Consider the following 72,089-nt stretch of genomic DNA (forward strand, 5'->3'; position numbering starts at 1 on the left):
CAAACATAGAATCTAAATACACTTACTTGTTTTAAAAGCAAATTCTGCATTCCGAGGCCTTAAAAACCTCTATCGCATCACCTCTATGTGCGTGCGTAGTCCGAGCACGTAGCCGGAAAGCCATTTTGTGAAAATCTATGAAAAATGATGAATTTTGCATTTAAAATGAGTTTAAGTTGACTTCGCTCAACATTTTGGTTAAATGGACCCGGACAGGTGATTGGACGGTCCCAGAGGGTCCGTAGGAAAATGTGGGACTTGGGCGTATACCCGGAATCGAATTCCGAGGTCCCAAGCCCGAGAAATAAATTTGTAAAGAAAATTATTTTCTGAAATTATTTATGAGATTTGAAAATGAATTGTGATTAAAAATTGATGGTATCGGGCCCGTATTTTGGTTTCGGCACCCGGTACAGGTCTTATATGTGATTTAAGATAAGGCTTTGAAATTTGGTAAGAAACGGACTTGAAACGACGTGAATCGGATCGTTTTTGAGAAAATTAGAAATTTGAAGTTTTAAAGAAGATTTCATGATTTTGATGCTAAATTCATAGTTGTTGATGTTATTTTAGTGATTTGAACGTACGGGCTAGTCCGTATGATGCTTTTAGGTTGGTGTGCATGTTTGGTTTGGAGCCCCGAGGGCTCGGGCAAGTTTTGGATAGGCCACAGGGTGGAATTGGACTTGGTGAATTGCAGACTTTCAGCTATTGCATTGCAGGCTTGCAGGCTTCGCATTTGCGAAGCCTGGCTCGCAAATGCGAGAGGCATGTCACAAATGCGAAAGAAGCCTAGGCCAGCCTACCTCGCAATTGCGAGGATTCTATCGCAAATGCGATACTCCCCCTTTTAGCAGTCGTCGCAAATGCGACGAAAGAGTGTAAAGCACGAAGGGTGATGCCGTTACGCACAATGTACCATTGTGTGTCGATTATTTTAATTATATGGTGAGGACGAGAGTAAAAGCACGAAGGGTGATGCCGTGCACTTTTTCATTACTTGATTGCTTTGGTGAGGACGAGAGTAAAAGCACGAAGGGTGATGCCGTGCACTTTTTCATTACTTGATTGATTTGGTGAGGACGAGAGTAAAAGCACGAAGGGTGATGTCGTGCATTTATTGATTTCTGGTTCTTTGTTGATATCCGAGATATATTGTTTCTTTCAATTACCTGTTGTCTTTCTATTCTGAATTGATATCTCCCCCGCAGCATGCTACCCCTCCCATATTTGACTGTTTATTTCTGTTCTTCTTTTCCGCTGTATATAGTTGAATTGCACAGGTTGTTTGGTAGTCTAGTCCTAGCCTCGTCACTACTTCGCTGAGGTTAGGCTAGGCACTTACCAGCACATGGGGTCGGTTGTGCTGATGTCACACCTCCTTTTTTACTCTACCCCGGTAAAGGGCTATAGTATAAGAGAGTTTTCCAATTAAAGGACAATCGAAACGGGATTTATATAAAAAAAATTCAGAGTCACCACTTGGGAGATTTATGGTGTCCCAAGTCACCGGTTGAATCCCGAATCGAGGAAAATATGACTCTGTTTAACAGTCCGCGAACCAGAAATCCGAGTAAGGAATTCTGTTAACCCGGGAGAAGGTGTTAGGCATTCCTGAGTTTCGTGGTTCTAGCACGGTCACTCAACTGTTATAATTAGCCTATTATCTAATTTTAGTACATTTTTGAAACCTAAGTGCTTTTTTCCTAACTTTTGGAAAACCGCTTTTACTTATTTAAAGAATTAATTCAAGGTAATTTAAAACATATCGCAAGCCACACCACATGAAATGCACCCGTGGTTCACGACACGCTCTATTTAACCTTGCTGGAAATTAGAACCGGGTCACATGAAATGCACCACTGGATTTTAACATGTTTACTTCTACTATCATTATTCAAAATTATGGTAGGGTCACATGAAATGCACACCCGAGTTTAGGAAAGTAAATTATTAAAACATCGCGCCTAAAACAATTACGCATTTATTTTTTCTATGTTATCAATTTATCAGAAATGGTCATTTCTACCTATTAGACCAATATGTCATTAAAATATGACACTAATCCAAACTAATGCGATTTAATCCAAACAGAATAGTCTCGTCGTTATCTCTTATAGTCTATTTATCACTCTTACATGTTTTAAACATTAATCCTACGTCTCAAATTATTGTTAAGGCATATACTTATCCTGGTTCCACACAACGAAAGTTAATTCACAAAAACAACCAAACATCAATGGTTAAGGCATACACTACTGACGATATACGTTATCCTAAAACAACCATACATGAAAATGAAGCAGTAGTGCACCAGCAAAGTCCATCAAAACTATTTGAAAATGGAGTAATAAAGGAACTGACCTTTTAATTAAGAAAACTAAAATCTTCTAGTGCAGAAAAATCGAAAACAGTAAGAAGGATCCCAACGGACCTTGGACGGAAAGCCAACAACTGACCAGCGCCCGACCAAAACATACGTCTGCGATTCTAGCGGGACTTTTTCTGACCGGAGAACTTGATGACGACATCAACGGCAAACTCGAATCTCTGACTGTACCTCGATCACGATTTCAACAGATTGAATGGACGATATTCTGTAGTAAACCAAGCGAAGCCTGAAACCATATTCACGTGCCTCTCATGCTCACAAAACTCGACGGGTTCGCTACTGTCCCTTTCTCGCTCTGTGCGTGTGTGTGGCAATATGTAAGTGTTTTCTGGTGAGAGGGAGATGAGGGTCGCGTTTTTCATGACAGAATGGAAGGGAGGAGATTGGCTACTGCTGTGCGTGGTTGTTCATGGTGTTGGCTAATTGTTTGTGACGTGAAGCTTCGCCGGAAATGGCAGCTTCGCGGTGAACGGAGGTCCAACAACGATGGTGAGCTGGGTGAGGTCGCTTGGTTCTGTTTGTCGCATCTGGAACTCATTAATCTAACGAGCTGGTGGAGCTCGTTTTTCCGGCGAGTCTCAGGCAGAGACGGGGTCTTTTGATGATTAACGTTTAGGGGTCGTTGGTGTTTTCTCCGGCGTGCATAGGTCGTGTATGGCTGCTCAGGGTGTAGGCTGGTCGTTTGGACAGCACATCATCGCCGGCAGCATAGGGTCGTTTGGATAGGAACAACGTCGCCGGCAGTATAAGGTCATTTGGACAAGAACAGCGACGCGCAGGGGGGGGGTCGAGGGGTCATGAAGAAGACGACGCAGGGGGTGGGGGTCGCTTTTGCGCAGCTGCTGCGTATTTTTTGTCCAGCCTTTTTTTGTTCATTGTTTTTCTATTTATATAGTCTAGGTTTTGGTAGGGTTTTAGGTTAAGGGGTATGGGCTTAGGAATTATGGGTTTGGCAATTGTGGGCTAGGTCCAAAATTAGGCCTAAAAATGGGTTGCTCGAGCCCAAGTTCTATTCTTTCGCTGCGAACGAGATTAAAAATACGGGCTCATTTATTAATTAATCCTACTATTCAAATAATTATTAAAATAAAACTAACCATTAAAACAAATCTATTTTTTGTATTTTCAAACATCATATTAAAATAAAAATACGATACTATTGTTGTGTATATTTTTTTTAAAGATTTTTTTTAGATTAAAAATGACTACAAAACATTAATGAACCTATTTTATGATTTATTTTCTTGTAATAAAATAAAGTAAAAGAGTCAAAATTACTTAAAATATCTATATTATGCCTAAATTAAATATTTACGCGCTAAAATATGAAAAATCTTGGGAAGGGTCAAAAATCACATGTCTACAGCTGCCCCTCTTTGACTGGAAAGACGTAGTATTTTCAGACAAAGAATGACTAGACAGGTTTTTGACCCGACCCTTATTTGGAGAGACTAAAACTAAGAGAAAATGGGAATATGACCGAGCTCTGGTATCTGAGCTGCCTACATATCCTTGGCTATAAAGGAATCAGGTCACGTGTAGTTCCGAGATTAGTGAGATGACGAAATATGCCGAGGTCGAGATCCGGTCGAGGTGCCATTCCGTAGAGGTTCCGGTACGCGGTTCCTGTTATTACATCAAAATCAAATGAAAAAGACTAACTAAACCTGTCAACTACGAGTTACAAGATTCCTATCTATAAGTCTTCTAAAACTTGATCTTGAGTCTTGAATGGTTCTTCATGCAGACTTTAGATTTGAACCTTGGCGCTTGTTAGCTGCAGGTGCTAGCTCGTTCTTCTACAGATCTTAGGACCAAGACCGGACATGTAGTGCTTGTGACCTCGGCCATGTCTTGAGCAGCTCACACCCTTCATCAACTTCTGCATTTGGATTAACTTGTTGCCTTTCTCTCTTTTCCTTTATTGACTAACTTCTATTGATCATCTAGGACTGCTGACTCACGTTCTTGACGCGAGCTTCTTTTGTTACTGACTTGAATTGCATTTTGAATTGAATTCTCTTTCTTCCAGGTGGGCGCCTGATTGCTGAACTTGAACTGTCTTCTCTTGTTACTTGACACTGTTTTCCCTTGCACCTTGAACCATTTTCCCCTGAAACTTGAACTGTCTTCCTTCGAAACTGCTTTCCCTAGAAACTTGAGTTGTCTCCCCTTGTTCTCCAGATGGGCGCCTGATTACAACAAAATAGACAAAACAAAGAAATTTTTCTGCCCCAGTTTGCACTAGGAAGATTTGTGAGTTGTTAGCAAAATTGTAAACCACTTGTACTATTGATGCAATAATGAAATTAAACTAAAAAATAGACTAGGAAAACTATAAACTAAGCTTGACTAAAGTAAAAACTGACCCTATTCTCCAGGCGGAGCCCCTGACTGCTAACTTGAAATGTATTCCCGGCTCTCCAGGCGGGCTCCTGATCGCTGAACTTGAAATGTATTCCCTACTCTCCAGGCGGGCTCCTGACTGCTAAACTTGAATGTATTCCCTGCTCTCCAACGGGCTCCTGACCGCTGAACTTGAAATGTATTCCCTGCTCTCCAGGTGGGCTCCTGACTGCTAAACTTGAATGTATTCCCTGCTCTTCAGGCGGGCTCCTGACTGCTAAACTTGAATGTATTCCCTGCTCTCTAGGCGGGCTCCTGACTGCTAACTTGAAATGTACTCCCTGCTCTCCAGGCGGGCTCTTGACTTCAACAAAATAAACAAAACAAAGAAAATTTTCTGCCCCAGTTTGGTTGTTGGGCACAGATGTAAGTGTAAAATGGATCACATTACCAAATATCAATAAGAACTTGAAAGCTAAAACTTGAATTGTACTCCCTTGTTCTCCAGGCGGGCTCCTGATTGCTGACTTGAAAGTATTCCCTGCTTTCCAGGCGGGCTCCTGACTTCAACTTGAAAGTGCTCCCTGGTCTCCAGGTGGGCTCCTGACTTCAAGATAGATAAAACAAAGAATTTGAAATCTAAAATTTAAATTGTACTCCCTTGTTCTACATGTGGGCTCCTGACTGTTGCGCTTGAAAGTATTCCCTGCTCTCCAGGCGGGCTCCTGACTGCTGACTTGAAATGTATTCTCTGCTCTCCAGGCGGGCTCCTGACTTTGTAATAGACAAAACAAGGAATTTGAAAGCTAAAATTTAAATTGTACTCCCTTGTTCTCCAGGCGGGCTCTTGACTGCTGCGCTTGAAAGTATTCCCTACTCTCCAGGCGGGCTCCTGACTTCAACAAAATAGGCAAAAACAAAGAAAATTTTTTGCCCCAGTTTGGTGGCTGGGGACAGATGTGATTGTAAAACTAAATCATATTACCAAGTATTACTAAGGATTTGAAAGCTAGGTCCCATTATTCAGGGGGGGTCCTGACAACTCTTAACTAAACGACAATTTAAAATCTAAGTTATATCTTCTACAGGTGTGGCTTCTGCTAAATTTTGCTATCTAAGAGGATCTTTAAACTACTCCCCATTATCCAGGAGGGTCCTGAAAATCAAAAATCCAATTTTATCTTACGAGTGACAACTTTTATGGCCGAATTATACTACCCTACAGCAGACTTTACGCTAAATGTTGTTATCTAATCGAAATCTTAAAGCTAAGTCCCATTATTCAGGAGGGTCCTAAAAACTCCTAATTGAATCCTATCTCGAACATGTAAACTTCTAAACCAACTTATATTCTTTTGGGATACATTTAAGCTAGATTATGCTATTTTTTGAACTTTAAACTATGTCCCATTTTCTAGGAGGGTCCTGAAAATCAAAAATCAAACCTGTTTGGTGACTACCTTTCTCCACGGAGGGTTTCTTCGAAACAACTGAAATCTCCTGCCTCTGTTTTAATCAAAGAAAATTATTGTCAGTTTAAAATGTGGTGGTTGGTTTGTGGACTTGACTTTGAGGGCGATTGCTCCTTCACTTCCCATGATAACTGATTTCCACTCGAGGACCTTGCTTGCTTATGTACTACCCACTTTCTTTGTCATCTTTATCACAGAAAATACCCCTTCTCCGTTCAGACCCAATTCCCTTTATCTGTTGCATTGCTCATGAACTGACATTTACCAACCTTTGTGTTTCACCGAAAATACCTTTGATTCGTTCACCTAACACCCTCCATCTTGTTGCATTGTTCCTGAATTGATATGTACCAAACAGTTGTATTTCACATGAATCCCAAAGCACGTCAGTTACCGTCCACTCAATGTGCATGCTGTTCTTTCTTGACTTAACCCACTGGCATTGGCCTTGAGGTCTATTGCTCCTCCACTTGCCACGACAACTTTGATTTCTGCTTGGAAGACCTCATTTGTCACTCATTAAAAACTTTCTTTGTTGATCTCATCACAGAGAATACCTTTGACCCGTTCACCCAACATCCTCTATCTGTTGTACTGTTCACGAGTTGAAATATACCAAACCTTTGTATTTCTCATGGACCCCAAAGCATGTTGATTGCTACCAACTCAGTGCGCTTGTTGTTCTTTCCTAACTTATGCCATTTTGGTGTGTTGAAATTCCATTTTGTGCAATTGGAAAGCTGGCGGAAAATTTTGAAGTCATTCTCGCTTGTTCTGACCAAACCGACTCAGAAAGAGGAAGTAAACAAGACAAAAGGAATAGAGTAGAGGACAAAGGAAAGAAATGATTCCTAACAAGAAAACTACAAAGTAGAAACCTATCAGATGTGGATACCAACTCTAATGACCATCACATGCATCTGTGGCCTATTCTGTTGAGCAAGTCTGATGTTCAACTCCTGTTACACCCCTAAACCGTGAAACTGGGCTTCAATGCTCCGATTATCCAATCTGATTCACAATCCTTATTCGACCTGTGGTGCCCGGAGGGTTTTCACCATCAAGCCTCTCTCATTTTGTTCTTTCTCTCAACTTATTTTTGCCTTACGGTGCCCGCGAGGGTTTTCACCAATAAGACTCTCTCATTTTTGATTTTTTTCAGCTCTCGTCGCCTTACGGTGCCTGTGAAGGTTTTCACCAATAAGACTCTCTCATTTTTTATTTTTCTGCTTGAATCGGAGTGTTGCCCCTGACATGAATTACTTTACCTGCTTGACTTGGCATTTCTCGAAGACTGATCAGAAGGTCTTTCTTTGGACCGTAACGAGGGCTTTTGGATATGGTTAAAAAGAAAGGATGTCAAAGGCTCAAAAACAATTCTCATGGGTTCAAAATTACAACTTTCGGAATTAGATTTCTTACAACAACCACAACTTCTACCCCAGTTTCTTGCTTGGAGACTTTTGGATTTTTATTTTGATGAGACCGAACCGTGAGGCTGCCTACGTATCCTTAAAAGGAATCAGGTCGAACGTAGTTCATGTCACAGAAATTACTTTGTTGTTGTGTTTTTTTCCTTTTCTCTTTCTTCTATCTTTTTTTTCTTTTGCTTTTATCTTTTTCTTTTTATTGTTTTTATTCTTCTTTTCTCTTTTCTTCTTTTTTTCTCTTTTTCTTTATTTCTTTCTCTTTTCCTTTCTTCTTTTTCTTATCTTTCATGCTTGTATTTCTGATATTCGCTACTGATTCCGAAAGAGTGGTATGAAAGAAGATAAATATGGCTCAAAAGGGGTGACGAGGGATAAAGTGTTTAGATAGCAGAACAAAATGCCTTCGTCATTCCAACCTTCAAAACATGCCAAGTACAAACAACACAATTAAACGAACCAAGGAAAACATTCGTAACATCTTTTGGTAGCGCCAGACTTGATGACCGTACCCACACATTCGCCTTTTACATTTGTTATATACAAAGCACCATTGGACAATATTCTCACTCTCATTACCACGAGCGCCCCCCTACAAATTTGGGGCAAACATGCTTTTATCTTCAAATTGATGCGGCATGATGCATTTCAATAGGGGTTCTTTATGTTCTATCTGCCCCAATTTCACACAATTCGGGCTTGAAGTGATCTCAAAATGCCTTTACTTATTTCCCTCAAATGTTCCTACATCTTCAACATTGTTTCATTGCTTCGTGATTAAACTGACTTTTAAAAACAGGCTGAGAATTACGCGTGCATGTCACGTCACTAGAGTCAACAGGAAAAGAACTATAAAAGAAAAGAGAACTAAACGAAAATGACTAGAAATCACAGAAAATAGAAATTTGCATTAGACAGATGATGACTGGGTTTGGACAACAAAACAAACAAACTAAATTGGGGCTACAAACCTAGAACAAACCTAGACAACACTAAACAGGCTACTAGACTAAACAAACTAGACAAAATAAGAGGATAGAAGGGTTTGAGTCACAAGACAATATCTGGATTACAACCCTGAAATAACCCGGACAGCAGAAATGACAACAAAATAAACCACCAAAACTCCTCCCTGGCTAACCAAACCAGGAGCGTCTTTCCAATTGCCAAGCTCGGCATCTTAGCCACTGAATTCCGCATCAACATTACTAGGACCTTCACAAACTTCCATCACATTGTTCTTAACAAATTGCTTTTGGGTTCCCTTTGCTGGCTCGTTCTTAAGATCAACCTCTGATAGCACTGAAAACTTTGCAGCGCGTGGGCCTTTGAGGATCTCAGAAGAATTTTCATATTCCTTTTCAAAATAAATCATACTCACCATATGCGTCTCAGGCGATGGACTTTGGCTAGTGTCTGCTGCATCTGGATTTTGCACGACAATGTCACCTGCATCAATAAGATTCTGAATTGCTTTCGTCAGATTCCCAACACTTCTCTATGTCATGCCCCGGGGCATCTGAGCAATATGCGCACCTTTGAGAAAAATCAAACTTCTTTGGAAGAGGGTTTGGCATTTTTATCTGGATCGGCTTCAATATGTCCAATTGCTTCAACTTTTGGAACAAACTGGCGTATGACATTCCCAATGGGGTGAAAGCCTTTTCTTTTTTCCGCAACCTCTCATTCTTAAATTCTTGATTGACCCGGAAACCTGATCCAGGGGGTTTTCGGTAGGCTCGTGGGGGTGCATAGGCATTTCGTGGAGCTGGGTACTGGGAAAGTGATGTGCGATTTTGGGAGTTCCGTAGAGAGAAGTGGCATTGGGGAGGATCACCTGGTGCATCAGGATATCCATGGGGACGATGTCGAGGCTGGAAGTGTTGATCGGGAAAGCCCATCGGATTATCTTTTTTGTTTCTCTTTCTTCCACCCAAGCTTACTGGGATGTTTTGAATGTCTTTCGAACAACTCATGATTTTGCCTGACTTGATTCCCTCTTCTACTAGCTCCCCTATTTTTAACACATCTTTGAAAGGCTTTCCCAAGGCCGGGAAAAAATGACTAAAGTGGGTGGGCCCCTAGGCTTGTAGGAAAAGCTCAACCATTTCTTCTTCACCAATCGGGGTATTGACTCGAGAAGCTTGTTCCCTCCATCTGAGCCCAAACTCTCTAAAACTTTCCTCCGGCTTCTTTTTCATTCTAGATAGGAAGGAGCAGTCTTGGGTAACACCTGATCTGTATTGAAAGTATCGAACAAAATCTTGGGCCATGTCACCCAATGTAGGCCACTTACCAACATCTTGACGATTATGCCATTCCACTGCTGCCCCAGTCAGGCTCTCACTAAAGTATGCCATCAACAAATCATCTTTCTTGCCAACACTTCTCATCTTATTGCAATAATCCCTCAAATGGGCTACCGGATCCCCACACCCATCATACAAGTTAAACTTTGGCACTTTAAACCTCGCAGGACCTCGCAGGCAGATGAACGTCGGGGGACATAGACAATTCTTTATAAGACATGCTACCCTGGTCTCCCGTTCCTTGCTTGTTCATTGAAGACTGTTCTATGCCTTTCAGCCTCCTGGGTATCTCATCTCGCCCTTTTCTTCCTGTGAACTCTTCATTTACAATATGAGACCCATCCCGCGGACCCTGCTTGTATGAGTTGGGAACCTTGTGGGCAGCCTCTGAGGGGTAATATTGGGCATCGTGAGCTTTGAGGGGGTGTTCATTGTTGGGGATGGTGGATAAGACAGGAGAGCAATTTTTGGGAAAGGTAATTCGAAGATGAGTGACGGAGCTACTAGGGTGGTTGGGAAAGCCATGGTAAGCGGGTGAATCTGGAGAGTATGGGGGATCATCTGGCACTGTGACCGGTGTTTGGATAAGGGTAGCATTTAGGAAGCTAGGAGGTGGCGGGGGTGGTGCTTTCCCAGTTATCCAAGCCTGATACATGTCCGCCATGTGTTGTCTCAACATCATTACCTTTTCAGCCAACCCATTATCATGTTCAACCAACTGCTTTTGGGCACCAGTATCAACCAACTCAGTTCTGTTGTTGTCTATCGTTGCCTTGTGACTTTGTGTTGTAGAGAAGAGTTACCACTTTAAAAACCACAAACCAACCACCCTTCTGCTATGAATATAACAAAATGAATCCATCACGTTAGCGTTAAGGCATTTAATATAAGATAATCTCACTTTATGTGCAATGCACCTAGCCGCAGTTATCGATTCTAAAATGACTTCAAGGGTACAAAGGTCAGTTGGCATCAACCCAATTTGTTCATTTTAACCTCTCTTTTCTTTATTTTTCTGGTACTTGCTGGCTTGCTCATTTTCTCTCCATTTTTCTTTCTGATTATCGCTCTCTCTTTTCCTTCTCATTTCTCACATCCCATAATTTCTCCATCTTTTCTCTCCTTTTTTTCTTTTTCCCTTTTTTTCTTTTCTTTTAACAATAAAAAAATGATTTGATCGAACCCTATGTAGGTTGCCTACGTATCATGACGCTGCATGAATCAGATCTTTGCGTAGTTCTGGAAGATCAGGAATAAAGGAAACAAACTGACGTTCTTTGTTTCTACCTTAATGACTATGACGAGAAAAGGAAAATAAAAGAAACAAATCTCTTTTTTTTTGTTTTTGAATTTTCTAGACTTAATGTTCCATAACCTATTCTAAACTCAAGCTTGACGAGCATATATTTTGCTTTTTTTTTTGTTTGAGACAAACGCTCCATGGGAAATTATTAAGGAAAACCCTAGAAGAGAAAACAAAAACATATTTTTTTTGATTCTCTCTTTTTTCTTTTAGGAAGAAGATCGAAAGAATAAACCACGAAAAAATATTTTGAATTTTCATTTGATATCCTAACGCAAGATTTCGCAGCAAGCAATGAAAAAGGTAAAACAGAATATTTTTGGATTTCAATTTTGATTGCCTAAAGGAAAAATTCTAATGATAAACAAAAGATAAAGTATATTTTTTTTCTATGTACAATATCCTAAAGTTCTAATGAAGATAAAAAGAATTTTTCTTTTCATCCTTCATTAATTTCCCCAAAGAAACACCTCAAAAGAAAAGCTTTTTGGATTTTGGAATTAACACCTTAAAGAAAGTTTTTAAAGAAGTACTAACATAAAATTCTCTTTTTTGTTTTGAATTTTGGTCCTAATATTAATTGCCTAAAGGAGAAACAACCTCACATTTTTTCATTTCTAGAACTAGTATTCTAAAGAAAACTTATAACGGAAATATAAAAATGCAACATCTCTTTTTTTTTTTGGATTTTTGAGTTACATCACATTTTTTCAAATATAAAACAGAAAATAACAATAATAAAAAGACTTGACATTACTGTACAAAAGTAGAAAATAAAAGACGACATAAAATGATGAACAGACTCAAAATATAAAAATAAAACAAATCTCCTTAAGTCACTCCTGACTGAGCGATCCTGACCGGATGGTCACAGGGTGTCTGCCATGCTCAAACTTCGGTAAATAAATCCACACCTGTATGAGAAAACTTTAACCAACACTATGTGAGATAATAACATTCCCTAAGACACATGCAAGACACGATTGAGGCTATTTTTGCAAAATGGCTTATTTGGCCAAAAGGTGGCTAGAAGTACAAAATTTGGCTAAGACCCCGCAAAGCCAAGAACCTAAGATTTACTAGGAAGACTGGACCCTATGTGGGTTGCCTACGTATTACGCCCCGAAAGACGAGAATCAGGTATGCGTAGTTCGAGCAGATTGGATACGAGCGAGAATAATAAAATAAAAAACAACTGCCATATAGAAAACACATCTTTTCCCTTCTTTTTTTCTTCAAAAAATGATGAAACATGTAAAATATCTTTGGATTTTCTTTTCTCTTTTTTTTTTGATTTTTATTTTATTTTTGAAAAATGATAAAAAGTGCAAAATCTTTTTCAATTTTCAAGCTCTTTTTTTTTAACAAAAATGTAACAGAAAACATAATTGGGCCTTACTCTATTTATCCTCACACTTCACCCTTTCTTTTTTTCTCTTTTCTTTTTCCTCTTTTCTCTCTTTTTTTCATTCGCCCTCAATTACATTGGTCCGCCAAATGACCATTTTACCCTTGAAGAAATGCAACATGTAGCACATAAGATGCATCAGGATGGTCTTTTATTTTTGGGGTATACCTGTCCTAGACGGACCCAACTCCTATGTTGAGTCCCCAAAGTCAAATGCACATGATGCAAACAAACGTGCCTACTAGGGATCCGACATGAGGCTGAGTTATTCTAGGTTCAAAACCTGAGTTTACTGTTCTAGACCTGGCTTACCCGAGCGGACAACTCGAGCCGGGGGAGGGGGGGCAGCGTACCGGGAATACAGAAGCTTCACCACCTTTACAACTTGTCCGAACCTCGTTCTAAATTTGGAATATGACTCTAACAGAAAAGAAGTCACACGAAGTGCACACTTCTTCATGATTTAGAAGACTCAGAGAGAAGAGGGATTTCACAACAGTTTATATACAGTTCACGGAATATCAAAGCGGTAAAAGCAATCAATTAGCACATAGTCCCAAATCATGTAACAAAGTCAGACAATGAATAAAGCCAACTATAACAATTATTCTAAGCTCGAATTCTTGAACCCTGAACCAGAAATTCTAGGTTCGATCCCCAGCAGAGTCGCTAGAGCTGTCACACCTCCTTTTTCTCCACACCCCCGGGAGGGTATAAATACAAGGGAGTTTTTCCAATTAAAGGACAATCGAAACGGGATTTATTGTTAAAAGATTCAGAGTCGCCACTTGGGAGATTTATGGTGTCCCAAGTCACCGGTTGAATCCCGAATCGAGGAAAGGGTTGACTCTGTTTAATAGTCCGCGAACAAGAAATCCGAGTAAGGAATTCTGTTAACCCGGGAGAAGGTGTTAGGTATTCCCGAGTTCCGTGGTTCTAGCACGGTCGCTCAACTATTATAATCGGCTTAATTATCTGATTTTAAAACATTTTGAACCTATGTGCAAATTTAACCTTTTAACCGCTTTTAACTTATTTAAAGAATTAATTCAAGGTCATTTAAAACATATCGCAAGCCACACCACATGAAATGCACCCGTGGTTCACGACACACTCTATTTAACCTTGTTGAAAATTAGAACCGGGTCACATGAAATGCACCCCCGTATTTTAACATGCTTATTTCATTATAAATATCCAAAATTATGGCAGGGTCACATGAAATACACACCCGAGCCCATTTAATCTAATTGACATAGTTCAACAATCCAATTTCTATACTGTGACAAAATCATGTTCAGCTATAACCAATTCAAGTAAACACGAGCAGATAACCGAGCAAGCAAATTCAAAACCACGGAGATCAATTACAGGATCAACGGGATCATGTCATTAAACAAACAATTAATACCAAACTTGCGTAAAACGAATAGAGGGTGAAAGAGGTGAACCTCAATATAGTCGGTTCATTATTTTGAACTCAAAAATGAGACGAGTTGTAGACGGGACTCGAATTAGCACCGGAAACTCGGACTCGAATGCCTCAATAAATCTCACCCCAGTCGAACTCGAATCCAATTCTAGCACCTATCTCTTTCCCTCGCTCACTGATGACACACTCTTTAACAAGCTTTACAAATGGTTTTGCATTGTCAAGCAGTTCACAGCAACGTTCTTTACAGGAATTTCATCGAACAACAGGCGGCTCTAGGTAAACAATGTGACTTGGCATGCAAATCAACCAAAACAGAGAACACATACACGCTTAAAACAAACCAGAATATCCATGCAAAAGGGCATGAATTACCTTCGAATTTGTAAGAACATGTTGCCCGTTTACAAAGAAACTCAGGCCTATGAAGCTAAACACGGACAGACTTGACTCTTCAGCCTCGACAGGAACTCAAAACATACGGAAGCTCGGACAGCCTATCAACGAATAACTCGACGGATCGTACACGACGACCTGAACAGATTCAACTCGACTTTGAACCAACGAGAAACTCGACTCGATTAAGACACTTTAGCTATTTCAGATGCTCTTTGGAGGTGAGGAGTTGGCAAAAGAGCTGGATTTTTGAGCTCTTATCGAAGCTTTTGACCAGTTTTCATGACCTTTCGGAGATCGTCATTGCCAAGCCACCGCCGGCAACCAGATCCAGCGAGCGAAGCAGAGTTTCGACTTTAGCAATGGTTCATTCGTTGGGTTTCTGGTGTTTTCTCGTGTCAAAGTCATGAAGAAGATGAAGCTGGGGTGGGGTTGATCCGACGTGCATGGGTCATGTATGGCTGCTGCTGCTTTCCGGCGAGTTTCAGAGAAGGATCAGTAGGGGTCGTTTATGGCTGCTTCCTTGTTCATGGCTGCTCAAGGAAATTAAAACGAGGGGAGGGGGTATGCTTGAAGAAGATGATGCAGGAGGGGCTCGGGTTCGTTCCCTGCGCAGCTTCTGCGTATTTTCTTTCCCAGCCTTTTTTCGTTATTATCATGCGCAGCTTTGCTGCTTTTCGTTCCAGCACTCCTCCGTTATTTTTTGTTTTTTCTTTTATTTATATAGTCTAGGTTTAGGTAGGGTTTTAGGTTAAGGGGTATGGGACTAGGAATTATGGGCTTGACAATTATGGGCTAGGTCCAAATTTAGGCCTAAAGATAGGTTGCTCGAGCCCAAGCTCTATTCTTTCGCTGCGAACGAGATTAAAAATACGGGCCCATTTATTAATTATTCCTACTAATTCAAATAATTATTAAATAAAACTAATCATTAAAACAAATCTATTTTTGATATTTTCAAATATCATATTATAATTAAAATACGATACTACTGTTGTATATATATTTTTTTAAGAGATTTTTTTTATTTTATTAAAAATGACTACAGAACTTTAATGAACCTATTTTTGTGATTTTTTGTTTTCTTGTAATAAAATAAAGTAAAAGAGTCAAAATTACTTAAAATACCTATATTATTCCTAAATTAAATATTTACGCGCTAAAATATGAAAATCTTGGAGAGGGTCAAAAATCACATGTCTACAGCTGATACTACACTATGCACTATTTGCAAATCCCGGAGCAGCTTTTGGACCGTAGATTGGGTGGCTACCTTCAGTCCACGCGGAGATCCAAGGTAGACCTATAGGCGTCCGCAGGCCCTGGCGTCTCCCTCTATCCCTTAATCCTTGTTTCATTTCTTTGATTCAGAAATAGTGTACCATTTATTTTATTTTTCAGACTTTGTATGTAGTAAATCTTAGATCGTCTGCGACATTGTGACACCAGTTCTGGGTGGTTAAGGCTTAAACAGTTGTATTAGTTACATGTTCAGATACTCTATTGCTTTTCTTCCGCTTATTTTAAATTTATGTTGTTTACACGTTATTGCTTTATAACTGTTAAAGAGAATAAAAAGGGTAAAAAGGTATTTATTCAATAGTCGACTTGCTTAACTCGCATTAGTATGCGCCATCACGACTTTTGAGGGTGGGAAATCCCTGATGCTAAGGATGTAAAGGTTATTTAATCTTTGCGAGGTGGAAAATGCTAAGGATGCGTTGCATTTGCGATGACTGGCTAAAAGGGGGAGTATCACATTTGCGATAGAATCCTCGCATTTGCGAGATAGGCTGGCCCGGGCTTCTTTCGCATTTGCGACATGCCTCTCGCATTCCTGTAATGCAACAGCTGAAAGTCTGTAATTCACCAAGTCCAAAATTCACCCCATGGCCTATCTAAAACTCACCCGAGTCCTCGGGGCTCCAAACCAAACATGCACACCAACCTAAAAATATCATACGGACTCGCTAGTGCATTCAAATCACTAAAATAACATCAACAACTATGAATTTAGCATCAAAATCATGAAATCTTCTTATGAACTTCAAATTTCCAATTTTCTCAAAAACGATCCGATTCACGTCGTTTCAAGTCTGTTTCTTACCAAATTTCACAAACTTATCTTAAATCACATATAAGACCTGTACCGGGCGCCGGAACTAAAATACAGTCCCGATACCATCAAGTTTTAATCACAATTCATTTTCAAATCTCATAAATAATTTCAGAAAATAATTTTCTTTAAAAATTTATTTCTCGAGCTTGGGACATCGGAATTCGATTCCGGGCATACGCTCAAGTCCCATATTTTCCTACGGACCCTCCGGGATTGTCCAATCACGGGTCCGGATCCGTTTACCCAAAATGTTGACCAAAGTCAACTTAAACTCATTTTAAATACAAAATTCATCATTTTTCACAGATTTTCACAAAGTGGCTTCCGGCTACGTGCCCGGACTATGCACGCAAATGAGGTGATGCTGAAAGAGGTTTTTAAGGCCTCGAAATGCAGAATTCAGTTTTAAAACAAGTGATGACCTTTTGGGACATCACATCCTCCACCTTTAAAACAACCGTTCGTCCTCGAACAGACAGAAGAAGGAAGTACCTGAGTTAGGGAAAAGATGGGGATAACGGCTTCGCATATCGAACTTGGACTCCCAAGTCGATGCCTCAGCGGGCTGACCTCTCCACTGAACACGAATAGAAGGAAAACTCTTCGATCTCAACTGACGAACCTGCCGGTCTAGAATAGTTACTGACTCCTCCTCGTAAGACAAGTCCTTGTCCAACTAGACAGTGCTGCAATCTAACACATGGGATGGATCGCCGTGATATTTTCGAAGCATGGACACATGAAACACTAGATGCACGACTTAAGCTCGGCAGTAACGCAAGTATGTAAGCCACCTCTCCCACTCGATCAAGAATCTCAAATGGGCCAATGAACCTAGGGCTAAGCTTGCCCTTTTTCCTAAATCTCATCATGCCCTTCATAGGCGACACCCGAAGCAATACCCGCTCACCGACCATGAATGCCAAATCTCAAACCTTACGGTCGGCATAACTCTTTTGCCTGGACTGAGCTATACGAAGCCTATCCTAAATAATCCTGACCTTGTCCAAGGCATCCTGAACCAGATCCGTACCCAACAACCGAGTCTCTCCCAGCTCAAACCATCCAACTGGCGACCGGCACCGCCTACCATACAAAGCCTTATCAGGAGCCATCTGGATACTCGACTGGTAGTTGTTGTTGTAGGCAAACTCCGCTAAAGGCAAAAACTGATCCCACGAGCCTCCGAAGTCAATGACACAAGCTCGGAGCATATCCTCCAAAATCTGAATGGTCCGCTCGGACTGCTTGTCCGTCTGAGGATGAAACGATGTGCTTAACTCAACCCGTGTGCCCAAGTATGTGATTACCGAGAGCATTTTCAATATTTATTCCAAGTATTCAGTAGCTATGGTTTAAACAAGTTTCTGAAAAGTCAACTTTAGAGTGTACTAACTCAAGAATTAGTATTAATCTATAGTTATGATATAATAAATTATTTAACTAATATATGAAAAGTACACATCAAGTTTTCCATTCTAGGACACTTTCGAACCCGTTAAGATATGGTGTTACTTGATATGGTATCATATAGTTCATGCCCTCATATTTGGATTTTATTTTTGAAACTAATTCACTGGAATTTTTTATAGCTTATGTTAAAGGTTTAGTTCATAATCTGCATTACATAATTATTGTTGTTACTTTTTTATATTATTTTGATTTGTTTAAGTATTATTCTTGCATTATTGTTGAAATTATATTATGGGAAAGTTATTAATAAAATGAACCTAGGTGAAAGTCAAGGCCGATTGATAAGAAAATGATTGTGAGTGATTGAGATATGTTATAAACTAATTCATGACTCGTTGCAATAAATAAATAAATAAAAACATATTTAAAAAATTATACAAATGAATATCACGGATACGAAATAGACGAATAAATTACAATGCTAGAAAAAACTTTAAATATTAGCCCATGTGTTCCTACCCGAACCTTGGATTGATATGCTTAAGTAAAAGAGGGGTCATGTACGCATTCCCGCGTCTCGATGCCTTTAAATTTAAAATAATTATATTTTAACCATGTGTGCATTCCGTATCTTGGTTTAACATTTAATTCCGAAGAAGCATCATTGTGTGCATTCCGCATCTTGGTAAACATAATTAATAAAATATAATAATTAATTAAGCGGTAATAAATAAGCCAGTCAATAAAATACAAGAATAACTAAAAGTTGATTTAAGCCTTACATTAGTCAATAAAGCGACCGTGCTAGAACCACGGGACTCGGGGAATGCCTTACACCTTCTTCCCGGTCAACAGAATTCCTTACCCGGACTTTGTTTTCGCAGACCAATAATAATAGAGTCAAACCTTCCTTTGATAGGAATTCAAATAAAAGGTGACTTGGAACACCGGCAAAAATCAATTCCAAGTGGCGACTCTGTAAATAAAATAATCCCTATTTCAAATTTGTCACTTTAATTGGAAAAGCTCTTTAACCCACAATCCATAACACACATTATCTTTTGGAGGGATAAAAAAAGGGGTGTGACAGCTTTGGCGACTCTGTTGGGGACCTATAATAAGAATTCGAGCTTTGTGTATTGATTTTTGTTTGGCTTTTATCATGTCTTGAATATTATTGTGTTTGGGAGCATAATATGTTATTTGTCGCTTATTTACCGCTTTAATATTTATTTGAACTGTGATATAAATTGTATCCTCCCTCGCACCCATCTAAGTCTTCTGATAGGTAGTTATGGTGTGTTTGCCTACCAGCATCACAAAATTTCTGTCTTGAGATAAAGCCAGTTAGCCTACCAGCTTCTGGTGAAGGATTTAATCACACATGTTTAGGCGGAAGAGCCGTTAGCTAGCCAGCGTTGTTCTACTACTGGTGATATTTGACGCTACTCGGCTCGGGTTGTCCACCCGGGTAAGCCAGGTCTAGATACCATCTCCTTTAGAATTTTAAAAAACCTAGAAGAACAAGCCACATGCATGATTATCCTTAGTAGGATCGTTTTTGTTTTGCATCATTCGACTTAGCGAAGCTCGGCACAGGGGTCGGGTCCATATAAGACAGATATCCTCTTTGAGACCAGCATGTCCACTTATATGCTACTTGCTACCTCATTTGGAAGGCTTGTTTGCATTGTTGACTGGCTTTAGAAAATTAGCTTAGCATAAAAAAAACATTCTCCTAGTTTGGTACAAATAACCCCTTTTTACTGAAATCTTGCAGTGGTCTGGCGTAAAGATTAATTTTTCTAAAAAAAAAAACCAAAAAGAATAAAATAGTTAGTTGACCGAACTACGCGGGTCTGATTCTCACCGGATGTGAGATACGTAGGCAAACCTCGTCGGTTCCGGCCCCTAATTTTCCAATTTTCCAAAAAAAAAAAAGAAGAAAAGTCCAAATATATTCTCCTTTTCCTTAATTTTTTTTTAAAACAAAATCAATCAAAAAAATATATAATAATTTCTTTCAAAAAAAAATCATTTGGGCCTATTATTTTTATTTTTTTTATTTAATGGCTATATTACTAATTTAATTTTTTTTTAGTCCCATAGTTTGGTTTCAATTTTCATTTTTATTTTTGTTTTTAGAGTCAAACCCGAGAAATCGGAATTTTTGTGTTAATAGTATATTTGATTAAAACCTAACCCCATGTCCGGATAAACAGGTGCACCATGAGTGGGGAAAGAGGTAAGTCTGAAAAGAGGCCCAGGTCAGAAGGGATACCATATTTTCTTATTGTTGATCAGATACCACAATTGTTGTGGGATTGGTGGAGAGATTTTAAGGAATATGAACGAAACCAGATAAAGAATGGTTCACATGATGACGATCCAACCCAGGAGGGATGTCTCGAAGTTTTGATTCCACATTAGGATCCTGAAAACAATGTGTTCCATTTTACTTGCTGTGAAATGACTCCAACCTTGGAGGAGATTGCTCATTTCCAGGGGTGGGGCCGTAATCTTCGCCGCCAGAGGCCCATAGTACCAAAAAATGTGAATGAGGGTAAGTTTCTGAAACTCTTGAACATAAATTACGGACAATATGAAGGTTTAGGAGGCAAGTGGGTTAAGTTAGGATTTTTGTTTCCCTTGTACGACTTAGAATGCAATTTCGAAAGAAATGTGGGAAAACTGAAATCAAAGGAAGACAAGGAAACATGGAAGATACACAGAAGGTTTGCATTTATGGTTGCTTTTTTGGGGCGTGTAGTTTTCCGGAAAGGGAAGGACGTATTGACATCCGCTTGGCAGGTGTAGTTGAGGCTCTGACCTCAAAATGGGATGATTATACCTTGGTCCCTATGATTCTTTCTTCCATTTTTCGTGCTTTAACTAGATGTAAATTGGGTGCACGAAACTTTGATGGCTGCAATATTTTGTTACAGATATGGTTTTTGGAGCATTTTTATCATCATCCTACGATCACCAATTTTAGTGAGCTCTGGCCTAATCACACTTATGATCACCAGAAAAGAATTGACGAATGTGACTTACCAGAAAGGATTGACGCTTGGAAAGAACTGCTTCTTACGTTGTCTTCCAAACAGATCACATGGAACTACGATTGGTTTTCCTCTAAAGAGGTCATTTGTGAGTCTTCATACCATTCTTATTTGGTACTCATAGGATTGGATGGTGTTCAACACTATGCTCCACTTCGGGTAATGCGCCAGTTTGCACGACGATAGGAGGTGCCACTAACACGAAATATGAGCAAGTTCTGTTATGATTTTGGTAAAGATCAACCTCATGACGAAGAGGAAATTATGAAAATTTGGTATGCGAGTAAAGTCTCGGAGTTGAATGAGATGGTAGAAGACTGAGATCATGGAGGGGTGATCCCTGAATATATTACTTGGTTTCATGATCCTTCGCCGTTTAGAGATAGGCATGAGGGTTTGAACAGGAAGAGAAATGATCAAAGAACTATAGAAAAACTGAAAGAGGAATTGGAGCATGCTCAGATGACCATAGCCAAACAACAAGCCCAACAGCAAACAGGAATTTCTCAGATTCGTTTAAATATTGAGAACGATTATCAATCTGCTTTGAGGGTCATGGATAAAGATCTAAAGCTAGCTAAAAATGAGGTAGCCCGCTTACAGGAAGAACTGGCAAACACAAATGGTTTAGTCAGAAGAGTTGGGGCGAACAAAAATGCTAAAATACGTAAGTTGCAAGAAGACTTGAGCATCGTCGAGGAAGCAATGCACCAACAACAAATGGAGTTTGATCTCCAAAGTAAGAAGTTCGAGTCAATCAAGAATCACCAACTAGCCGAATTCGAGACGGAGAAATGTCACTATCATGAGATAATAGGTCGGCTGCAAAATGATTTGACCAAAGACATGAAACAAAGGAACTCAGCGCTAGACCGTGAGGCAGATGCACTGAATTTGGACGATGCCCGTGGGCGGAAAATAGATGGCATGTTTGCGTTCCAAGAAAATGCCAAGAGAAGGATACTTGAGATAGCCGAGTACACTACTCTGGGGTGCACAGATTGTGAGAAAATGAATAAGAAAATGTTTATCGAATCCGCAATCAACCTCGCTCGCCACATTGCTACGGATATGGAGGCCCTGTAAAAAGATATGTCCAACCAATTAGGACAGGGAGCGCCCCAACCAAGATGATGTCAAGTGGATAGTCTGCAAATTTGGAGTCTTTGTTGCATTCATTTTTATTTTATTTTTTATTTTTTTAAAAGATGTTTTAGTAGGTGTATTTTTATTTTTGAGTCTATGAGGGGTCTATTTGTGGCTTTGGTTTTGTGAGTCTTGTTTCAATCTAGTCGAATCTGTTGTAGTTTTTTTTGCGTATTTTGTTTCAACGTCTTGTACCAAAAACAAAAATATATATTGAAAACCCATAAAAATTTTATTTTTCAAAATGTTGTGTGTGTTTGTTTTTGAAAAAAAAATTAATTCAATCAAATGTCTTGCATCCCTGAACTACGTAATGATCTGATTCATGCGGTGACATGATATGTAGGCAACCCACAAAAGGTTCAATCAAAATATTTTTCAATGAATCTAAGCTGAGATCAAAATGGGGGAGTGTAACTTGATAAAAAAGGGGGGAAGGCGCCAATAAGAAGCAACTTGATAAGCCGGAATGAAACATGAAGCCTTCCAAAATGCATTTTAGAAACGGTGATGATGTTAGGAGCATGGCATGTTATGTGTAATTCATATCTATAAAATGTCTAACCCTAACACGTTTGTTGTCTCTTATAGAGAGTAAGTTTAAGGTGGTTAGTTTGTGGTGAATCTGGCAACACATCATTACTTCACCAGATCTAAGGGACCAGTAGTAATGGATAACAACGATGAAATCGAGTTGGTCAGTGACAATCCGCAGGGTCAGTCAGTTGAGCAAGAGTCGGAAGAAATAAGAAAATTGAGACAACAACTGTCAGATGTATATCAAGCTTGGGTTTTCGGTCGACCTCCACCCTAGGGTCCTTCAGAGGGAACTTCCACCATACCCTAGGCTACTCAGACACCGCTCCATGCAACGAGCGATCCCATTCTACCACCAGGGTATGTGCCAAACTACAGCCTCCATGCTGCCCCCGATACTTTTAATATGCGACCTCCAGTCGCATCGTTTAGGAACACCCCTCTAGTTGTGTCTAGCGCACCGGCATATACAGTACCACCGCCACTACCTGTGACGAGACCCAACAACGAGCCACTACCTCAGGCTTATGATGGCCAATACTACTCCCCAAATATGGCTTTCAGGGCCTCAGCTCCCTATAATCAGACCCCTTCGTACGAGTCACCAGTGGAAAATGAAAAGCCTGCAAAGACAAGTGAGCCGGATGAGATGGCCAGGAAAGTGAAAAGTCTTGAACAAAACATAAAGAACATACAGGGAATAGGTAGTCACAAAAGTGTCTCATTCAATGATTTGTGTATGTTCCCTCACATCCATTTGCCACCAGGTTTCAAGACTCCAAAATTCGAGAAGTATGATGGACACGGCGACCCTATCGCCACTTGAAAAGGTACTGCAACCAGCTGAGGGGTGCAGGCGGAAGAGAAGAATTGTTGATGGCATATTTTGGAGAAAGTCTTATAGGGGTAGCCTCTAAGTGGTTCATTGACTAGGACATCTCTCACTGGCATGTCTGGGATGACATGGCCCAGGCCTTTGTCAAGCAATTCCAATACAACATTGATATTGCACTGGATCGTTATTCTTTGTCCAATATGAAGAAAAAACCGACCGAAAGTTCTAGGAGTATGCCATCAAGTGGAGGGAGCAAGCGGCTAGAGTTAAGCCACCCATGGATAACCACGAGTTGATCACTATTTTTCTAGATCTCAAGAGCTGATTACTTTCAGAACATGATGTCCGCGATGGGTAGACCTTTTGCAGAAGCAATCAAAATAGGGGAGATGGTCAAAATGGCCTCAAGACCGGCAGAATTGTAAGTCAAGCTGCTCTCAAAGCTACCACCCAAGCTATCCAAACTGGGTCGGGAGGTTTGGCAAATAGAAAGAAGAGAGATGAAGGGTCCATGATGGCTTCAGGATCTAGGGAGTATCAAAGAGGGGCATCACACCATTATGTGCAAGTTCAGTAGGGGCAATCTAGCTACCCTCAACATTATTATCCCCCGCCGATTCCTCAATACTCTGTGGGCCCACCGCAATATACACTGTTCAATGCTCAATCATATGCTCGGCCTCCCAATCAACAGGAACCAGCTCCAAGGGCCCCCCGACCTCAGCAACAAAATTTTCGGGCACCCTACAATGCTCATCCCAGGCAGGATTACGGTCGAGAGTAGAGGCCGGTGGAAAAATTCACCCCATTGGCTGAACCATACTCTAGTCTTTTCCGGAAGCTGAAACAAATGGGCGTGATTGGACCCATCGCTCCCCACCATATGCATCCCGATTCACATAGATTTCAAGCAAATGCTAGATGTGAATATCATTCAGGTGCCCCGGGGCATAACACAGATGACTGTTGGACTCTAAAAAGAGCTATAGAAAGACTCATCACTGAAAAGTTGATTGTGGTAACAAATAGCGAAGAACCTCCCAATGTTACAAACAACCCATTGCCAGCACACAACGATGTTCATTTTGTAGGAATGATTGGACGAGATCTGGAATGCAGGCCATTTAATCGGGCAGAGATGACCGTGGTAACAATTCAAGAGGGAACCAAACGGGATGTAAGTCCGATCCAAGATGTGCCATTGTTTGTGAAAGGCGCCCCGCATTTAGAAAATGTAACTTTAATTGTTCCCAAGGTCATAAGATTGGAAGTTTGCTCTAATGTTCCAAGCCCAAGGTTGTATGTCCTTGGAGGCCACCCCATCACAAGGCAGAAACAGGGCAGTACAAACGGTATAACAGAGCCAATCATAATTAGACCTGCCATGCAACCCCCTGTGACAAATACAAAAACCATTCCTTGGAACTACAACAAAACTGTAATGACGGACAAAGGCAAGGAAATCATAGAAGAAGTGGGGGAAACTGGAGGTTTGACTCGATCAGGGAGGTGTTACTCTCCAGAGAAGTTGAGGAAGGCCAAGCAAATCAGCGAGGGACAATTGCCAATAAAGAAATCTGTCACGGAAGAAGAGGCAGAAGAGTTTTTGAAAAAGATGAAAGTTCATGACTACTCAATCATTGAACAACTAAGAAAGACTCCTGCCCAAATCTCTCTACTATCTCTGCTCCTACACTCAAAAGAGCATGCTCGTATACTAATCAAGACCTTAAACGAGGCACATGTCTCAGAGAAGACCACAGTGAATGAGTTGGAGAATATGGCCAATAGATTTTTCGAGGTAAACAGAATCTCCTTTACTGATGATGAACTTCCCGAGGAAGGAGCCGGGCACAATAGGGCTTTGCACCTGGTCATCAAATGTGAGGGGAATTATGTAAAGCGAGTCATGGTCGATGGAGGCTCGAGTGTAGATGTATGCCCTCTCTCTACTTTGCAAGGCATGAAGTTCAACACAGACAGAATCCGATCTAGCAATGTTCGCATCCGGGCTTTTGATGGTTCAGCGAGAGATACCATTGGGGAGATCAACCTCACTATGACGATTGGGCCGGTTGACTTTGAAATTGTCTTCCAAGTAGTGGACATGGACAATTCTTATAACTTTCTTCTGGAAGGCCATGGATCCATATGGCTCGAGTTGTGCCATCCACATTGCATCAGATGGTCAAGTTCGAACACAATAGGCAAGAGATTATTGTTCACAAAGAAGACGAGTCATCCATTTATAAACACCCGTTAATCCCGTGCATTGAGGCCAAGGAAGGGTGTGAGTCCATTGTCTATCAAGCTTTCGAAGTGGTTTCTGTTGACCATGTTGAGGAAGGAAAGCCCATTTTACATCCTCGACTTTCCACCACATCTATAATGGTGGCTGCGGTTATGATGAGACAAGGTTATAAGCGAGGGAAAGGCTTGGGGGCATCATTGCAAGGAATTTCAGAGCCTATTTCTCCGTTCGGTAACCGAGGTACTTTTGGTTTAGGCTTCAGGCCAACACAAGCAGACGAAAACAAATCCAAACACCACAAAAAGCATGGATGGGTCTTACAATAGCCTATCCCCTCCTATTTTCTACACTTTTGTCAAGCCACGACTCCGAAAGGGTCAAAATTCCTCGGCGCATGCAAACATTGATGAAATTTGCCATGGCCTCAGCCAGATGTTTTTTGAAGTGAATATGATCCAGGCTGGTGAAGGCACTAGTCGTGACAATATGCAATTAATTGACCCAAACACCATGTTCACCAACTGGGAAGCAACTCCTCTCCCACAAGGAAGGAGTCTTGGTAGTTTGCTTTCGCAGCTTCTTTTTTGTATTTTGGGTTACTTTCAGGGTTGTAATCCAAACAGCTCAGTGTGATTGTTTTATTTTAATGTTAACCCTTCTATCCTTTCGAATTCAATGAAACGCAGTTCAGTTTCGTATTAAGTTTTGTATCTTTCCCTTTTCCTAATTCCTGTCATTTTATTTCCATTTCAGTTTTGTTAATGCCGGCTTTAATAACATGACATGCATGAGGAATTCAAGCCCAGATCTTAAAAAGCTGTCTAATATCGAAATAATGCATCAAGAGGTGGAATATGATGAAGATGAGGTTGTTGAGGAAATAAAAAGAGAGCTGGAACAATTTGAAAACAAGCCTAAGCCCAACCTCAATGAAACTGAGCCAATTAATATCGGAAGTCTTGGAGAAATTAGAGAAATTAATATAAGCATTCACACCAAACAAAAAACCAGAGATGCCTTGATTTAACTTTTATTTGAATACAGAGATGTGTTCGCTTGGTCTTACGATGATATGCCGGGTTTAAGTGTCGATCTAGTGGTTCATAAGCTTCCTACGTATCCTGATTTTCCACCAGTCCAACAAAAGCAACGAAAATTTAAAACAGATGTAAGTGACAAAATCAAAGAGGAAATAATGAAGCAATTGAGCGCCAATGTGGTCAGAGCTGTCCGATACACCACCTGGGTAGCGAATGTTGTGCCTGTGCCGAAGAAGGATGGAAAGACAAGAGTCTGTGTTGACTATAGGGACCTGAACAAAGCAAGTCCAAAGGATAATTTTCCTTTACCAAATATCCATATTCTTGTAGATAATTGCGCAAAGCATGAGATACAATCGTTTGTGGATTGCTATGCTGGGTACCACCAAATTCTAATAGATGAAGATGATACAGAAAAAACCACTTTTACCACTCCATGGGTACTTATTGCTACAGGGTCATGCCATTCGGTTTAAAGAATGCAGGGGCAACTTACATGAGGGCCATGACCACCATTTTTCACGACATGTTGCACAAAGAGATTGAAGTATATGTCGATGATGTCATCACAAAATCAAAGACACAGGTTGATGACGTGTGCAATTTGAAAAAGTTCTTCGAACGGCTTTGAAGGTATGACCTTAAGCTTAATCCAGCTAAGTGTGCATTTGGGGTTCCATCTGGGAAACTCCTCGGTTTTATAGTCAGCCGAAGAGGCATTGAACTGGATCCATCTAAGATACAATCCATTCGAGATTTGCCACCTCCGAAGAACAAAAAGGAAGTCATGAGTTTACTCAGGAGGTTGAACTACATCAGTAGGTTCATTTCTCAGCTCACAACCACATGCGAGCCCATCTTTAAGTTGCTAAAAAGGATGGCGCTATCAAGTGGACGGACGATTGCCAAAAAGCCTTTGATAGGATCAAAGATTATCTGTCAAAACCCCCTGTACTGGTCCCACCTGAACCTGGTAGGCCTTTGTTTTTATATCTATCAGTGATGGATAATTCCTTTGTATGTGTTCTGGGGAAACATGATGCAACAGTCAAAAAGGAATAGGCAATCTACTATTTGAGCAAGAAGTTCACCAATTATGAGGTTAAGTACACCCTTTTAGAAAGGACATGTTGTGCCTTGACTTGGGTCACTCAGAAGCTGAGACATTATCTTTTGGCCTACACTACTTACCTCATATCCAGAATGGATCCTTTGAAGTTCATCTTCCAGAAGCCAATGCCCACTGGCAGGCTCGCAAAATGGCAAATCCTGCTCACAGAGTTCGACATCGTCTATGTCACTCACACCGCGATGAAAGCATAGGCTTTGGCAGAGAATCCAGTTGATGATGAGTATAGTCTACTTAGCACATACTTCCCAGACGAAGAGGTCAACTCAATAGAGGAAGTAGTTTCAGACGATCACCCTGTATGGAAAATGTATTTTGATGGGGCTATCAACATCAAAGGAGTTGGGATCGGGGCAATCCTCATCTCCACCTATTGGACATAATTACCCTATAACAGCCCGATTTCGGTTCTTATGTACCAATAATATGGCAGAATACGAAGCTTGTATCATGGGTTTGAAAATGGCCATCGATCTGGATGTGCATGAACTATTGGTTATGGGAGATTCTGACTTGATTATCCGGCAAGCTCAAGGTGAATGGGAGACTCGAGACATCAAGCTTATTCCGTACAGACAATATGTGCAAGACTTGAGCAAAAGATTCAGATCCATCGAGTTCAGGTACATTCCCAGGTTTCACAACGAGCTAGCCGATGCCTTGGCCATTTTAGCCTCGATGCTCCCTTATCCAGGCAACACTCATGTTGACCCACTAGAAATCTAAGTTCGGAATCAACACGGTTACTGCAATACAATCGAGACGGAACCAGATGGTGAACCATGGTATCATGACATCAAACGATTCCTGAAAACAAGAGAATATCAAAAGCATGCCAATGGAGATCAAAAAAGAACTATAAGGCGGCTCGCCAATGGTTTCTTCCTGAATGGGGAAATTCTGTACAAGAGGACCCCAAATTTAAACTTGTTGAGATGCATAGGTGCTACAGAAGCAGAGCGGATCATGAGTGAAGTGCATTCAGGGGTATGCGGACCTCACATGAATGGATATGTTTTGGCAAAGAATATTCCGCGGGCAGGGTATTATTGGCTTACTATGGAACGAGATTGCTTCAGATTTGTTCGCAAGTGTCACCAATGCCAGATTCATGGTGACCTGATTCACTCGCCTCCTTCGGAGTTGCATCCCATGTCCTCTCCTTGGTCGTTCGTTGCTTGGGGAATGGATGTCATTGGGCCGATCGAGCCAAAGGCTTCAAATGGGCATAGATTCATTTTGGTTGCAATTGATTACTTCACCAAGTGGGTGGAGGCCGTCACTTTCAAAGCAGTCACCAAGAAACCAGTGGTAGATTTCGTTCATTCCAACATCATCTGTCGCTTTGGTATCCCAAAGACCATTATCACTGACAATGCAACCAATCTAAATAGTCATTTGATGAAGGAGGTATGCGAACAATTTAAATTCATGCATCGCCATGCTACCCCTTACCGGCCAAAAGCCAATGGAGTCGTTGAAGCGGCAAACAAGAACATCAAGAAGATTCTTCGGAAAATGATCCAAGGTTCCAGGCAATGGCATGAAAAGCTTCCTTTTGCTCTTTTTTACCGCATGACTATTTTCACATCTATTGGTGCAACTCCGTATTTGCTTGTATATGGAACTGAAGCTATAATACCCGCTGAAGTCGAAATTCCCTCTCTACGAATTATTATGGAATCAAAGATTGAAGACACTGAGTGGGTCAAGACCCGATTAGAACAACTAATGTTGATCGATGAAAAAATGGCTAGCAGCAGTGTGTTTTGGCCAATTATATCAACAAATAATGGCAGGCGCTTACAATAAGAAAGTGCGCCCAAGGCAGTTTGAGGTAGGACAGCTGGTGTTGAAACGCATCCTTCCGCACCAGGTGGAGGCTAAAGGAAAGTTCGCCACGAACTGGAAAGGACCCTACATCATCAAGAAAGTATTACCAAAAGGGGCCTTACACTTGGTAGATGAAGAAGGACGGGTACCAGACATGACTATTAACGCAGATGCAGTCAAAAGATATTATGTCTGATATATACCCACTGTAGAATTTTCACGCATTGATTTTCTCAGATTAAAGTGACAAAGGCTATCATTTGCTCGCTACTCCAAATAGGTGTCACCCTTTTGTTAAGCCTTTTGATCCGTATTTTTCTACATGTGTACTTGGGAAAAAAACAAAAAAAAGAAGCAAAAAAGCCAAAAAAAAATAACAACAACAACTCTTTTCATTGAACTACGTGAGACCTGATTTCGAAAGGATACGTAGGCAGCCTTACCCTGGGTTCGGTCCCATCAGAACAAAAAACCCATATTTCTAGTACTCCAAAACTGGGGCAGAAGTTTGTTTTATTTCACGATTTTTCTGTAAACAAACGATTTCCAAAAGTTGTAATTCGTTTCAAGGTTCATTTCGCCTTTTTACCTTTCAAGAGCTTCTGATCGATGTGTTTGAGAATGTTTGAAGTTCACATGCCAAGGGCGTTGGGTAACCTCCCTCATGCAGTATCTTAGTCAAAAAAATTGAGATAGTCTTATCAGTGAAAACCCGTACGGGCACTATAAGGCAACAGTGAACAAAGAGATGAGAGAGTCTTATTGGTGAAAACCCAGATAGGCACCATAATGCGACGGTTAGTAGAAAAATGAGAGAGGTTAGTTAGCGAAAACCTGCAAAGGCCGCTACTAGCCGAATAAGGGTCTTCGATTCTCCGGCATGAGCACAACCAAGACAAATTCAAGATGAGCATTTGCGGCAGATTTTGAGAATTAGACAGCTTAGACAGATCAGGCGTCCAGTCCAAAATGCATGTCATCATTCATTGAACTCGGCATATACCTCCAGATAAGTCTTCATATTCCTTTCCCCGAAAGGGACACCTTTTGTTTAAGCACAGTTCTTTTTTGCTTCCAATTATTATTCTATTTTTACCCATAATTTTTCTTTGAGTCCTTTTCGGTCTAATCCTGCATCAAAATCGAAGCAAAGAAAGGGCTGCAAAACTGGATACAGTTTCCCTGTAATGACAAGCACAATTTGGGGCATATATGGCATTGACGAAGGCACGAATCCATCTGTGATCTCATTTGATAAGGCGAACAAAGTGTCTCAAAGAAACTGAAAAGGTCGCCTAAGCAAAACCTGCTTCATAAGAAAAGTTGATAAGCACTACGGACACAAACTGATACTGGGTGCAAGACAACTAAGCTTGATTTTAAAGAAAAAATAGCCTTGCCTTGAGACAAGGGTAGCGGTACCATGGACATCTCGGTACCATGCTGACAAAATCGGTTCTTCGACAACAGTGGCCGTGAATCAAACTACTCAGGGCATCAAGGCCTCAAACCAACTACCACTTTGAAAACTCACAAATTTTTCTTTGTTTGAATCAGGAATAAAACATGCAGAATGGTGATTCTAAAAGAACGAATGTCACCAAACATAAGCTCCTTAAAATCTCCATTTTTCTTTTACTTTTGGCATACATCACTATTTTTCACACCTACTATTTTTACGTAGCTTAACCCAGGTAGAATCTTTTTGCCTAGGGGGATCCAGCTCATAGTTCCAGGTATAAGTACTCTTCGCTCAGGTTGTTTTTGCGCAACTTAACCCAGGTAGAAACTTTTCGCATAGGGTGATCCAGCTCAAAGTTCCGGGTAGAAGTAATCTTCGCTCAGGTTGTTTATACGTAGCTTAACCCAGGTAGAACCTTTTTGCCTAGGGGGATCCAGCTCATAGTTTCGGGTAGAAGTACTCTTCGCTCAGGTTGTTTTTGCGCAGCTTAACCCAGGTAGAACCTTTTTGCCTAGGGGGATCCAGCTTATAGTTTCCGGGTAGAAGTATTCTTCGCCCAGGCTTAGTTTTCAAAGCTTAACCCAGGTAGAACCTTTTCGCCTAGTGGGATCCAGCTCCTATTTCTGGGTAGAAGTACTTTTCGCTCAGGCTTAGTATTCATAGCTTAACCCAGGTAGAACCTTTTCTCCTAGGGGGATCCAGCTCATATTTTCGAGGAGAAGTACTTTTTTCTCAGGCTTAGTTTTCGTAGATTAACCCAGGTAGAACCTTTTCGCCTCGGGTGATCCAACTCCTATTTCCGGGTAGAAGTACTCTTCGCTCAGGCTTAGTTTTACATTAGCTTAACCCAGGTAGAACCTTTTCGCCTAGGGGATCCAGCTCATTGTTCCGGGTAGAAGTACTCTTCGCTCAGGTTATTTTTACGTAGCTTAACCTAGGTAGAACCTTTTCGCCTAGGGGAATCCAGCTCATATTTTCGGGTAGAAGTACTCTTCGCTCAAGTTGTTTTACGTAGCTTAACCTAGGTAGAACCTTTTTGCCTAGGGGGGTCCAGCTCATATTTCCAGGTAGAAGTACTCTTCGCTCAGGTTGTTTTACATTAGCTTAACCCATGTAGAACATTTTTGCCTAGGAGGATCTGACTCATAGTTTCCGGGTAGAAGTACTCTTCGCCCAGGTTTGCTTTTGTTAGTTTAACCCAGGTAGAACCTTTTTGCCTAGGGGGATCCGGCTCATAGTTTCCGGGTATAAGTACTCTTCGCCCAGGTTTGCTTTTGTTAGTTTAACCCAGGTAGAACTTTATCACCCAGGGGGATTCAACATTTTTTTTGTTTGTCAGTAATACAGGGTGTCAACCCCTGGTTACAATTCCTTTTCAGTAATACATGTCACCAACCCCGGGTTACATTTCCTTTACCAGTATAGGGTATGCTAATCCCTAGCTGAGCTTTCCAATATAGGGTCTCCACTCCCTAGTAGACTTTTAGTATAGATATAGGTCCCCATTCCCCAATCCCTTTTTCTCAAGGATACACAATCCTGATTTTATTGCTTTCAATAAAGAAGTAGTTTAGAATTTTGTTACAATAACTCACGAAATTTTCCTAGTGAAAACTGGGGCAGAAAAATTTTGTTCGTTTGTTTGCTTTGGTGTCTGAGCAGGTTTTACCTCGAGGCATAGGGTTCGAGATGCCCAAAGAATGAGTCTCAATCCATAATAAAGAAAAAGGAAAAGAAGTGAATCCAAAGTGCAGAAGCGAAGGAAAGATGTGGATTGCTCAAGACATAGTTGGAGTCACAAGCTCTGCATGTCCCGTTTTGATCTGAAAAGCTGAAGAAGAATGAACCAGCGGTTGCAGCTAACGAGCATCAAGATTCAGATCAGAGTTTGCAGGAAGAACCATCCAAGACTAAAGATCAAGTTTTAGAAGACTCATAGATAGGAATCTTGTAACTCATAGCTGATAGGTTTGTTCAGTTTCTTTTTTTATTTTAATGTAATAACAGACTTACGGACCAGAGCCTCGGCGGGACCTCACTCGATTTCTTAACTCATCATTCCAACCTTTTCTTTGAACTACACGCAACCTGATATATAGGCCGCCCAAACCAGGACTCAGTTGCACCATATCTTTTATTTCTCCCTTTTGAATAATGGTACAACCAAAAATTAGTCATATTGCTCATCTTTTCTTTGCCTGAAAACTCTTCATGCTTCCAAGCAAAGAGGGGCATGCTGTGAGCAACTAATTTTTGACCATGTTTGAAATCTTTTCCCCACTCATCTCACCAGTACCTCACTTCTCGCTCCATTTTTCCCGCTCCCATTTTTTCCCACGCTGGTCCCCTTATCCCACTAATAAAGTTATTCCTTATCCCACTAATAAAGTTATTCCCACTCCTTGTCCCCCACATGTTCCCCACACACTTCCCCATTTCCCCACTTCACTCATGCCTCACCCCCACTTTTTGCAAGACTCACTCACATTGCACAGATACATGATCATCTGCACACACTCACATCCCAATCCCCATTTCCCCACTTTCTTCACATAAGTTATAAAGCACATACACATCTATATATAAGAGGGGGTGGAATCTAAAGAAAAAAAAGAAAAAGAGAGAACGGACGAGAGAATATTTGGAAAAGGAGAAGAACGAAAAAGGAAGCATCAGTTTTGGGTAGTTAACAAGAACGAAAAATTCCATTCTCACAAAGCACACAAAGTTTTTGATTTTCCGTTCAAGATCCAGGTCTCAAAAAGTTCTCGTTGAGTTTTCGGCTTATGGTTCACTGTTGTTCGTTGCTATTTTAAAAGTTTGACATTGGATATCTATTTGTTGGAGTTTTCTCGATACAGTAAAAATCGTCACCGCAAAGGTTCTTATTCTTCTCTTCATAGTTACAATCTGTGTTTAATAATTTGTGGAGAAGTTTAGTTCTATTGTGAATTTGTTCATTGGGACGCATATCTTTAATTCAAATTAATTATTAAAAAAAAATTAAACATTTCTTGGTGACACTATATAACTTATGTGATTACCGAGAGCATTTTCAATATTTATTCCAAGTATTCAGTAGCTATGGTTTAAAGAAGTTTCTGAATAGTCAACTTTAGAGTGTACTAACTCAAGAATTAGTATTAATCTATAGTTATGATATAATAAATTATTTAACTAATCTATGAAAAGTACACATCAAGTTTTCCATTCTAGGACACTTTCGAACCCATTAAGATATGGTGTTACTTGATATGGTATCATATAGTTCATGCCCTCATATTTGGATTTTATTTTTGAAACTAATTCACTAGAATTTTTTATACTTAAAGGTTTAGTTCATAATCTGCATTACATAATTATTGTTGTTACTTTTTTTATATTATTTTGATTTGTTTAAGTAATATTCTTGCATTATTGTTGAAATTATATTATGGAAAAGTTATTAATAAACTGAACCTAGATGAAAGTCAAGGTCGATTGATAAGAAAATGATTGTGAGTGATTGAGATATATTATAAACTAATTCATGACTCGTTGCAATAAATAAATAAAAAAATATTTAAAAAATATACAAATGAATATCACGGATACGAAAGAGACGAATAAATTACAATGCTAGAAAAAACTTTAAATATTAGCCCATGTGTTCCTACCCGAACCTTGGACTGATATGATTAAGTAATAGAGGGGTCATGTACGCATTACCGCGTCTTGATGCCTTTAAATTTAAAATAATTATATTTTAACCATGTGTGCATTCCGTATCTTGGTTTAACATTTAATTCCAAAGAAGCATCCTTGTGTGCATTCCGCATTTTAGTAAACATAATTAATAAAATATAATAATTAATTAAGCGGTAATAAATAAGCCAATCAATAAAATACAAGAATAACTAAAAGTTGATTTAAGCCTTACATTAGTCAATAAAGCGACCGTGCTAGAACCACGGGACTCGGGGAATGTCTTACACCTTCTCCCCGGTCAACAGAATTCCTTACCCGGACTTTGTTTTCGCAGACCAATAATAATAGAGTCAAACCTTCCTTTGAATAGGGATTCAAATAAAAGGTGACTTGGAACACCGGCAAAAATCAATTCCAAGTGACGACTCTGTAAATAAAATAATCCATATTTCAAATTTATCACTTTAATTGGAAAAGCTCTTTAACCCACAATCCATAACACACATTATCTTTTGGAGGGATAAAAAAAAAGTGGTGTGACACATAGTCCTTTAATAGCTCTAACCACCTTCTCTGCCTCAAATTTAGCTCCTTCTGCTTGAACAAATACTGCAGACTCTTGTGATCCGTGAACACCTCACATGCCATGCCATACAGATAATGTCTCCAAATCTTCAACGCATGAATGATGGCTGCTAACTCCAAATCATGAACCACATAGTTCTTCTCATGAATCTTCAACTGCCGTGAAGCATAGGCAATAACCTTACCATCCTGCATCAATACCGCACCAAGTCCTATACGAGATGCATCATAATAAACCGTATAAGGCCCTGAACCTGTGGGCAAAACCAACACCAGTGTCGTAGTCAGAGCTGTCTTGAGCTTCTGAAAGCTCGCCTCACACTCGTCTGACCATCTGAACTGGTCACCCTTCTGGGTCAGCCTGGTCATCGGGGCTGCGATAGATGAGAACCCCTCCACGAACCGACGATAGTATCCTGTCAACCCAAGAAACTCCGGATCTCTGTAGTTGATACAGGTCTATGCCAGTTCTTGACTGCCTCAATCTTCTTCGGATCAACCTGAATACCCACTGCTGATACGACATGACCTGGGAATGCAACTGAACTCAGCTAGAACTCATACTTCGAAAACTTAGCACACAACTGACTATCCCTCAAGATCTGAAAAACCACTCTAAGATGTTGCTCGTGCTCCTCCCGGCTACGGGAATAGATCAAAATATCATCAATGAAGACTATCACGAACAAATCCAAGTAAGGCCTGAACACTCGGTTCATCAACTCCATAAAAGCTGCTGGGGAATTTGTCAACCCGAATGACATCACCGAGAACTCATAATTCCCGTACCGAGTGCGAAAAGCTATCTTAGGGACATCGGATGCCCTAATCCTCAACTGATAGTAGCCAGATCTCAAGTCAATCTTCGAGAATACCTTGGCACCTTGAAGCTGATCAAACAAATCATCAATCCTCGGCAATGGATACTTATTCTTGATGGTAACCTTGTTCAACTGCCGGTAATCAATACACATTCTCATCGATCCGTCCTTCTTCTTAATAAATAACACCGACGCACCCCAAGGCGAAACACAAGGTCTAATGAAACCTTCTCAAGCAAGTCTTGCAACTACTCCTTCAACTCTTTCAACTCAGGCAGGGGTATACGATACAGCGGGATAGAAATGGGCTGAGTGCCCGGAGCCAAATCAATGCAAAAGTCAATATCCCTGTCGGGTGGTATATCTGGCAGGTCTGAAGGGATTACCTCAGGGAACTCACGAACAATGGGCACAGAATCAATAGAAGGGACCTCAGCACTAGAATCACGAATAGAGGCCAAATAGGCCAAACACCCCTTCTCGGCCATACACCGAGCCTTCATATAAGAGATCACACTGCAGGTAGAATGACCAGGAGTCCCTCTCCACTCTAAACGAGGTAAATTCGGTAAGGCTAAGGTCACAGTCTTGGCATGGTAGTCCAAGATAGCGTGATAAGGTGATAACCAGTCAATCCCTAATATGACATCAAAATCAACCATGTCCAGAAGAAGCAAATCTACATGAGTCTCAAGACCCCCAATCACAACTACACATGAACGATGGACTCGATCTACCACAATAGAATCACCCACCGGTGTAGCCACATAAACATGAGCACTCAAAAAATCACTAGGAATGACCAGATACGGTGCAAAATAAGATGACACATAGGAGTACGTAGATCCCGGATCAAATAAAACTGAAGCATCTCTGCTACAAACCAGAATAGTACCTGTGATAACCGCATCGGAATCCTCAGCCTCGGGCCTGGCTGGAAGAGCATAAAATCTGGGTCGTGTATGATTTGTGAGGAAAGAGTGTAAAGCACGAAGGGTGATGTTGTGCCGCACGATGTACCATTCCGTGTCGATTATATTGATTATATGGTGAGGACGAGAATAAAAGCGCGAAGGGTGATGCCGTGCACATTTTCATTACTTGATTGCTTTGTTGAGGACGAAAGTAAAAGCACGAAGGATGATGTCGTGCACTTATTGATTTCTGGTTCTTTGTTGATATCCAAGATATATTGTTTCTTTCAATTATCTGTTGTCTTTCTATTCTGAATTGATATATCCCCCGCAGCATGCTACCCCTCCATATTTGACTGTTTATTTATGTTCTTCTTTTCCGTTGTATATAGTTGAATTGCACAGGTTGTTTGGTAGTCTGGTCCTAGCCTCGTCACTACTTCGCCGAGGTTAGGCTAGGCACTTACCAGCACATGAGGTCGGTTGTGCTGATACTACACTCTGCACTATGTGCAGATCCCGGAGCAGCTTTTGGTTGGGTGGCTACCTTCAGTCCACGCGGAGATCCAAGGTAAACCTGCAGGCGTCCGCAAGCCCTGGCGTCTCCCTATATCCCTTTATCTCCGTTTCATTTCTTTGATTCAGAAACAGTGTATCGTTTATTTTATTTTTCGGACTTTGTATGTAGTAAATCTTAAATCGTCTGTGACACTGTGACACCAGTTCTGGGTGGTTAAGGTTTAAACAGTTGTATTAGTTACATGTTCAGATACTCTATTGCTTTTCTTCCGCTTATTTTAAATTTCCGCTGTTTACACGTTATTGCTTTATAACTGTTAAAGAGAATAAAAAGGGTAAAAAGGTTATTTGTTCAATAATCGGCTTGCCTAGCTCGCATTAGTAGGCGTCATCACGATTCTAGAGGGTGGGAAATCCGGGTCGTGACAATTTTAGTATAACCAAAGCATGTTAGTGAAGTTAGGAAATTATTATTAGTATTCCAAAAATGAAATGTAGATGAAAGAAATTTCTATGAAAAAGAAAATATGCAGAATATACTAGAATCTAAAAAATTAACTCATTATGGACAAGCTATTCATTTCTGGCAAGATTATGTGGACTAACGATGAAACAAATCTGCAGAAGCCGATCAGGTCAGTTCTCTATGAAGAGTACTGTTTCCTATCTATCAAATATAAGTAGATAGATAGTATAAATGTTTTTCAATATTCTAGAATATATAATTTGCGCTAATTATATACAACCTTAATGTTTATTCCGTCTTAATTAGGTCATCAAAACTATTGCGTGTCATCCTCTATATATATTGAATTAACAAAATATTAAGTCATGTCATGCTAACCTATACAAATTAAAACTTTTAAGTCTAAGAAGAACTTGAATCCCCACAAAACCCAAAGAAAATAAATTCCACACAAGGATTTTTCTTAATTAAAAAAAGAAGTTATCTTATTTAAGAGTATGTTACAGATGGGAAGAACTTGTGTGAAAGGTTTAATCAATTTATATGTCAACATTTTTGACAATTACTGATTTCTAAAAATCTAAAATGTTTAGCTTTTTGTTTTATTCTTTGACTCTCTATCTTCTCTGTCATGACCTAAGCTAAATAGTTTGAATGGTCTCAAGTGGAACATTGAGATGCCTGTAAATCCTAAGAGGCTCGTCTCTCTGCTTATTATAATTTACAACTCCTTGTAAACTTAAGATGAGATTTAAGAGTAATTCAATAATTTTTAATTTCAGAATGAACTATGACATTGATTTTCTATATGTGCTTACTGTTTCGTACTGTTTTGAAAGAAAACTTTTGAACAGTTCCTTACCCTCGCTTCTCTCTCAAGTTCGATACCCACTCGTTTTTCGTTTTCTTTTCAGGAGATATCCTAGTTTCAATTTCGTTTTCTTTCCACGAGACATTTTTACCCTTTTTTTTTATTATGCTTTGCTTTCTATCAGAATGTCACTTTTTATTGACATTTAAAGAAAAAGGCAAATGTGCAAGGTCACAACAGAATGTGTTAGACCATTTGAACGAGAATTCACCAATTTTATTTTTTATTTTTTTGACTCTAATTATAGATATCTAAGTCTCTACGTGTTAACCAAAGATCTTGGAATTATTGGCATGGAAACTAAGATTTCAAAAGTTAAGGACACTTGGTCTAGAACTTAGAATAACAAGCTCAAAAGTTAAGGACAATAGGTCTTGAACTTACAGTTACAAGTACAAAAGTTAAGGATAATAGGTCCTGAAGTCCTTAACTTAGACTAACAAGCTCAAAAGTTAAGTACAATAGGTCCTGAACTTAGAATAAGAAGCTCAAAAGTTAAGAATAATAGGTTCTGAACTTCGACTAACAAGCTCAAAAGTTAAGGACAATTGGTACTGAAGTCCTGAACTTAGAGTTACAAGTTCAAAAGTTAAGGACATGTAGTCCCGAAGTCCTGAAGTTAAGTTCAAAAGTTAAGGACATGAGCAGAAGGGTATTTTTGTCCGGGCAGTTAAAGTTTATTAAAGCAGTGGCTAAAGACTAAGATATTTTAAACAGTGACTTAAAAGTAAATACATGTGTTATTATTGACTAACCGTGCATTTCCCCCTAGAAAATATAACTAAAGTCGATAAGATAGATGTCTTCGATTTTCTATATTCTTAATTCTAGATTTATAGCCGGCCATAGAATTAAAATCCATATTATATTAGTAAATATAAAAAAATAAAAAGTATTTTTTGAGAAAAATTATGTTTGATTTTTTGGGTATAAAATAGTATATCAATTATTCTTTAATCAAACATTCCTCTATAAAATTTATATACTGAAATATAAATACACATTCTAGTAAGTATTATAATTAGATAAATTAACCTAATTTCTACGATTATGATACTTTTTAACTCAATATCATATTCAAGAGGTACTTCAAAATTACATATAATAATTGCATGTGATATTTACACTTATTGATATGGGTTGACGCGCAAAGCGCATACTCAAAAAATATGAAAAAAAATCCTCTTTCGTGTTTAGAGTTAATATAAGACGTCCTATTTTTTAGAATTTTAAAATCTATTAAAAGTTTCAATCGATTATCAATTAGAAATGGTTGCTTAGATATGTCTACAGTCTCGATTTTAAGATCTAACTCCTCGCATAAATACTAAGTAGATTTTGACTGGAAAAGTATTATTTGAATATTAAATAAGGAAGATTATAAATTTCTTTTCGATTAAAAGGTCCTTGTTTGAACTCGTAGCATGTCGATTTTCAATCGATTTTGAATTGAGTAATTATTTTAAAAAGATTCAAAATAACACATCAAATATTCTGTTCCATTTCAATTATAGTGCTATTAAGTTAGTTTTGGTTCCAAATTTCAAACAAAGATTAATTATATTCCAAAACTATATTTTGTGGTGTTTGGTTTCAGAACCAACGAAATTGCTATCACATTTGATTTTCTTTTTCTTTTGTCATCCTTTAGAAGAAGAACCTTAACCCAATGGCGCGATTCAAGAAATGTAGAAAGGACAAGAACCTTAACCCAATGGGTTATTCAAGTTAACAAGCAAGTTAAGTAACTTTCGTAACCATTAGTAATTAAGGTTGGCTTAGCTTCAAGTAGTTGAAAACAATTAGTCCCAACGGTTCATTTCGGCTAACAATGTGGGTTCAAATTAGTTATAAGATACTTTGTCCCTTTTGAATGCGTATTGCCTGTCAATTCCGTATTTGGTTATAATTTCAGCTTCAGTAGTATCGGCTTATAGAATGAGGCATGAAACAACTTCCTTTCACGCAAAGTTTGATTGCAATTTTCTGGCTGCGTTTGCTTGAATCCGTGAAATAAATAACTGGTCTTTTCAAGCATGTAAATAAAGTAGGACCTTTTCTTCTTCTATTTAGAGACGGACGAAAAAAAATAATAAAAAATATATAGCTGCTTTAGGATATCCTTCTAAAATAAAAATGAGATAGCCTCGCCAAATAAAACGCACAGATTGCGGGGCCCTCACAAAAAATGTATGTTTGAATTAGAATTCGGGACAGGCCGTCTAGCGAATTTTACAGCCTTCCCCAAAGGTAACAATACGCTAGTCGCTTTAGGTACGATTTTAATAATGTACCTCCCTAAACTCGAGTGCGCATTTATGTGACTCAAATCCAAATCTCAACGACGTTGAAATGTCTTTAATCACGGGTGCATTGATTGTGACGTGGTTCGAGATGCATTTCCATGACGTTGCAAATTCTTTAAAAGAATGACGAATGAGATGAGCCTCGTTAAACAAAACGCATAAATTGCGGGTCCCTCGTTAAATGTATATATTAAAGTACTTAGTTTTCGGGACGGGCCGTTTAGCAAATTTCACGGCCTTCCCAGAATAATAACACGATAGTCTTTTTAGGCGCGTGTTTAATAATTTACTCTCTTAAACTTGGGTGTGCATTTCATGCGGCCCAAATCCAAATCCCAAAACATTGAATAAAAATGTATTCCGGATTAGGGGTGCATTTCATGTGACGTAATCCAAAGACGTGTTTTAAACAATGTTCACATTCTTGTAAAAATAATAATAATAATTATGAAAGCGGTAAAAAGATAAAATTTGCACATAAGTTCATATTTGTATAAAATCAGATAATCAAGCCGAATATAACAGTTGAGCGACCGTGCTAGAACCACGGAACTCGGGAATGCCTAACACCTTCTCCCGGGTTAACAGAATTCCTTATCCGGATTTCTGGTGCGCAGACTGTAATATGGAGTCATTCTTTTCCTCGATTCGGGATTAAATTGGTGACTTGGGACACCCTAAATCTCCCAAGTGGCGACTCTGAAATAAATAAATAAATCCCATTTCGATTGTCCTTTAATTGGAAAAACTCCCTTCACCCCTCGCGGGGGCGGAAAAAGGAGGTGTGACAATATTCCAAAACTATATTTTGTGGTGTTTGGTTTCAGAACCAACGAAATTGCTATCGCATTTGATTTTCTTTTTCTTTTGTCAGCCTTTAGAAGAATCCTTTGCATTTCAACTAATGTCTTGCTCTTTTTTTCCATTCGCTAAACTATAGAATTTCAAAAATTTAGAAAGAGAAAGATAAAGTAAAATACTTACCTCAAATTCAGAATTTAATCATGACGGAAGTTCATGGAAGGTTATACTCAATTGGTTAGAGTCTCGTGTTATAACATACTACTTCATAAAACAATAAAGAAGAATATTGCTTTGAGAGAGAATAACAATGGAGATAGAATTCTTATTGCTTTGAGATGAGTTACGTACAATGGAATAGGGAAAAAGTGACTTAACCACTAAGTAACAAACCCTAAAATCTCTCTAAATATAGATATTCACCATAAATAAAATATTATTTATAACAGAATAGTTAATTTAGAGAATTTGAGTTAAAATTAGAAAGTAAAATCGTGAGAACCATGAAAAAATACTATACATAAAGGAAGAAAAATAAAATTGATTATAATGTAAATATATTATTTAATTTAGTGAAAAAAATTTATTCAATTAGCTCATTCAATTTTACGTCTACCAAATATTAAAAATTATTAAAATTTGATTTTTTATTAATAATTATATAAATATAAATTATGGAGTATATATTATAGCAGTGCTTCTTATATTTCAGGCCTTAATTATTCGGGGCCTAACGCAAGGGCGGCCCTTGTCTATATAAGTAGTACTAAATCATTCATTATCTTTCATAATCTTTAGCTATGGTGTTGGTTTACACTTCTCAGCCAGACCAAGTTACCGGGAATAATATGGCCTGCGGCGGCAGAAAGAGGAAGATTTCGATTACCACCTTTGATGCGAAAAAGGAGTTGGAAAAGGACGACAACAAAAAGCTTCGGGCAGCGATGCTTAAGCAACGCTATGCTGATATGATATTGAAATCTCAGCAACAAGTTGTTGGGAAAGAGTTGGAGGAAAAAGAGATATCGATGAAGAAGAACTTGTGGGAGAAGCAGTTCCAAGAAGCAATAGCAAAGTCTCAGCGGAAGAGAGAACGAATGGCGGCCCGGTTCGCTATTGAAAACATCAGAAGGACCGTCGACTTTGACGATAATCTGCAGGCTGAGAGAGATTTCTTGATCATGACCGGCGGCGCAACAAGTTATTGGTATCCTTTCTCTTTCTTACCTTGATTGTTATTCTTGCATGTTTTCTTTATGTGTTTTCTTGCATATGTTCTTAATTTGTGTTCTTCTAGTTCCTTTTTTATGTGTTTTTAGTTGCTCTTTGTCTGTTATTTTCGTTTCTTGCATTGTTTTTAGTTCTTAAATCATTCTTTTTTTCTAGATCGTTCATTCTGTGGTGTTTTTATGTGTTATCTTCAGTAGTCCATTTAATTCTTGCATATTTTTTTATGTACTTCGTAATTTCGGTTCATTTTTCAAATTCGTGCTTTAACTGTTTTCTTAGTAATTCCTTTCAAAGAAAGATAAAAAAAAAAAACAAAAAAAAAAGTTCTTTAATTGGTTTCTTGCTTTATGTGTTTTTAGTTGTGCTTATGTGTTTTCTTAGTAATTCGTTTCAAAGCATTAGAAGAAAAAAAAGACCAAAAAAAAAAGAAAAAGGAAAAGAAAAAAAAAGTACTACTTTAATTGGTTTCTTGCTTTATGTGTTTTTAGTTGTGCTTATGCTTTTTCTTAGTAATTCGTTTCAAAGCATTAGGAAAACAAAAAACAAAAAACAAAAAACAGAAAAAGAAAAAAAAAAGTACTACTTTAATTGGTTTCTTACTTTATGTGTTTTTAGTTGTGCTTATGTGTTTTCTTAGTAATTCATTTCAAAGCATTAGAAAAAAAAAAAACAGAAAAAGAAAAAAAAGTACTACTTTAATTGGTTACTTGCTTTATATGTTTTTAGTTGTGCTTATATGTTACTATATCTTTATGGCTTAGAGATATATACTTAAGATGTGATCAGTTTAGACGAGAGATTTTTAGGCTAATATGAAAAACTATCTGAGGGTGTTTAGATTGATGCTACACTAGTATAGGCTTAAAAAGAGTCTAGATAGATTTTTGATTTTTTGGGCTTTTGCCATGTTAAGATTAGATCTGTTTATATTAAGAATTCTCATAATCAGTTGGGTTGTCATCATGGAGCTGCATTAGAATAACTGTGTACTTTCGGGAAACATAATGCTTCTTATAATTTCTTAGGCTGTGATGTAACGAGATTAAAGAATCTGATGGGAATAGAAAAAATGGAGATTCTGATGGCTACTTTTAGCTATGGGCTGTAATGAATTAGGTTGAGCAATGAGGTTGTGTTGTTCTTGATGTTTGGTACATTTTAGCTTGGTGGAAGAATGATGATATGATAGAGCTTGTTTTAGGTTTGATACAGAGAATTCTACTTGGAGGTTGCAATTAAGGGCTTCAATCGATTTAACATAATTTTTGATGTCTTAGGCTTTTGATGCGCAACTTGTTTGGGACTGAGTCATAATTGTTATTGTTGTTTAGGCTTTTAATGATGTGTGATATGAGGTGACTAGGCATTTTGAAAATATGAGAGGTCTGAGGGTGTTTATTATTGATGGGCTGATTTTTTTGTTTGTGCTGATTTGGCCTATATCCTTACTGGTTTAATATTAGGATCTGCATGTCTTCTTGATGCTTTGAATTTCTAACTTTGGCTATGAGTTTCTAACTTTGGCTTTTAAGAGGGAATCTGCTATATGCCTACTGATTAATTGATTTTTTTTTACTGTTGGGTGCATTTATCTATTACATCTGAGGTTTTAGTCACACAGGTTGCTCTTGACTTGTTGAATTAACTGGAGATTTCTATGTCAAGCCTTCTTCTTTTTTCTGATTTTTGAGCAAAAGATGAACTTTCTTCAAACATCTACTTACATTTTAATTTCTTAATCTCAGTTTGTTCTATAGGAGTGCAGTGTATTCAGACGTGAACTCCTTTTTTTGTGTATGCTGGCGATCTGTTGGAGGTTATTACACACACTTTGCACTCTCTCAACCCCAAGTCTACGTGATGGTTTAGTGCTGCAATCGTTTTAGTCATTGACGTGGGTGAAGTAGAAATCTGCCCTGCTTTATTATCCGTTACAGTCTGAAGAAGGTTTTGGTTTTAGATTGGATGTTGGCGCCTCGTGATTGGATATAGAGTTGATAGTATAGATCAATAAATTGGCAAGGGACAGAAATGAGTGTATGTGATTGTGGTTCCCCAAGGGTCGTACGTGAGTAAGCCTTTTGGACCCTCACTAGACTGAATAAGGATGAGTCCCTGTTTTGGTTCGAGGGTGATGTATGCTGAAACAGCCATCTGCATTTGACTACGGTCTAACAAAATAATAAACGAATAAGGCAACTTTCTTACATGCATTGCCAACGGATTGAACTTGGACACACCATGTATATTATCTGGGACAATGGGATATGAGTCCACCACAACAGAGGCAGCGTATGAGCTAAAATGTTAAATCCATATCCGAATGCTAAGCCTTCTGCACCCATTCGTTCCTCCAATTACTTGAGGACTATATTTCTACTGTTAAACCAGGAACTTGGTTGCTTAATTGAAAGTCGACGATTGAGGCCTTTGAATGACTTTTTCAAAATATCCATTCTCACTCATAGCTGGGGCAGGTGATACCTAATTCACGTACATGTATTATACTTTAGCAGTACACTTTCATTGGACTTGATCCTCTTTTGCCCCCTCGCACATTCTGAAGACAGAGAACTAGCTACATTTCAGTTGATCCGGCCTGATCCAATGCCCTTCTATGGAACATCTGAGATTCTGAATATTTTTTTCAAGGAGTGCATACGTCTTTGCAAATCAAATCCAAATACATGAAGGCTTGTCACGTATGCTTCAATCTTTAGTTCAACTATTCAAGATGACCTGGTTGTGCTAAGGTGACTTGTCTATGATCGCAATGTGATGGAAAGTCATGCTGCTCCGAACCTCAAAAACAAAAAAAAATATTAAGTTTTTATCTCCGCCTGTGTTTGAGTTCTCGTGTAACACAGCCGGTCCCAAGCCCGGACAAAGGAGGAGGGTTTTATTGTCTTTTAGAAGTTACATCCTTCATAAATATGAACCAGGTAACCTGTAATGTTGTGGCCTGCTATACTGTTAGATGTTCAGAAAGTTTTTTGTCTGATCAATTTTTAATCTTGTTGCATACTGTTCAGGCTGAAAATTCTTGTGCAGGTATGCTTTTCTTCTTCCAGCTTCTCTACTTGTAGTTTTGGACAGAAGATAATGCTGAGTTGAGAAGTCATACAAATGCATATATACATGTGTTTTCCTATTTTATGTTTTATTTATTTTAACAGATAATAGTAAGAAGAAAACTTACTGATGTTGCTCAACTGTGTTAAAGCATGCCTACCTGGTGCCTTCCTTCTTACCCTTACAACAACAAAGCAGATGAGTTTTCTTGTTTGGAAACATCTCTTCAACTCTATTCCTCTGAATGAATTTTTGATGTTCTTACTTTCAGTAGATATCTGGTTAATAGTTGGTTTTGACCCTTTCTATTTCCTGTTATATCTTTAAACTGAGAATCATTCTTCTGCTATTTTTGATATTCTCTGTATCATGCTAATCTTTCCGACCTGTTACTTTCAGTCGGGGGTCTAACAATTCTCAACTTGGAAACTTAATAATGAGGCATGTTATACATTGGATGGCAGAGCCATGAAATGATCAGTTAAAGTAAACCACAGTGGCAGATCATGTTAAAAATCAACAGCTAAGAAGACTGATTAGTGAGACAGTGGAAGATTATGAATACAAAGGCTAGAAAAGGTCTAACTACGACACTTTAAGGTTAAACTGATTAACTTGTGTTAGTCGTAAGCACACCGTTAATGAAACAGTAGAAAGTAGAAGACTGAAAGAATACACTGTCTCAAGGATGTTAACAGAGCAGAAAAATGAGGCTTTGATTTATCTATCAACTCTTCCGACTTGTTCTTTAACTAAATGCCCTATATACTACCTCAAGCTTTATAACTTATGTTAGGCTTATACTTTGTGTTCGTTTAGGCTCAGCACTGAACAAGGATATATTTGGGACAATATACTACCATGCTTTAAAAGCTTGTATATGGAGTAAAACATGAAATAGAATTGTATTTTTTGGATAAATTCAACATCACTCAAGGATGAACTATGTACCAGCCTTCATGCTTCTGCTTTTCTATTCACACATAAGACATCCAAATTGCAAATCCTGCAAATGGAACTGCTCGGCTATTTACTATACAATAGAACTGCTTCTTGGTTTCCTTCACTCGTTCTGTTAATCTCAGAAAGTTAATTTCTTTTATACATCTCCATTCTGGCAACAAAATTGGCGTGCCTTCTAATCTAAAATGATTAGTCAAACATCTAAACTCCAATCAAACTTATGTTTTTTCTCCTTTTGGACATTCGCAAGTTCACAACAATATAGAGTTGCTTCAAAACGGTAAAATGGCCATAACTTTGTTTGGAAAACACACAACTATTTGGCGAAAAACCTTGTTTAAAAGTCCTCACATTCTACAATTTCTATAAAAGATTAACTGACAGAGTACAAAAGTATACTCCACAACCTTTTCCGATAGAAATTTATTCATGAACCAGCATGAAGTTCAAGTATTCTATTCAACATGGAAGTCTCCCAAAATTGTCTAAAATTAATAATTTAACTTGCATTGCCATTTTCCTCCCCTACTTAATAAAGTGGAATTCAGAACTTCCACAAATAAGAAAAATAATGCAAAGAGTAGAAGAATGAGAAGAAAAAAAAAATCTGAGACAAACTTAAAACTTGAAGGGCACACTGCGTACAGTATGGTGTGCTTCCAATAAAACTATATGCTAACATGGTTAGATTTTCAAGCTTCTTAATGTTGAACTAAGCACAGAGAGATTGCTGGGAGCTCTCTGCTTATAGTCTTTCTCCAATGCCATTGCGGACAAAGATTGCAGCTCTGAGCTCTCCTTGTCCTCCTTGCTTCGCCCTTTACTCAGCTGCGCAATGGCAGACGTACACTGGAAACAGCAATATATAAAGTGAGTTCTCCAAGACTGTGTATGATAAAAAAACAAGAACCTTCTTCGTTAACTAGTACGAGTAATTAACAGTTGATGAAGTTTTAAGAACTCTCAGTATTTAGAGAATTCAATTAATGTAAAGAACTAGCAAAAATGCAGGGTAAGGCTGCGTACAATAGACCCTTGTGGTCCGGCCCTTCTCCGGACCCCGCACATAGCGGGAGCTTAGTGCACCAGGTTGCCCTTTTCTTTAATTAATGTAAAGAACTAGGGACATACAGGACCGGAGTGCAATTCTGGACTCCCAAGTCGGAAAACAGCGTGCAGAGTGCAATGATGCCTAACGTCTTCGATTTTTTCTGTGATTTTTTTCCGGATAAGTAATTTCTTATTTATTTTTCCAAAAATCTAGAGCACTTTTATTTATTTCTTTACATCTAGAGCATTAACATATAAGAAAACTAGTAATCTTAATCAAGGACTATTTGATCAAATTTTAGAAAAAGAGAGACAAACAGAAAGACTGACCAAACATATGCCAAAAAGTGCTCTGGTACTCTTGCCACCAGTCAAGTCAATGGTAGATGCATAATATTTCTTTGCCATCTGAAGGTTTTCTAGTCCACCAAGTGTATAGAGCACCTGTTCCACCCAGAAAGAACGATGACGAGTGATTATTTCCGGCAACTATCAGAAAAATGGAACAGTAATTCCAGTCGACATTGGGGAAGCACGTTCTTCATGAAATCAGAAAATTAACATGCAACCCAAAACACACTTATTCTTTAACCCTGGAACCCAGTTGGTCCAAGAGAGCACGCAAGTAATATGAGCCAACGTTTCCCTTAAAAAATTACTGAAGCAGATATCAGAATCCTTTCCATTTTTAATCCATGAGAAAATACATTGAAGGTACTTTAAGTACTTCCTAGGTTCACCATTTACATCATATCAGCCTTTTCATCACTATTTTCCTCGATCTATAAGAACACCTTTCTCAGGTCTTACAAGATTCAGTAGCTAATCTATTACCTCACTATAGTTCTAAGCCAGACATAGATACAGTTCACATAGAACCTGAACAGGAACTAATGCGGAAATCATCAGGCAATAATAACCACCAGCTTTTTCATTTTTGTGACCAAGTTTTTTTTTGGGCCAAAAGTGTTTTTTTTTTTTGCCAAAAGCACTTTTGGCCAAAAAATGAGGTGTTTGGCCAAGCTTTTGGAAGGAAAAAAGTGCCTTTGAGAAGAAGCAGAAGCAGTTTTTGAGAAGCAGAAAAAAGTAGCTTCTCTCCAAAAGCACTTTTCTGAGAAGCGCTTTTGAAAAAAATACACTTAGAAGCAGTTTTCAAAAGCTTGGCCAAACACTAATTACTGCTCAAAAGTGTTTTTCATATTAATTAGCCAAACACAAGCTGCTTCTTACCAAAAACACTTTTTTAAAAAGTACTTTTGAGAAAAGCATTCTCAAAATAAGTTGATTTTAGAAGCTTGGCCAAACGGGTTATTAATGACCCACTCACCCCCAATCAAGAGTGACATACAACGAGGGTAATAAGTTCAGGTGCAAGCAGACAGGTACATCGTCCATCTTCTTATTATTTCCTCTTTTTTTCCTTTATTTTTTCTTTTCTTCTCCTTTAGATTTCTCTGAAGGATTTGGACCAAATCCACATTTTTCCTAATTAACTATCATATCTAAAGACTTGTCCATTTAATTTCAAAAACAGACGCCCTCAGCTTCTTCTATCAAAGAGTGGAGGTTTTAGGTATTTCTCTAACTAGAGAAAGATTCATTTTGTTCAATAAACTAGGTCCACATAACTGTCCCATGATAAAGCCACTTGTCCTGATATTTTTGTGCCTAAGCAAGCAAAAGGGAGGGAAACTAATCTTTCTTTCAGTGGGCAACCAAGAAGTTGGAATTTGAAATTAAAGTGAAGAACGAATAAGCTCCAGGGTTCGCAAGTCCAGAGTCAGCACAATGGGAAAATCTCTACAGAATCAGATTGAATTCTAGAAAATTCCTCCTCTCTCATCTTCTCCCTATTTCTACACATTGATAACTTCTTAAACTCTAAATATCACTTTGTTACTGATTTCTAGTAAACTTCTGACTAAGCAAAATAATGTGCTCTGACAGCTTCATTAGTTCATTACTGATAGAGAGAGAGACAGAGACAGAGAGACATGAAAGGGCAGCCCGCTGCACTAAGCTCCCGCTATGCGCGGGGTCCGGGAAAGGGCCGGACCACAAGGGTCTATTGTACGCAGCCTTACCCTGCATTCTAGCAAGAGGTTGTTTCCACGGCTCGAACAGCTACTAGCCACACTGAACCGCTACTCCAGTAAGATTGGGAATTTGAAGAGCTAGTCAGACTACTAGCCACACTGAACGGCTACTCCAGTAACAACCTAGTATCAGACCAGCTCAGATGGGGGAATGCACATGCAGGAAGGTACTCCGTGAAAGCAGCCTACAAGTTATCAGAAGCTCAAAATGCAATCACCGACCACTGGCCTTGGAAGCTAATATGGAAAGGTAAATTGCCGCCTAAAGTTGCATGTTTCAACTGGACTGCTCTCCATGGATCATGTCTAACACAGGACAACTTAGTCTGAAGAAATTTTTAGATTGTCAATAGATGCTACATGTACCAGAGGAAGGCAGAATCACATAGCCATCTCTTCCTACACTGCCCAGTTGCAGCAGACCTCTGGAATATGTTTATTTCTCTTTTTGGACTCAGATGGGTCATGCCACATAACATCAGGGAGGCTTTTGAGAGTTGGAACTTTTGGAAAGTTGACAGCACCATCAAGAAAGTATGGAATATGGTTCCTGCTGCTATCTTTTGGAGTATCTGGAAGGAACGGAATACCAGATGTTTTGATGGACTATCAACTACTTTCCAATCTCTCAAAGCTAATTGTATTATGTTTTTATACACTTGGGTTTATTTATCCCCCATAGATTCCCCTGATAGTTATTTATTTGAATTTTGTTAGCTCCTTAGTATTAGCCTGAACATCTGTATTGGAGCTGACATTATTCCTTTTTGCTATATCTCTTTTGTAACTATTATGCATCTTGTTGATGCCAGCAATGAAATTAATTACTTCATAAAAGGAAACAGTTCGAATCCGTGACCTCTTGGTCACATGGCAAAGAGACATGGAGACATGGAGAGAGAGAAACTGGTTGGACAGCAACCTAGATTCCCGAGCCTCCCTCTTGATAATAACTTTTGCATTTGGTAAAAATAGCTGCTAGAAAGACCAAATATGAATCAATCTACTTTCTTTTATCCACTGAACTAGGTGATAAATGAAGCTTCATGAGCAACTTACGCAAGAACAAAATCGTATTAATAACTATAATACCAATACCTCTCAAAAATGGATGCAAGCTCACAAGGATTGCAAGCTATTATTAAAGCACCTCTAATACAACAACAACAACAACATATCCAGTAAAATCCCACTAGTAGGGTCTGGGGAGGGTAGGATGTACGCAGACCTTACCTCTACCCCGGAAGGGTAGAGAGGCTGTTTCCGGGAGACCCTCGGCTCAACAGAAGAGATAATAATTTCAGAAAAGAAACGAAAGAAGAGATAGGTAACAACAAAAGAAGCAAGAGAAGTGATAATAATATCTTAAAATAGACCAAATATATTAAAGCACCTCTAATAATTTTATTAAAAAGCAATGATAAAATATGACTTGAGAAGTCTCTTACATCAGCGTAGGCTAGGTGATATAAAGGAACTGTCGGTTGAGATAAGATCAGCTCCTCATAGCAGAAAGCTGCTTGCTTGTACCTAGATATGATATGACAGACAAACACTTTCACTTAGCTAGTTAGGGTAAACTGCAAAGCATGGATGAAACAGCAGCTAAAGAAGGTATCAATGGAATAGAGTTGCCTCCAAGCCATTAGTATTCCACTCTGAACACTAGAATAAAAAATCTTACATTTGCAGGGAAACATATATTTCAGCAAGCTCTCTCCAATCAGCCATGAATCTACCAAAACCACGAAGAAAAGAACAAGGATTAACGTCGCAACATATTTATTACTGTTAAGATGCGATGCATATTAGATTCTTCTTACAAGTCAAGATACTTGTTAAGCCAGTCAATTGCTGCTGACGTATTGCCTTGCGCCTTTGCCATGGCTGCCCTCCTCTTATGTACAACCTAAAGGATATCAATAAGATACAGAAAATATATGGCTTCAGCTTTGAGCTATTCTTCTTCTTTTCCAAATTAAATGAATGTAATCACATATATTTCAGATGTTTTATGTCGATAGCACATTAAGTTAAAAACCATGTCAATAAAGTTAAAAATCACTTTTAAATTTTTTATTCACAAGATGCAGCTCTTTTATTATAACGGTGGTTTCCGGGCCAACTTAGAGTGCACCTTGACTATTCCACCAGGTACTCACCCAGGTAACTTTGCCACCAAGACGTAAGACGGTAACTCTGCCACCAAGACGTAAGACAGATGAGAAGAAATCGCCTAGTGTTTTTTTCTATATTGGAATTTGAACCCTTATCTCCAAGGTCCCACCTACTTCATTCAGAAGATACAATTTTAAGTATATATTTCAAGTTCAATGACCAGTTCTCATATAATAAGTTCCAAATTCCTATTTCTAATCACTAACATTTTCATGCATTAAATTTTCTTTTTCTTACATAATAGGATATGACTTTACCAACTCAAGTTATTAGCACGTTAGGACAATAATAGGTTAAAGTTACAAAAATGAGATTACACTGGGTTGTTGTTGTTGTTGTTGTTAGAAAAATGAGTATTTGAAGTTGAAGTTGAAAAAAAGTACATAGTTGTGTTTGGACATGAAGTTCACTTGGAAAAAAAGTTGAAGTTTATGAGTTAATGGATACTTATTCTTGATGGTAACCTTGTTCAACTGCCGGTAATCAATACACATTCTCATCGATCCGTCCTTCTTCTTAACAAATAACACTGATGCACCCCAAGGCGAAACACAAGGTCTAATGAAACCTTCTCAAGCAAGTCTTGCAACTACTTTTTCAACTCTCTCAACTCAGGCAGGGGTATACGATACAGCGGGATAGAAATGGGCTGAGTACCCGGAGCCAAATCAATGCAAAAGTCAATATCCTTGTCGGGTGGCATATCCGGCAGGTCTGAAGGGAATACCTCAGGGAACACATGAACAACGGGCACAGAATCAATAGTAGGGACCTCAGCACTAGAATCATGAACATAGGCCAAATAGGCCAAACACCCCTTCTCGGCCATACACCGAGCCTTCATATAAGAGATCACACTGCGGGTAGAATGACCAGGAGTCCCTCTCCACTCTAAACGTGGTAAACTCGGTAAGGCTAAGGTCACAGTCTTGGCATGGCAGTCCAAGATAGCGTGATAAGGTGATAACTAGTCCATCTCCAATATGACATCAAAATCAACCATGTCCAGAAGAAGCAAATCTACATGAGTCTCAAGACCCCCAATCACAACTACACATGAACGATGTACTCGATCTACCACAATAGAATCACCCACCGGTGTAGCCACATAAACAGGAGCACTCAAAAAATCACTATGCATGACCAGATACGGTGCAAAATAAGATGACACATAGGAGTACGTAGATCCCGGATCAAATAAAACTGAAGCATCTCTGCTACAAACCATAATAGTACCTGTGATAACCGCATTGGAAGCCTCAGCCTCGGGCCTGGCTGGAAGAGCATAAAATTTGGGTCGTGTATGATTTTTGAGGAAAGAGTGTAAAGCACGAAGAGTGATGTTGTGCCGCACGATGTACCATTCCGTGTCGATTATATTGATTATATGGTGAGGACAAGAATAAAAGCGCGAAGGGTGATGCCGTGCACATTTTCATTACTTGATTGCTTTGGTGAGGACGAAAGTAAAAGCACGAAGGATGATGTCGTGCACTTATTGATTTCTGGTTCTTTGTTGATATCCGAGATATATTGTTTCTTTCAATTATCTGTTGTCTTTCTATTCTGAATTGATATATCCCCCGCAGCATGCTACCCCTCCCATATTTGACTGTTTATTTATGTTCTTCTTTTTCGTTGTATATAGTTGAATTGCACAGGTTGTTTGGTAGTCTGGTCCTAGCCTCGTCACTACTTCGCCGAGGTTAGGCTAGGCACTTACCCGCACATGAGGTCGGTTGTGCTGATACTACACTCTGCACTATGTGCAGATCCCGGAGCAGCTTTTGAACCGTAGATTGGGTGGCTACCTTCAGTCCACGCGGAGATCTAAGGTAAACCTGCAGACGTACGCAGGCCCTGGCGTCTCCCTCTATCCCTTTATCCATGTTTCATTTCTTTGATTCAGAAACAGTGTACCGTTTATTTTATTTTTCGGACTTTGTATGTAGTAAATCTTAAATCGTCTGTGACACTGTGACACCAGTTCTGGGTGGTTAAGGTTTAAGCAGTTGTATTAGTTACATGTTCAGATACTCTATTGCTTTTCTTCCGCTTATTTTAAATTTCCGCTGTTTACACGTTATTGCTTTATAACTGTTAAAGAGAATAAAAAGGGTAAAAAGGTTATTTGTTCAATAGTCGGCTTGCCTAGCTCGCATTAGTAGGCGCCATCACGATTCTAGAGGGTGGAAAATATTAGTATAACCAAAGCATGTTAGTGAAGTTAGGAAATTATTATTAGTATTCCAAAAATGAAATGTAGATGAAAGAAATTTCTATGAAAAAGAAAATATGCAGAATATACTAGAATCTAAAAAATTAACTCATTATGGACAAGCTATTCATTTCTGGCAAGATTATGTGGACTAACAATGAAACAAATCTGCAGAAGCCGATCAGGTCAGTTCTCTTTGAAGAGTATTGTTTCCTATCTATCAAATATAAGTAGATAGATAGTATAAATGTTTTTCAATATTCTAGAATATATAATTTGCGCCAATTATATACGACCTTAATGTTTATTCCGTCTTAATTAGGTCATCAAAACTATTGTGTGTCATCCTCTATAATTAACAAAATATTAAGTCATGTCATGCTAACCTATACAAATTAAAACTTTTAAGTCTAAGAAGAACTTGAATCCCCACAAAACCCAAAGAAAATAAATTCCACACAAGGATTTTTCTTAATTAAAAAAAAAGTTATCTTATTTAAGAGTATGTTACAGATGGGAAGAACTTGTGTGAAAGGTTTAATCAATTTATATGTCAACATTTTTGACAATTACTGATTTCTAAAAATCTAAAATGTTTAGCTTTTTGTTTTATTCTTTGACTCTCTATCTCCTCTGTCATGACCTAAGCTAAATAGTTTGAATGGTCTCAAGTGGAACATTGAGATGCCTGTAAATCCTAAGAGGCTCGTCTCTCTGCTTATTATAATTTACAACTCCTTGCAAACTTGAAAACTTAAGATGAGATTTAAGAGTAATTCAATAATTTTTAATTTCAGAATGAACTATGACATTGATTTTCTATATGTGCTTACTGTTTCGTACTGTTTTGAAAGAAAACTTTTGAACAGTTCCTTGATACCCACTCGTTTTTCGTTTTCTTTCCAGGAGATATCCTAGTTTCAATTTCGTTTTCTTTCCACGAGACATTTTTACCCTTTCTTTATTATGCTTTGCTTTCTATCGGAATGTCATTTTTATTGACATTTAAAGAAAAAGGCAAATGTGCAAGGTCACAACAGAATGTGTTAGACCATTTGAACGAGAATTCACCAATTTGAGTTTTTACTTTTTTGACTCTAATTACAAATATCTAAGTCTCTACGTGTTAACCAAAGATCTTGGAATTATTGGCATGGAAACTAAGATTTCAAAAGTTAAGGACACTTGGTCCAAAACTTAGAATAACAAGCTCAAAAGTTAAGGACAATAGATCCTGAACTTACAGTTACAAGTACAAAAGTTAAGGACAATAGGTCCCGAAGTCCTGAACATAGACTAACAAGCTCAAAAGTTAAGTACAATAGGTCCTGAACTTAGGATAAGAAGCCCAAAATTTAAGGATAATAGGTTCTGAACTTCGACTAACAAGCTCAAAAGTTAAGGACAATTGGTACTGAAGTCCTGAACTTAGAGTTACAAGTTCAAAAGTTAAGGACATGTAGTCCTGAAGTCCTGAAAGTCCTGAAGTTAAGTTCAAAAGTTAAGGACATGAGCAGAAGGGTATTTTTGTCCGGGCAGTTAAAGTTTATTAAAGCAGTGGCTAAAGACTAAGACATTTTAAACAGTGACTTAAAAGTAAATACATGTGTTATTAGTGGTTAACCGTGCATTTCCCCCTAGAAAATATAACTAAAGTCGATAAGATAGATGTCTTCGATTTTCTATATTCTTACTTCTAGATTTATAGCCGGCCATAGAATTAAAATCCACATTATATTAGTAAAAATAAAAAAATAAAAAATATTTTTTGAGAAAAACTATGTTTGATTTTTTGGGTATAAAATAGTATATCAATTATTCTTTAATCAAACATTCTTCTATAAAATTTATATACTGAAATATAAATACACATTCTAGTAAATATTATAATTAGATAAATTAACCTAATTTCTACTATTATGATACTTTTTAACTCAATATCATATTCAAGAGGTACTTCAAAATTACATATAATAATTGCATGTGATATTTACACTTATTGATATGGGTTGACGCGCAAAGCGCATACTCAAAAAATATGAAAAAAAATCTTCTTTCGTGTTTAGAGTTAATATAAGAAGTCCTATTTTTTAGAATTTTAAAATCTATTAAAAGTTTCAATCGATTATCAATTAGAAATGGTTACTTATATATGTCTACAGTCTCGATTTTAAGATCTAACTCCTCGCATAAATACTAAGTAGATAATTTAAATACTAGCTTAGATCAAATGATGGATTTTGACTGGAAAAGTATTATTTGAATATTAAATAAGGAAGATTATAAATTTCTTTTCAATTAAAAGGTCCTTGTTTGAACTCGTAGCATGTCGATTTTCAATCGATTTTGAATTGAGTAATTATTTTTAAAAGATTCAAAATAACACATCAAATATTCTTTTCCATTTCAATTATAGTGCTATTAAGTTAGTTTTGGTTCCAAATTTCAAACAAAGATTAATTATATTTGTGAGCACGTGATTTTTGCTTCACGGAAATTACTCCAAAAGAAATCAAAAAATAAAATAAAATCCATTCGGGTACAATTTTTGAGAATTTGCGTGACATTTTGATAATTGTTCTGTTCGTAAATGCTCACCTTGCTATAGTTGAAAATACAAAAATACGCGTGGCATGCATTTAGGAATTAATGGTACATTTAGGAATTAATTAACCATAATTTGGTTAAAAGAAATTCACGAAAATATGCATATGTGTTTCTGTGCATTTTGTGATTTTAGTTTTAATTATAGGTATTAAATAATATATGTGTAATTTTGATTGTATAAATTATTTAGGATTTTTGTTTAAGTTTTGATAATTATAAGAAAAGAAAGAAAATAGTTAAAACAAAGAAAAATAGGTATTGGGCCACCCTAGGTGGACCCAAATTCAGGCCCAAAACAGCCCCATGCCCGGTCCAATTTGGTCAAGCTTCCTGACGCCTCAAACGACGTCGTTTTGCTCCTTTTAATTAGAGCCGTTGGATTAAATCAATCCAACGACCAAGATCTCATCTCCCTTACCCATTCCCTGAACCCGACCCGCTGCTTGGATTCGGACCGACCCCTGGCTAAAACCAAACGACGTCGTATTTCTTTAGTTCCCTTAATCCTGGCCATTGAGCTTAATTGATCCAACGACCAGGACTAAACCCCCCACCCCGTATATAAGACCCAATCCATCACCCCACGCCCCAAACCAAACCCCCTTGCCTACTGTTCATCCCCGTCCCCAGAAACCCCCCCCCCAAACCCTAGCCGCCTTAGGATTCCCCCGCCCTAAACCCAGCCACCCAGACTCCGATGACTGCCAAAACAACACCACTGAACCTACAAACCACCCTGAACACGAATCCCTGGTCACTTAACTTCAAATCATCTCCAGGGTTCTCGAATCTTCGATCAAAGATTCGAGCCAAAACCCTAAATCACCTAATGATTCCCAAATTCACACTAGCTACTCCCCTGACATCCCTCATACCCTAATCAACGGTGGTTTCGTTCGAATCTAGGTAGAACTCTTCGAACCACAAATCTGAGCTCAAGAACCCTAAAAATCGAATCCATAGGGGTCTGTCCAAATCAACAAAAGTTCGGGGTCTAATAGACTTTTACCGAGGTGTTCTCAGGTGAGAACACTTCGATTAAAGTCCATTCACCCCGAAAATGGTCGATTCCAAGTTCGAGCCTGGGTCAGTTTTGATTTCAAATCCCCGAGGTAATTTCTGCCCTTTTCTTTTATTCTCTTGTGAATTCTATTTGTTTTCATGATTAGTTTGGTTTGATTCTGATTTTCTGTCAAACTCTGTGTTTCCTGAGGTGATGTTTAGTTTGTTTTTGTGTTTTAATGATTACCTGCGGTCCATTATAGCTTGTATAGTCGTGTAAATAAGTGTCGTCAATTAATTTGTTTGAAATTAGAGGAAAACAGGACAGTAGCTCAGCAAAGTCTGTATGCCAACTTGTAATGAACCTGTTGAATATGTTCAGTTTTGTCTGTTGAAATAGGCTACTCATTCATTCAGTGACCTCCTGATCTTCATAGAAGCATGTTCATTAGTCATCACTGCTTCGAGCTTAGCTTGTATAGCCTGTTCATTAGACCTCCTGTTCTCAGTCTTTTGCTTTGTTTGGCTGTGAGTTGGTCAGGATTGGCTCCCAATATGACCAACTCTTGCCATTTTGATTAGCACCTTTGTTTGATTTTGTTGAATCATTGGTTGAACTTAGGCAGAGAGTTGGGTATAGCTGTAGAAATCTAGCTGACCCACCTAAAACCAGTATCAAGTTTAAGTTGATTAGTTAGTAATCAGGGTTAAGCTGATTAGCTAATAGTCAGTAACTATTAGCTAAATTCAGAGGGGGGTTTATATACTGACTGTTAAGAGTTAGGGTAATACAGTAATATACAAGGGTTAAGGGTAATTTTGGCATTTGACAGAGTTTAATCAGGGATTAACTTAAGAACATGTCAAGTGGTATTTAAAATACTATTAATCTAATGACAATGGGGAACAAGACATAAGGGCATGGGTTTATTTGAATACTATAACCCCTCCCATGACTCTTGAGTAAAACAAATAGGACAGGCATGGGGGACAACATAGTAGGGATCAATAAAGACATTTAGGCATGGAAGTTAAGGGGCATGGGCAGAGTTAAGTTCTGAAAGTATCAAGGCAGCCTAGTGCTTGCCAACTTTGCCTATAAATAGGCTCATTGAGAACAAATAAAGGGCTGGTCTTCCAACTTTGAGAGGTCAATTTAGTTTTGAGAAGCATAGGCTGGTTTTTCTAATCCTAAGAGACCACAGAGAGATTGAAAGAAGAAAAATCTGCTTTACTTTTACTGTTGGAATCATTATTCACCTCTGTTACTGTTGCATTGAGAGTTGTGGAAATTTGCTGAAAGTTTGTTGGTCCATCTTCTATTGCAAACTCAAGTTTTGGTCATATTGTGGTGGTTTATATTGATGTTGGGCATTTGGGTTGTATTCTGGAATTTTCTGGTGCATTTGGTGTTGTTGCGTGGCATTTTCTGAAGCTACTGTTGGGTTTTAATCTACTGTTGGGTTATTTTTGTTACTGATGTGTTATTGTTGTCCGTTTGCTTGTTGCTGTTGTTATTACTGCCTTACTGCTACCCAGCTGCTGTTGCTGATCTTCTTCCTCTTCTTGTTCTTGTTTCCAATCTCAGGTACACAACTGATACACTATCAATGTAGGCTGAAAATTGAAACGTGAGTATAGAAATGAAGTGTTGAAGTGCCTCTTTCGAATTTGCTTTAGTTGTATATTGAATGTTAAGCTATGTATAATAGTTCATGTATTCCATTAGAATCATGTCTGGGTTTGTTTGTATGTTGTTTCAATGGGTAATTGTCTGGGCATAGCTGTCAATATAATTAGAGTTTGTGTTGACTCAGCATTTGGTCTAAAAGGCAAGAAATCCGAAATAATGTAGATCTCATGTTGATTTCAGTTTCAAGTTGAAAGTATGTCTCCATAGCTTTAGTATTGCAATAGTGAGTTGACAAAGTCATTAACGGTTTGCTTCGAGTGTCATATAATCAGATAGGAACATAGTATGAATTCACGCCCTTAAATTTATAGAATCCGTAGGCTTGACATACTTGTGGCGCGATTCAAGAAATGTTAGAAAGGACAAGAACCTTAACCCAATAGGTTATTCAAGTTAACAAGCAAGTTAAGTAACTTTCGTAACCATTAGTAATTAAGGTTGGCTTAGCTTCAAGTAGTTGAAAACAATTAGTCCCAACGGTTCATTTCGGCTAACAATGTGGGTTCAAATTAGTTATAAGATACTTTGTCCCTTTTGAATGCATATTGCCTGTCAATTCCGTATTTGGTTATAATTTCAGCTTCACTAGTATCGGCTTATAGAATGAGGCATGAAACAACTTCCTTTCACGCAAAGTTTGATTGCAATTTTCTGGCTGCGTTTGCTTGAATCCGTGAAATAAATAACTGGTCTTTTCAAGCATGTAAGTAAAGTAGGACCTTTTCTTCTTCCATTTAGAGACGGACGAAAAAAATAATAAAAAATATATAGCTGCTTTAGGATATCATTCTAAAATAAAAATGAGATAGCCTCGCCAAATAAAATGCACAGATTGCGGGGCCCTCACAAAAAATGTATGTTTGAATTAGAATTCGGGACAGGCCGTCTAGCGAATTTTACGGCCTTCCCCAAAGGTAACAATACGCTAGTCGCTTTAGGTACGATTTTAATAATGTACCTCCCTAAACTCAAGTGCGCATTTATATAACTCAAATCCAAATCTCAACAACGTTGAAATATGTCTTTAATCACGGGTGCATTGATTGTGACGTGGTTCGAGATGCATTTCCACGACGTTGCAAATTCTTTAAAAGAATGACGAATGAGATGAGCCTCGTTAAACAAAACACATAAATTGAGGGGCCCTCATTAAATGTATATATTAAAGTACTTAGTTTTCGGGATGGGCCATTTAGCAAATTTCACGGCCTTCCCAGAATAATAACACGATAGTCTCTTTAGGCGCTTGTTTAATAATTTACTCTCTTAAACTTGGGTGTGCATTTCATGCGGCCCAAATCCAAATCCCAAAATATTGAATAAAAATGTATTCCGGATTACGGGTGCATTTCATGTGACGTAATTCAAACACGTGTTTTAAACAATGTTCACATTCTTGTAAAAATAATAATTATTATTATGAAAGCGGTAAAAAGATAAAATTTGCACATAAGTTCATATTTGTATAAAATCAGATAATCAGGCCGAATATAACAGTTGAGCGACCGTGCTAGAACCACGGAACTCGGGAATGCCTAACACCTTCTCCCGGGTTAACAGAATTCCTTATCCGGATTTCTGGTGCGCAGAGTAATATGGAGTCATTCTTTTCCTCGATTCATGATTAAATTGGTGACTTAGGACACCCTAAATCTCCCAAGTGGCGACTCTAAAATAAATAAATAAATCTCATTTCGATTGTCCTTTAATTGGAAAAACTCCCTTCACCCCTCGCGGGGGCAAAAAAAGGAGGTGTGACAGCTCTGGCGACTCTGCTGGGGAATTTTGACCCAGAACCACTGGTTCAAGGTTAGAAATTCGAGCTTAGATAAATTGTTATATTTGGTTTTATCTGATTCTGTTACATGATATATGCCTAATGTGCTAAATGATGTTTTTACCGCTTTGATATTATCGGAACTGTATATAAATTGTGCCGAAACCCTTCTCTTCTTACCTCCGGGGAGAAGCTCGCTGGTCGAGACTCCCTATTCTGTTAGTGTCATGCCCAAGTAGAAAGAGGCTCGGATAAGTTACAAAGCCGGACGACCCTGCGGGTCCCCGGTACGTAGCCTCCTCCTCGACTCGAGTTGTCCGCTCGGGTAAGCCAGGTCTAGAACAAAGCCCAGTTTGAGACTTAGTAAAACATAACTTCATGTCGAATCCCTAGTAGGAAAACGCTTATTTGCATCACGTTGCATCTGACTTAGGGGGCTCAACATAGGGGTTGGTCCCGTCTAGGAATAGCAACCTGGAACAAAAAGACCATCTTGTGGCATCTTGTCTGTTGGCGCATTTAATTTGCTTCGAATTTGCATGTTGACCGGTGGGTGATAACGGGAATTTTGAAGAAAAAAAATATATAGATAAGAAAAAACAATGTCCAAAATAATTTTGAGGAAAGAGAATGGGATCCGTGATTTAGATAATTTTCTTACCCGAACTACGTCGGTTTGATTCTCACCGGATGTGGGATACGTAGGCAACCCTTATCGGGTCCAACTTCCCGTTTTTGCCAATAATGATATATAGTAAAATATATATAGGTATATATATATACACATGTATATATATACATATATTGCTTCTTTCATAAAAGAGTCGGTGAGGCCATTTTGCGGGAATAACTGAATGTTCCCGAAAGGGACGCCGGAAGTCTGTCTTTGCACAAACGGCCACCTTTGGCCATTTTTCTTACCTTTTGGCCGGTTAAAGTCCCACGGCCTTAAAATCTTCACCCCTGAAGAGCTGAAAGGCCGTATTGGGAAAGTCAGTTTTGCTTTTCTCAAAATTAAGGAAAAACGGAAAAATGGTTTTGGAGTCAAAATAAAGATTTTTTTTGCTTTCGTCTGTGCAGAATGAGCACGAGTAAGAGTTCATCTGAGGCCATTATAAACAGAGTTCTTTTGGGCTTACGCATGTGGTGGAACGACTTGGAAGAATCAGGACGAGATACAGTCAAAATATACTTAGGAAATTTGGTTGGATTGCTGGACATCGATCCACGAGGGGACATTATAAGGGCTTTAATTTCATTTTGGGACTCGACACACAATGTATTTCATTTCTCGGACTTTGAGCTTACCCCGACGCTGGAGGAGCTGGCAGGTTACATCGGATGTCCTAAAATCCCTACGAGAGAACATTATCTCATTGCACCAAGGGCCGTGACCATACACAGGTTCCTAGACACCGTAAAGATCCGCAGAACGGTACACAACCCAGAGTTGTCAAAGGGGTTTTGTAGTTTGGCATTTCTGTACGACAGGTACGGTCATCTTGGAGGGTTCAACAATCCCGAGAGTAAGATCTGCAGTGGGGAAAGCCGGCTGAAATGGGAGAGGCATAGGTATATTGCTTTTATGATAGCCTTTCTGGGTTTTCTGGTGTTCCCTAGAAAGGATGGGAAAATTAACATACAAATCGCTGGGGTCGTCAGCACTTTGCTCAAGCAAGATAACAGCACTCTAGCACCAATGATAATAGCAGACATTTTCCGCGCACTCACTGTTTGCAAAACCGGAGGAGGTTTCTTTGAGGGATGTAATATACTGCTAAAAATGTGGATGATAGAGCATCTATGTCATCGCCCTCAGTTTCTGAAATATGGGTCATCACAAAAGACTTGTATAGAAGAGTTTCCCACTAGGGTCGACGGGTTCAGCTTGCCAGAAGGGGTCGCCGAATGGGTCACGCTGCTGCGCTCTGTTTCAGCAAACCAGATAGAATGGGCATTTGGGTGGCTACCCATAGATGAAATCATACACATGTCAGCCACCGAATCTCATTTGTTGTTGATGGGTCTCCAAAGTATCCAGCCCTACGCACCATACAGAGTGTTGAGATAGTTGGGGCGATACCAAATAGTCCCAAGGGAAGAGGATCTCAGCGGCCAGGTAGTCGAAATCGGGCTTGGTGGGCAGTTCCCTAAAGCAGTCGTTCGGAGAATCTGGAATGAATGTCAAACCCTGAAAGTAGATACTCGTGTACAAGACCGGGCCAAAGGCGAAGTGTCGCCAAAATACCTCACATGGTACAGAAGAGAGCTTGAGCACCAGAGACCAGCTAAGAGATCTCACGTCCAAGACTTTGTAAAATCATCGCAAGCACAATGGGGTTGGCTAGCAAAAGAGAAGGAATATCGGGTCGAGATTGGCAAGTTAAAACAGCAAATTGAGGGGCTAAAATACCAAAGCAGCTTGCAAATTGATGCTGATACATGAGAGAAAAGCAAGTTGATTCAAGAGAACAAGACCCTGAGAGCCCGAATTCGCCAAGACAGAAAGAATGCCGGTGACCAACAGAAAAGTCGGTCCAATGAAAGGTTGATAGCAGAGTTGAGGAGTCAGGTCAGCAAAAGCCGATAGGATTTAGAGAGATCCGAGGCTTGTGTAGCAAGAATGCGGGTCAGGTGGGAAAAGGTTACAGCAGCGCGGAGAGAGCACCTATGGCAAGTAAAAAGGGACTACGAAATGAGTGTTACAACATTGAGAGAAATAAACTCCATTCTCAGTAATTGGGTCCTTAGACAAGCCCGGGATGCTAGAACTGATAGAGAATGCTGTTATGAGTCAATAGCCCGAATGGAAGAACAAATGGAGAGGTTCCAAGATCAGCTCATTGACAATACTCGAATATTGGGACTAAAGAATCAACGGATAGAACAGCTGTGCATAGAGAGGGATAGAATCAGGGGTAGGATCAATGAGATAGGGCGCTACATCACCACGAAGTGCCTAACATGTGAAGAGATGCCCCGTGATATCCTCTTTGCCTCAGTCATGGGTTATGTCCACCGGATCATGGAGGAACTAAAAAGCTTGCAAAGAGGCCTGGCACCAAAGTCTGCGGAAAGGCCGAACGATGCCTCGCGGGCCCCTAAGTTGGAATTTTAATCCCTTGATTCGAGTCTTGTTTAATTGGTTTTGTTGTCTTCCCATATGTTGTTTTCTTTTTCTTTTTCATCGAGTCAGGTTAAGAACTTTGGAATCTGTACTATTGCTGTTCTTGGTTTGAGATAAGTAATTTGTAATAGCAAATTTTGATGATGAATTAAATGATTCCAAAAGAATTTTTGTGTGTCTTTACTTTATGGCAGAACTACGCCTGGTCTGATTCACGCGGGGACGTGATATGTAGGCAATCCACATAAGATTCGACCGCCATTAAAAAGAAAGGAAAAGAAGAAAAAGAAGGAGGAAAAATATAAAATAAAAATAAAATACAAGGGCTCCTAAAGTAGTTTAAAGGGGCAAATAAGCAAGCCGGGATGACGCATGTGTTTGAAGCAAAACATGTTAGAAATTGTTTACTGCCTAGGAGCATTGCATCCCCAATGTGCTATTATCAAATCTGTTAAACTCTAACGCTAACAAGTTTGTTGTTTTCCACAAATCTCAGACAGTTAGTTTGTTAAAGCGTACTGGCACCATACCATTATCAAACAATATGAAAAAGGCCCATACCAGAAAGCATGACTGGTTCAGACAACAGTGTTGAGTCGGAAAAGACGGCAAATCAGATGCTAAAGGAAGCCATGGAAAAAATGGAAAAGATGAGGCTAGAAATGAATGAAATGCAGATAGCCTTAGCTAGAGCCCAAAAGGGGCAAGAACTACCTGTTACTCCTACTCTCCAACCAGGACACACGTCAGAATATCCCTTTCCCAATCCTTCAGCGAGTTTCCCGAGCCATCACTACTATCAGGTAAGAGAGGCCTATGATTCCCAAGCTCCACCACCCAGTCAAAACCCTCCTCCACCAAATTTTCCCGTCTTTGGGGCGCCTCTCCCAGCCCCATTGCACAGATCATCCAGTGAGCCGATGTTTCAGGATCACGACACACAATATTACCCCTCTGAACTCACATTCAAAGCACCCAAGCCACATGCCTATAATCCCCATTTTGAGGTACCGGCAGAGATTGAAAAGCCGGTTAAGGCCCCGGAACAAGATGAGGTAATGAGGAAGTTCAAAAGCCTAGAGCAATCCTTCAGGAACCTGCACGGATTGGGCAACCAGGTCAGCGTGGCCTACAAGGATCTATGCCCTTTCCCGGACGTCCAACTCCCGGCTGGGTTCAAGATGCCTAAGTTTGATTTATATGAAGGGCACGGTGATCCCATGGCACATTTATGGGGCTTTTGTAGCAAAATGAGGGGAGCAGGGGGAAAAGATGAGCTACTGATAGCTTACTTTGGCCAGAGTTTGAGCGGGTCGGCACTAGAGTGGTATACAAGACAAGATCCGAGCAGGTGGTACACCTGGGATGACTTGGCATAGGCTTTCGCAGGACACTTCCAATACAACCTTGAGATAGTCCCAGACCGTCTCACATTGCTAAAGCTTGAGAAGAAACCCGGAGAGAGCTTCAGGGAATTTGGGTTCCGATGGAGAGAACAGGCAGCCCGAGTTGATCCTCTAATGAGAGAGGGAGAAATGGTAGATTACTTTCTACAAACTCTAGAGCCGACTTACTTCGGTCACTTGGCAAATCCTTCAATGAAGTGGTGAAAATGGGAGGTATGATAGAAGAGGAACTTAAGCCCAATAAGATCCTGAGTTACTCGGCGATTAAGGCGACGACTCAGGCCATTCAGAGTGGCACGGGAGGTGCGCTCTGAAAGAAAAAGGAGAGAGGAGGTCACGACAATAGAGGCAGGCAATTGGTCCAGATCTAAAGGTCCTTCCCCTCATCACCAACCCAGACCACATCATCTAAACTACCCACACACTCCATATAACCCTCCACAACCCTACTACCCACCACAAGAGCAACATTTTTCCGTCCATCACGCCCAAACTTACACCCAGCCTCCGACTCGTCCGCAATGGCGTGTACCGGCTCCCCAACATACATATACACCTCCACAAAACACACATTCACCTTCACAAAACATATATCCTCCACCGAGGACCTACAGGAATCCTTCAGGACCGAGCTTCCGCGGAAATCAGGCTTTCAGGAATGAAAGGATGCAGAAGCCAAGAACATTCACTTCGTTGGGAAAAACCTATATTACTCTGTTTCACAAGTTGAAGCAGATAGGCCTACTAAGTCCTGTTGAAACCAAATTGCCAAATCCCCTCCCCGGAAATCTGAACCATTCAGTGTGCTGCGAATATTGTTCGGGTGCTCCCGGGCATGATACTGAGAAATTTTGGAAGTTGAAGACTGCCATACAAGATCTTATTGACACAAATAGGATCGAGGTTCAGGCACCAGGGGAACCCAACATCAATGAAAATTCGTTACCGGTGCACCATGAAGCTCACATGATCGAATTAGTGCACGAGGGAGGGAAACCAAAAACACCCTCACAAACGGTAATGATGATTCGTGCCAGTACTAATGAAGAGTCGACCAGTGGAAAGGCAGTGGTACAGTCGGGTGAGGTATATGACAAGCCCTTTGTGATAGCAGGGAAAGGGTCGTCTATTACTGCAAAGAGGCCAGAGTCAGTCAGAGCAGTGTTGCAGGGTGTAGCAAACAAACCAAGGTTGGTAGTAAAAGGGGTCCATGTGGGACCAGTTGTTATCAAGCCAGTCATACAGTTGCTGATGACAAGTGAGAAGGCTGTGCCGTGGAACTACAGTCAAGTGACTGTGACGCATAAGGGGAAGGAGGTTGTGGAAGACGTATGCGAAGCACAAGGGTTAACTCGATCGGGAAGGTGTTTTGCTCCCTCAGAGTTGAGAAGGGTCAATCCTGAAACAATAAAGAAACCTGTAACGGAGGAAGAAGTAGGGGAATTTCTGAAGAAGATGAAGGCACATGATTACTCAATTATAGAGCAATTGAGAAAGACCCCAGCCCAGATTTTGTTGCTATCCTTGTTAATCCATTCAAACGATCACTGTCAGACCTTAATGAAGATTCTGAACGAGGCCTGCGTCCCGGACAAGCTCTCAGTGAACCATTTGGAGAAAGTAGCGCACAAGATCTTTGAAGCAAACCGAGTGACATTCTCTGACGATGAGTTACCAGTAGAGGGTACTGAACACAACAAAGCACTCTATCTGACGGTAAAGTGCGAAGAATCGGTGGTCACTTGAGCATTAATTGATAACGGGTCAAGTGCCAATATCTGTCCTCTGGCCACTCTCAACAAGCTAAAGGTTGTTGATGACAGGATCCACCAGAACAGTGTCTGCGTCCGAGGTTTTGATGGGGGCGGCATTAACACAGTAGGTGATATCGTACTGGAACTAACCATTGGCCCAGTCGAGTTCACCATGGAATTTCAAGTAATAGATGTGGCAGTGTCGTACAATCTTTTGTTGGGACGACCATGGATCCATGCAGCTAAGGCAGTGCCTTCTACACTACATCAAGTGGTCAAATTTGAATGGGATAGACAAGAGATTGTGGTTCACGGTGATGACGGCACACACGCCGCCAATGATACCATTGTGCCCTTCATAGAAACCGGCGATGATAAGGGCCCATGGGTTTATCAGGTTTTTGATGCAGTCTCAGTGGACAAAATTCCTGAGGGCGAGGGCCTTCCACTTCCCAGAATCACAGCCGCAACCGTCATGATAGCATCAGAAATGTTGAATAACAGGTTTGTACCAGGGAAAGGTCTGGGGGTTAATCTACAGGGAATGATCCAGCCAGTTTCTTTGCCCAAGAACCTGGAAACTTTTGGGTTGGGATTCAAGCCCACCGCAGCGGATGTGAAGCGAGCCCGCAAATTGAAGAAAAGAGTTTGGGTCCTTCCTAAACCAGTCCCACGCCTGTCCAGGTCATTTGTCAAAGCAGGGTGCAGAAAGTTGCCAATCCCGGAAGTTCTTGGACCTCTGATGGGGCCAAACGGAGATTTGAATGAAAGCTTTGGAAGAGTGTTTGCCGACGTCAACATGATAGAAGCTGGAGAGGGTTCCAGTAAGGCAGACATACAGTTTGTGGGTCCCAAGGTCAAGGTCAACAATTGGATGGCTACTCCTCTTCCTACTTGGAGGGAGTCTTGGTAGTTGACTCTGATTTTCCTCCAGATTTCTTTTTATTATGTCGAATACAGTGTTAAACCTTGTTATCCCGTAATTCAATAAAACGAAGAGTTTCTTCTTTATTTCTTATCTTCTTTTTTTTCTTTATTTTAATTTTGCTTCTTTCGTTTCTTTCTCTGAACAGTTCTTTTCATACTGATTCTAATGGCATGACATGCACAACGGATCTTCAACCTAGTCTAAAAGATCAATCTGATTCCGAGCTAAACATACAAGAGGTCGATTATGATAATGAATCGGAATACAATGAGGATGAATCATTCGAGGAGATAAACAGGGAGTTGAGCCGGTTTGAAGAAAAATACAAACCCAACTTGAATGACACAGAAGCCATCAATTTAGGGGATGCCGGCGATATCAGAGAAACTAAAGTAAGCATCCACATTGCACCAAATATCAGGGAGGAATTGATCAGAACACTTATTGAGTTCAAAGATGTTTTTGCATTGTCGTATGATGACATGTCGGGGTTAAGCACAGATTTAGTGGTTCATAAATTGCCCACTAACCCGACATGCCCTCCCGTCAAGCAAAAATTGAGGAAGTTCAAAACGGATATGAGCATGAAGATTAAAGAAGAAGTAACCAAGCAGCTACAAGCAAAGGTTATTCGTGTCACTCGATATCCTGATTGGTTGGCTAATGTGGTGCTGGTACCAAAGAAATATGGAAAGATCAGGGTGTGCGTCGACTACTATAATCTGAACAGGGCAAGCCCTAAAGACAACTTTCCTTTACCCAACATCCATATCTTGATCGACAATTGTGACAGGCGTGAGATTGGATATTTTGTGGATTGCTATGCCGGGTATCATCAGATTCTGATGGATGAGGAAGATGCGGAAAAGACAGCCTTCATTACGTCGTGGGGAACTTATTGCTACCGGGTAATGCCATTTGGTTTGAAGAATGCTGGGGAAACGTACATGAGAGCAATGACCTCTGTGTTTCATGACATGATACATAAAGAAATTGAAGTGTACGTAGACGATGTAATCATAAAGTCCAAGCATCAGGAAGATCACGTAGCACACATAAGGAAGTTCTTTCAAAGACTTCGAAGGTATGATATTAAGCTCAACCCGGCCAAATGTGCATTTGGTGTTCCATCTGGGAAGCTTTTGGGATTCATTGTCAGTCGGCGAGGTATTGAACTGGATCCATCAAAAATCAAATCTATCCAAGAGTTGCCCACCGCCGAAGAACAAGACAGAAGTAATGAGTCTGTTGGGAAGGTTGAATTACATCAGCAGATTTATTGCTCAACTCACAGCAACCTGTGAACCCATTTTTCAGCTGTTGAAGAAGGATGCTGCAATAGGATGGACGGCGGAATGCCAGGTGGCATTCGACCAGATCAAAGAATATTTATCAAATCCACCTGTATTGGTTCCCCCTGAGCCGGGAAGACCGTTAATTCTTTATCTGACGGTCTTGGAGAATTCTTTTGGTTGCGTGTTGGGGCAACACGACATTACGGGAAGAAAAGAGCAAGCCATCTATTATCTCAGCAAGAAGTTTACAGCATATGAGGTTAAGTACACTCAACTCGAGAAGACATGTTGCGCCCTAACCTGGGTGGCCCAGAAGTTGAAACACTATTTATCCTAATATACTACTTATCTCATTTCCCGTTTGGATCCATTAAAGTATATTTTCCAAAAACCTATGCCCACAGGAAGGTTAGCAAAATGGCAAATATTACTCACGGAGTTCGATATCATCTATGTGACAAGGACAGCCATGAAGGCCCAAGCGTTGGCAGATCACTTGGCTGAGAATCCTGTTGACGAGGAATACGAGCCGTTGAGGATGTATTTTCCCGACGAGGGAGTAATGCAGATAGATGAGTTGGAGTTACCTGAGGAACCCGGTTGGAAGCTCTTCTTTGATGGAGCCGTAAATGCGAAGGGAGTTGGAATAGGAGCAGTACTTATTTCTAAAACAGGACATCATTACCCTGTTACAGCTCAACTGCGTTTCTATTGTACCAACAACATGGCTGAGTATGAGGCATGCATTTTGGGTTTGCGATTAGCGGCAGACATGGATGTCCAGGACGTCTTGGTCTTGGGAGACTCGGACCTCCTGGTGCATCAAATTCAGGGTGAATGGGAAACACGGGATTTGAAGCTCATACCATATCGACAATGTTTGCACGATCTGATCAAGCGATTTCGATCAGTAAAGTTCAGACACATCCCGAGAGTTCACAATGAGGTTGCCGATGAATTGGCCACTTTAGCATCAATGTTGCACCACCTAGACAAAATTCATGTTGACCTAGTGCACATCCAGGTTCACGATCAACATGCCTATTGCAACATGATAGAGGAAGAAGTGGATGGCGAGCCATGGTTTTATGACGTCAAAGAGTATCTCAGGATGGGGATATACCCGGAGCAGGCCACTGGAGACCAAAAAAGAGCCATTCGGCGATTGCCTAGTGGGTTCTTCCTCAGTGGAGGAGTGTTATACAAGAGAACCCCAGATTTGGGATTGCTGAGATGTATAGATGCCAGTCAAGCCACGACAGTTATGACAGAGGTACATGCTGGAGTTTGTAGGCCCCATATGAGCGGATATGTATTGGCGAAGAAGATTCTTCGAGCAGGGTATTATTGGCTCACCATGGAGAATGATTGTATCAAATTCGTGCGGAAATGCCATCAGTGTCAGATACAC

The 72,089-nt window shown here is 39.4% G+C and overlaps 3 protein-coding genes across 5 annotated transcripts; 2 read left to right on the top strand and 1 right to left on the bottom strand.

Moving 5' to 3' along the window:
- Positions 1 to 24,447: 24,447 nt before the first annotated feature.
- On the top strand, positions 24,448 to 25,860 carry LOC104248292 (uncharacterized). Its single transcript, XM_070154532.1, has one exon. It carries the CDS (start codon positions 24,448 to 24,450, stop codon positions 25,858 to 25,860), a length of 1,413 nt encoding a protein of 470 aa, XP_070010633.1.
- Positions 25,861 to 43,034: 17,174 nt separating this feature from the next.
- LOC138886977 (transcription factor GTE11-like) lies at positions 43,035 to 46,892 on the top strand. Of its 3 annotated transcripts, XR_011405957.1 has the most exons (4): positions 43,042 to 43,489; positions 45,258 to 46,454; positions 46,545 to 46,563; positions 46,689 to 46,892. XR_011405957.1 is itself a non-coding variant. In XM_070168680.1 (2 exons), the coding sequence occupies exons 1-2, from the start codon at positions 43,083 to 43,085 to the stop codon at positions 45,379 to 45,381; spliced, it is 519 nt and encodes a 172-aa protein (XP_070024781.1). In that variant the 5' UTR covers positions 43,035 to 43,082; the 3' UTR covers positions 45,382 to 46,892. The 3 variants fall into 3 exon arrangements, 1 of the variants encoding a protein (XP_070024781.1); XR_011405956.1 differs by lacking the exon at positions 46,545 to 46,563 and having other exon boundaries at positions 46,564 to 46,892; XM_070168680.1 differs by having other exon boundaries at positions 43,035 to 43,489; positions 45,270 to 46,892.
- A 1,051-nt stretch (positions 46,893 to 47,943) lies between these two features.
- LOC104217158 (uncharacterized) lies at positions 47,944 to 52,598 on the bottom strand. Its single transcript, XM_070168684.1, has 5 exons — positions 52,517 to 52,598; positions 52,378 to 52,428; positions 52,142 to 52,223; positions 48,928 to 49,041; positions 47,944 to 48,396 (listed from the first exon to the last, which is right to left on the bottom strand). The coding sequence occupies exons 1-5, from the start codon at positions 52,576 to 52,578 to the stop codon at positions 48,232 to 48,234; spliced, it is 474 nt and encodes a 157-aa protein (XP_070024785.1). The 5' UTR covers positions 52,579 to 52,598; the 3' UTR covers positions 47,944 to 48,231.
- Positions 52,599 to 72,089: the final 19,491 nt, after the last annotated feature.

Source organism: Nicotiana sylvestris, chromosome 1 (genome assembly GCF_000393655.2).
Source record: "Nicotiana sylvestris chromosome 1, ASM39365v2, whole genome shotgun sequence".
NCBI classification, from domain to species: domain Eukaryota; kingdom Viridiplantae; phylum Streptophyta; class Magnoliopsida; order Solanales; family Solanaceae; genus Nicotiana; species Nicotiana sylvestris.

Excerpts from the sequence above, each read along its gene's own strand:
- LOC138886977 (XM_070168680.1), top strand. The coding sequence starts at position 43,083 with ATGGTGTTGGTTTACACTTCTCAGCCAGACCAAGTTACCGGGAATAAT. Across the intron at positions 43,490-45,269 it reads GGCGGCGCAACAAGTTATTG|GAGTGCAGTGTATTCAGACG; the intron begins GTATCCTTTCTC and ends TTTGTTCTATAG.
- LOC104248292 (XM_070154532.1), top strand. The coding sequence starts at position 24,448 with ATGGGCGTGATTGGACCCATCGCTCCCCACCATATGCATCCCGATTCA.
- LOC104217158 (XM_070168684.1), bottom strand. The coding sequence starts at position 52,578 with ATGGCAAAGGCGCAAGGCAATACGTCAGCAGCAATTGACTGGCTTAAC. Across the intron at positions 52,224-52,377 it reads ATATATGTTTCCCTGCAAAT|GTACAAGCAAGCAGCTTTCT; the intron begins GTAAGATTTTTT and ends TATCATATCTAG. Across the intron at positions 48,397-48,927 it reads CACTTTTTGGCATATGTTTG|TGTACGTCTGCCATTGCGCA; the intron begins GTCAGTCTTTCT and ends TGCTGTTTCCAG.